Below are 60,948 nucleotides of genomic sequence, written 5' to 3'. Positions count from 1 at the left end.
GATGTAAGGGGTTGGAGATGTAGATGGTGAGGGGAGATGACGTCACGCGACGCTGGTGGGTCAGTGATTGAAAAGTTTTCATTAAGATACCAAAATATTCAAATGTCGTAAATATAAATACAAACTTGTAAAATGTACACAGTCGCCATTTTTTCCACAGAACTTCCGCGGGTTCCTGATAGTTGTACAATAACAAGTCACCAGAAACTGTATTAATAATCATTTATTCAGAGCACATCCATAAACACCAAAATTAATTATCCGTAACCACATCTGCTGTTTATACCATTAGTAATTTCACATGAAGTACAACATGTCAGCTTTGTGTAATGACCGAAATTCGAGAGCACTCGCCCAAAGCAAATATGCAGCCAGACTTCCAGGAAGTAGGGCACGGCCTCCTATTGGTGCAGAGGCCTCAATGGTGATTGGCCGGGAGGCAAGGTTTGAAGGGATTGGAGGAGAGGTTCAAACTGAAAAAGGCGGGAAGCGACGGTTGAGAACCGTTAAGGGAGGAGGACGGTGATTGGCTGGAAAAAAAGACAATGAGAGACGTTTTGAGAGAAGGGGCTCAAGAGGGATAAAAGGGAAGAGCTAAAGCAGCGAGGACGTTGGGGAGAGAGTACGAGCTCCAACCAACAAGCAAGAAGCCGGGCCTCATGTTGGTGCTGTGTCGAATAAAGGGCTCCGAGTACAACGTGTCGGTGTCGTTACATTTGTAACAATGTACCACTCAAGACAATGCATGTACAGGAGTTCTCTTTGCTGGTAGAGAAATATGATTTCAATTATACATCTCGCTTTCTCTTGCAACTCACAGGTGGCCTGTGGTACAGAACAACTCTATCCCTGACCCGCCCTGATTAGACATCTGGGGGAAAAGAGATGCAAAGCTCATCCGATCTCTCCAGTCTAAATATATGTTCTGATTATATTAGGGCTCTTCAATTAGATTATCTTACTGATAGGAACCACCTGGTTCCACCGTCCCATCGTGCATCCAAAAATTGGAGGGGAGGGTGGGGAGGGGAGGGGCTGGGTGGGGAGGGGAGGATGGCAGAGGTTGCAACCGGGTAACCGACACCCGTACCCTACCTGGCTACCCGTACCCGGCCGGGTACCCGTTTGCGACCCTGGTGCGGCCGGGTACGGGTAAGGAATCAAAACCTGTTTGCGACCTCTGGAGGGTGGGGAAGAGCTGGGTGGGGAGGGGTTGGGCTGGGTGGGGAGGGGCTGGTCACCCTTATAAAACTCAACTTTTAGCCTACTCACGCCGGCTTGTGCCCGCTCTCACAGTCGGCCATATTTTGCGGAATACACCACGCCGCCGTTGACCGAGCAACCCAACGTTCCTACCAGCTCCCTCCGCAGGAATGTGTTTAAGAGGGATGAGTGTTCCTCCTGCCCTTCTTCCCTCGCCCCTGTGCTGCCCTGCCCCTCTTCCCCCTGACGGACCTCACCAGGGTCCCCTCCGCCTTCCCCACGTCCTGGCTGAGCTCAGCCACGTAGCTTTCTTCTTTGGCAGACTCAATCGCTCTCTCACCTCCTCCGGAGCCATCGCTTCCTTTTACCGCCTCCACCAATTCTCCAGAGTCTCCAGTAGATGCGTCGCTTCCTTTTACCGCCTCCACCAATTCTCCAGAGTCTCCAGTAGATGCGTCGCTTCCTTTTACCGCCTCCACCGATTTTCCAGAGTCTCCAGAAGATGCGTCACTTTCTTTTACCGCCTCCACCAATTCTCCAGAATCTCCAGTAGAAGCGTCGCCTTCTTTTACCGACTCCACCAATTCTCTTGTGCTGCTGGGTTTTCCAATTGTCTCTCGGGCCTCCCCAGTCTTGTCTGTTCCCTCAATTAACTTGGAAGAATCTTCATCTTCATTACATGTGCTACCAGCTTCTCCAGTGTCCATTTCTTCAACCAAATCTGCAGGTTCTTCATATTTAGGATTTGTTTCCACAGCCGTGCTCAGATTTTCACTTTTGCTCATCTCTTCAAGTGGACAGCAGGCTCCTTCAGTCAAATCCATCTCTTTGACATCATTTTTAAGAGCTTCACTCGCACCCTCAGTAGTGATGCTAGTTTCTTCAACTGCTTTGCCACACTCAACGACAAGCACACCACCCTTCTCACCAGATACGCTGGCCACCTTCTCAGTGTCAGGATCCACTTTGCCAGTTTCTTCAAGGGGCGCAGGTAAGTTTTCTATCGCATCCTTGGTCATCGTACCGACCTTACCAGTTGACTGAGCAAGGTTTCCCAAAGTATTGCCCGTAATCTCCGCTGCCTCGTTGGCGACTTTAACCCCATCGGCAGATTTATCCAAACATGGCCCTTCTGCTCCGCTTATCTTCGCTACATTTCTACTTTGTTCTCCAACCTTACCAATCTTTTTAACCGCCCTTCCCGATTTATTCTTAGCCTTGCCTCCTGTTGCAACAGCCTTGCCTGCTCCAGCAGCCGTGTCTGCTGCTACAGTTACACCTGTAGCCTTACCCATTGCAACAATTACACCTCCTGTTGCAACAGCCTGAGGTGTTGCAACAACAGCCTGAGGTGTTGCAACAACAGCTTGAGGTGTTGCAACAACAGCCTGAGGTGTTGCAACAACAGCCTGAGGTGTTGCAACAACAGGCTGAGGTGTTGCAACAACAGGCTGAGGTGTTGCAACAACAGGCTGAGGTGTTGCAACAACAGGCTGAGGTGTTGCAACAACAGCCTGAGGTGTTGCAACAACAGCCTGAGGTGTTGCAACAACAGCCTGAGGTTTTGCAACAACAGCCTGAGGTGTTGCAACAACAGCCTGAGGTGTTGCAACAACAGGCTGAGGTGTTGCAACAACAGGCTTAGGTGTTGCAACAACAGCCTGAGGTGTTGCAACAACAGCCTGAGGTGTTGCAACAACAGCCTGAGGTGTTGCAACAACAGCCTGAGGTGTTGCAACAACAGCCTGAGGTGTTGCAACAACAGCCTTAGGTGTTGCAACAACAGCCTTAGGTGTTACAACAACAGCCTGAGGTGTTGCAACAACAGCCTTAGGTGTTGCAACAACAGCCTTAGGTGTTGCAACAGCAGCCTTAGGTGTTGCAACAGCCTTAGGTGTTGCAACAGCAGCCTTAGGTGTTGCAACAACAGCCTTAGGTGTTGCAACAACAGCCTTAGGTGTTGCAACAACAGGCTTAGGTGTTGCAACAGCAGCCTGAGGTGTTGCAACAGCAGCCTTAGGTGTTGCAACAACAGCCTTAGGTGTTGCAACAGGCTTAGGTGTTGCAACAACAGCCTTTCCTGTTGCAACAACAGCCTTAGGTGGTGCAACAGCCTGAACTGCTCCAACAGCCTTGACTCGGGCAACAGCCTTTCCTGTTGCAACAGCCTTAGGTGGTGGAACAGCCTTGACTGGTGCAGCAGCCTTGACTGGTGCAGCAGCCTTGACTGGTGGAACAGCCTTGACTGGTGGAACAGCAGCCTTAGGTGGTGCAGCTGCCTTAGGTGGTGTAACAGCCTTGACTGGTGCAGCAGCCTTGACTGGTGCAGCAGCCTTGACTGGTGCAGCAGCCTTGACTGGTGCAGCAGCCTTGACTGGTGCAGCAGCCTTGACTGGTGCACCAGCCTTGACTGGTGGAACAGCCTTACGTGTGCCCATGGCTGTCTTGGCAGCGACATTAACCGCTTTCTTGGTGACCACTCCCACCGCGCTGCCCGCTTCGGCGATCGCTTTCTTGCCCTTCTGAGCCACCACCTTCGTGTTGCCGGCCGGTTTGCTTGCCAGTCCAGCCCGTTTGGGGCCCTCCGGCGCTCTCTCTGCTGCCTGCAGGGCGCCCGACTGGGCCTTGCTCGACTCGACACTCGCTCCGACGCTCTCTTTAAATTTCCGCAAGAGTTCCTCCTCTTCCCTCTTCATCTGTTCCATCTCTTTCTCATAGAGGGCCTTTAAACAAGAGAATGCATCCGCAGAAAGGTCAATGTTGGTTCCCGAATAACAGCTCTGTACACTCTGCAATCAATCGAGCGGTTTCGCATCAATAATGGAAATGAGATAGGAAGTTTGGCATTCGTGCTATTCATGTAGCGCAATGGTGCCATGTTTCAGATACAGTCCGCAGTAGTTTCACAGTAGCGGGCAATGTTGCTGTGTGGCATTCCCAACTGAGTAATTCACAGGTATTTTTTTTTCGAATTTGGTCAATTTGGACCATGATGCTGGCACACAATAACCTGCTCTATTTGAATGTCACGGGATCTTTAAGGTCTACTGTGAAGCAAATGGGTATTTTATGGTTATTACACACTGGCAGTAATAACCAGGGCGGCCTGCTGGATCTGAACTGCGAACCTCTGCGAAAATCTGCAAAGGCGCTACTGCTGAGCCACATCACCACCCCACAAGACTAGTTTTTAGTATTCCAAGCCCTGTTATTACAACTTTATTGTGTAATTAGTTACCAAGTTATTTCAAGGTGACGTTTGGTGGATCATGCAGATTTGAGAAAATCCGAAAATCCAAAATTCTCTGGGCTGTGACATGGTCAGGGAATGCGGACTGGCAAAATGAATCGGAAGTCTCCGAATCAAAAATGTATTTCCCCGAGTAAAGCCCATTAAGTTTTACTCGACTCGGCTGGGGGGATATCATCAAATGATCTCACGGACACTTCTGTGTGGACTTTTGAGTGTTCTTCCCCTTGTAATGCAAGGGGTCTTACTGCTGTTTACTCCAACATGCAAAGCAACGCTTTAAAAATAAATTGACCAAAACACCTCTGTACAGAACCTTAATTTAAAATTAAATAGTACTGAGATTTACCGAGGATTCCTGGGGTTAAGGCATGCAATTAGTATTAATCATGGACCAGTTACCGTTATCAACATAACGCAAGAGTTTAAACGCTTTCACAAAGTAAAAAAAAAGTGTTGATTAGCAAAAGTGCAGGGTTTTAAGAAGGCCTGTCATGGCATAACAAAATGTATTCATATGTACTTTAGGTAAAATAACAATTATTCATAACAGTAGAGGACAACCACAGTGCTAGCTAGCAATGTTATAAATGATCATAGCAATACTTAAAGCTTTCGTGACTGCAGGAATTCATATTCTTTGGGTCTTTCGATAAAGTCACGTTGCGATCGAAACGTCACGATATTTAAATATTTTATAATTTCCCTATTATTTTATACATTTATTATTCACTTCAATTTTTTTTTTTATATCTACGTGACTTTACCGAAAGACCCAAAGAAGATCATAGCAATAATGGGGTAGCATGTGGACAACATTGTCAACCATTTTCAATGGAATGATGATCATAATAATAATGATAGAAAGAGTAAAATGGATAACCTCTTTGTACTTCTCAAACAATTGGATATTCTTCGGCTGGGAGAGGATGCACTTGGCAGCGTGTATGGCAACTTCTTTTCTTTCTTCCAAGTAATTCTAAAACACAAAACAGCGTTTCAGTTCAACACGACTGCGATCGATTCATAACTAATTTTTTGGCCGAGATGGCTGCGAGACTAAAAAGCCAGTGTGTTGTACATCCCCCCTCCACCCGACAACCGAATAAATGAAGTTGTCACGTGAACAAACGTGCCAATTTATTATTTTTTTTTAAAAATTGCAGGTAAGGCCCACTGAGCTATCTAGCTATTTTTCACAAGCGAACTGGCAACAAATAAAGCTCAACAAAGTGGCTCATCACGTGGACATGTATCGCTGCCAAATATTGCTTCAGCACAACGCAGATATGTTGTAGATTTTAACAATTCTGAAAATGATGCTGGTTGTAACTACCAGTGAAACATCCGTACCCAGTTGTTAAACATTGTGGCTCGCTCTCCAACAACATTACCGGTGGTGCTGTAGCAGTAATAAATTGGCATGTTTGTTTGAGTAACAACTTTATTTATTTGGCTGTACCAGGTGGAGTAGGGTGCACAACACACATTGCCATTTTTACTCACGTGGTGAATTGACCCAAATATATATTATCAATGATGTTAATCACGACAGTGCATGTGTAAAATTCACTTCTGCAATTGTTTTCAGTCATGAAACAGCACACGTGCACGTTTCTCACTCGCTACCGAGGCCACCATCTCCCGACTTGCCAGGGTAGGATGGCAGTACAGGATGGCAGTACAGGATGGCAGTACAGTAGTCTCCCACGCGTTTGTCCCACTCATCAAGTGGGGTGTTCCAATGTCCTTGCCAACCTTCTCCACACTGCCCTGTCCTGCGCCAGCTCTCTTTCCACTCCTCGGGCCACCGTGTCCGATCGCACCACAGCCCCCCCCCCACCTCTTTTTCTTTCTTCCTAATGATCTCTTTCCTTCCACACCTTCTGACCCACATAATTGTCCTGCTATCTCTCCACACGACCGAACTGCACCAGCCTTTCTCCGTCATCTTCTCTGTAATTTCTACCACCTTGAGTCTTCCTCTCACTTCTTCATTTCTCACCCTGTCCTTCCTTGTTAAACCCAACATCCACCGCAACATCCTCATCTCTGTCACTGCCATAACTTAGTCCTCCCTCTTTCTTGTACCCCAGCACTCGGCCACATACAACAGCATCGGCTTCACCACCATCTTGTACACTTTTACCTTCTAACAGGATGGCAGTACAGTAAGTGGGATAATTCCCATCCGTACAGGGATTGAGTGTTACACCCCACTCACACATGCAGGGTTTCTACGGGTACTCTGATTTCCTTCCACAAGTATAAACCCTCACTAATGGGGATGGCCAAACATACAGATATAGGACCACAGAGCGTTGGGCCCATTGTTGACACTGGTTGTCTGCTTTTCTGTCAATCTGTCAGCCCACTCATGTTACTCGCCTCCCCCTTCTTTCTCGAGGTGCCGCATATATCACGTGGCTCTCTTTCACACCCAGTGTTAGTGACGACGAACGCATCACCCTCTCCCCTCGTCACTCCATATTTTTTTACAATTACTGCCTGTAATCCAGCACGGTGGAGGCGAGGGTTTGTGAATCCCACAAATGTTCCGGAGCTCACTTTCCGTGGGTGTTAAAGAGGTGCCCTAAACCCTGGATTGTCAGGAGAAGGCAGTACAGCAAAGTGCAGACTAATATCGCATGTTACTTTCTTTATGAATCAGAATATTTATTTATGGAATGGTGTTGCCCCCTCCCACGACTGGGTTTACTCTGGGTGCTCTGGTATCCTCCCACTTGCATTTACACGAATTGGTTGAAAACATCTTAATATATAGAGGATCACAGATCGTGGACAATTGTTGGCAACACTTGCTCACTGCCTGGCTGCTGCCTGCCAGCCCGTCTGTGGTTCCTCAGCAATTGTGAGATGAAATTTGCACGAATGCCACTGTGTGAAACTAAACATTATTATAACACCACCTGCCCACCACTAACATATGCATTGCAAAAAGTGGCTGAGTTCACAACATTTACTTTCAAATATATATACTTTTAATATTTGTCTTATAATCTGGTAAAATACGGTAAGTGCTACTGTATTAAAACTTAAGAAAGACAATTTAGCCTCACCTGTTTCTGGAGTACGTGTGTATTCGAAGCCATGTGCTCATTCAGGATTTTAGAATCGTTAACCAAATAGGTGTTGCAGGCGTGACACCGAATCATGTCTTTAACCTCCATATCATCATCCAATTTTAGCCGTGCTGTGAAAACAGGGCAAAAGACACATTTCTTAAAAAATACACCCTCTTACGCACATGTCATTAATTCATGACCAAGTGGGAGCCAAATGAGATTTGTTAATATAAAGGTTGATCTGGTACACGGTGAATCATCGCGTGGCTAAAAAACCTGGACAGGGTGACATGGTAGGTTCAGTCACAATAACAACAATAATGATGACGACAATTCCTACAGCGCCGTAAAACGGCAAGCCGTTACAACGGTGCTGAACAAGCAACAACAAAAAAAGAAACGTGCGGTCATTAATCCATCGTAATGCGAATGAAAGGAAATGTCACTGGTGAATATCGACAAGGTGAGTGCAGGTTTGGGCGAGTCTTTAAATGAAGGCAGCGAACTCAGCGGCTCGGATGTGTGCCGGCACAGCGGGGGAACAGACTCTGCCCCGTGAACGTGGGCCACAGCTCAGTGGTGTGAAGGGAACGTGGGAGAAAGCATCTCTCTCGTGTAGGCAGCAGCGCAAGACTGCACAATCGCGAAAGCAGCCGTGCAGACGGACACGCGCGCAAAGGGTGCACGAGTCTGGTGGCGTAAAAACCTTTATCAGGATCGCAGGGAATATTCACGGTCGGTTCCATCGTACTTCCCCAGGCACCCTCCTCCCTCAATCGCATCCTCTGCTTACGTTTCTCATTTCGAGCTTTCATCAATTCCTGCGGAAAAAGATCAACGTCACAAGAGGACAAGCACCACCAACGCCCTATTACACGCTTAACCCCTCCTACAATCCAATGCAACGCGGCAATGCGATTTACCCTGAGGAGACGGAGGGCCATGGGGCTCTCGCCAAAGGATTCATCGACGATCCTCATCGACTCGCAGTGTGGCTTGCTCTTCAAGTGCATCTCCAGCTCGTCCTCTTCGGTCGTGCGGAATCGGCACATCGGGCACGACAAGAGATTCCTGTTGGTTTGGGACACCGCCACAGTCACGTGACATGACACCAACAAGGCACCCGGCCAGGTGACTTAGCGGTAGAACAAGCGGCTTGCAGTCCAATCGGTGGGTTGACATTTCAAAACCTGGTTTGGGGCGGGGGGGTTGAATGACTCGACCCATTATCCCTCCAGGGTCAATAAAATAAGGACCGCTCTTTTGGGGATGTCAATCGTGGTTGTCCTGTGGATAAACTCACCCCAGTCACGGGAATCACTGTGACATAAATGCGACAGATTTGGAACGTGATGCTGGCGCAACACGGTCTCTTTTTTTAAAATAACCTTATCATACATTTAACGTCCACTGTGAAGTAGACACCGCATATTCACGGTTAATACACTCGCGGTATTAACCAGGGTGGACGCAAGGCCCAAACCGCAAACCTCTACAAATTCCTCCAACACACAATGACGGGTGTCTACTGCATTGTTGCACGATCCATCAACTGAGCCCCCAAGTCACTACATCAAACACGAGGCCTACACACAGGTGAGACCGTTTACAGGTTGAGGCTCTCGCAGGTGCGGGTCATGCAGGTGTGACTTCTCAACAGGTGAGGCTTAGACAGGCGAAGCATCCACGAGTGTGCCTCGCTAGTGAACACGTCACCAGGCATCCTTCGCAAAGAAAGACAGTGTATCTCACCGGGGGTCAAATCTTGATAAATGGAAATCTGTCCACGTGTCTGCATGGGCACAACGCCCTAACAAAAAATTGTAAAATAAAAGACTCACCTAACCTCTGCCCAGTGTCGCTTTTTTTCGCTCCCTGTAATCCAAAACACGAAAGTTGGACACTAAATGATCAACATCCGTTGCCTCCAGCAGATAGGTCAAACATTTATACACTCAATTGGCAGTATACATAGCAATCATTGCCCCCTACAGGCAGACCAATGCCCCAGGTCACTCTTGCAGCTGATGCTTATTCTGGTCTCTTGGGTTATCACCTGGAGAAACCAAACCAAGACTGCAAACAACTCAGCAGGGGTTGAAGGAAGCGACAATCCAAATAGCAAACAGTGCAGCTGCGCGATTATTTTCCCACTCCGATATGAAATCAATGTTAACTTCCAGGACGATACATGCAGTACTCTTAAAGATTGCGAAAACATCGTATAAATGTGGTTCACTAAACATAAACGTGCCACGAGCCTCCTTATCACTGCAACTTTACGATGCACGATGCTTGCCGTGCACATTGTCAGTTATACACCAAAATTAAGTTCATGAACAACTAAAATTACGATACAATAAAAGAGCTACGTCGTCAATTACTCTTAAAAACATTTTGCAAAGTACTCATTTAATGGGTAATTCATAATTGCTTTTTGGCGCAGAGCGCGTGAGTGAAATACCAATGTGTGTTGAACACCCTGACACAGTTTTTTGACCACAAAAATCCAGCAAGAATCATAATATCAGTTGCAAAAGCTTGCATGTTAAATGTAATGGCTCATAGCAACTTATTTACAACTTGAATTTAGATATTATTATTACTTCAGGTAAGATGTCACATACCTGGGGGATAAACGTCTAACTCCAGTTCATCCGGCCAAAGGTTCACAAAGAAATCCTGCAAGAAAACAAGATAGAGCTCGAAAGACAACCTCGTCGAACGTTCACACATTGTGTTGAAATAACAATTACGTCGCAAATGTATGCACTCAAATCCCTATCGGCAGTCAACTAACCCCAACATCTTTCGCTGCCGATAAAAGGACTTTTTTTTTAGTGTGTTTGGGGGCTCTTCCACTATTGGCTGAAGGCTCCAAGGAATTAGGCCAATTCGACGACTCTGGACAGAAAATTGACACGTTCATTGCTGCGGGTGATGTCCATTCAGTACGCCGCAAGGACACTGCGCCACCGAGTCATCTACGCGCGTCTCGACTCGGCAAATGTGTGCGACGTCAGTGGCACAGCCCGGCTTGTGCTGTGGAAAAACCACCTGGCGCCTCAAGCCGTGCCAAAGCGGCTCGGCACGGCCACGGCGCCGCTTGGTCGTACAGCACGAAAAGTGTCACGAGGTACCTGATTAGCATTGGCGTCATCCTTCAGTTTTTTCGACGGTGTCGCCGCTGGGTCTTCCTTGTCAGTATTTACGCATTTTCTCTTCAGGCTCAAGGAATCGGTCTGGAAGCCCGTGGTACCGGGCATGTCCCATTGCGCTTCGTAATCCCACATGGCCATCTCCAGGTCAAGGGCGTTGGCTGCGGATGAGCCCAGGACTTGAGAAGCGGAGCTCTTTTGATCGCCGCTGTCCTTCTGCTCAGCGGAATGCTCCATGCTAGTCGACCGATCTACGATTAGGTGACTTTGAAGGTCGCACACACACAACCCCTCAAAGCACGGTCAACGAGATGAGATGGAGTGTCGGTCCACCCTCCCGCTGTTTGTTGAAGGCGCTGTGTTCAGCAAACTGGACGCTGATGCGCGGTGAGGTTTGGTGCATTGCCGAGACAGCACGCCACACGCCCGTCCGCTTGTCGAGCTCACAGCGGTCTCAAGAAGCTGTGAACAGAAAGCAAACTTCAAGCTCACACAGGCCACTGCAACACGGTTTCATAGAAATATAAGGAAACTAACGATTATGTTTATAAATTACCAGACCTATACACAAACAGAACACAATTATTCCTTAACCTTATTACGATTCATAGAATATTTTTTTAATGAAGCCACCTAATTATCTGGTCAAATATGAGTTGCTAGTACGATCCGTCAACCGACACAGCCAAACAAATTCAACCGCCATGTGTACAAGCGTTTAACACGCCATTTTTTATTTATTGTTGCAGATCACCGGTAAGTTGAAGCGCAATTCTCAACCAAATTTAGAAATTAGATACAACTGACCCTGGATTTTTATTCGAATTTATGATGCATGAGATTGTCTCAAGTGAAATGCCGTTAATCTAATTGCTGATTTTAAATGAGAATTGCTCAAAGGTGAGTTAAAAAATGTACAATTGGTGCGTGGCTAAACGCTTGAAACAACACTGCGTTGAGAACTATCTGTGTCTTGACAAAAGGGCTTCAATAAACATACACACACAGAAATCGACAGGTATTTGTTTCATCTTAAATGTATGTGTTGCAAAGGGGGCATATGAACATTCAGTGATGACTCAACAAAAAAAATATAATCGTCTGTCCTTCATGTCAGATATCCGACCTTTTCACAAAATAATCTCCCCTGGCCAATTAACCGCCTTACACCCAGGGCAATATTTATGCATGGCTGTTCATCACTAGTAGACTTGTGTAACTAACCATCAGTAGGCCATAGATGGAACATTTCAGAAAAAACCACAGGAGTGCCATTGTGGCCATGCAAGCAACACGAAGGGGACCATCAAGCCAACCAAGAGACCCACAAAGATCCACAGAGATACGGTACAGTGACCCACATGTATACCTACGTGACTTTACCGAAATAGCCAGAGTATTAATCCTTGATCGTTTCTGCGTGGATTAAATATCGACCGTTCTATAGGATTCGGGGGGGGGTGTAAAAAGAATGCGTGCGTACAGGGAGGGGGGGAGGGGGTCAAGTTTTGATAGATTTTTGCGTGCGTACTAATAGTTAAGGGCGCCGCGGTGGCTAGATGTGAACTCCTTCGCCTGATGTACAGGAGGTCGTGGGTTCAATCCCGACCCTGACGCCCGCTGCTGCTGTATATGTGGAGTCTGCGGTGTCTCTCTCTCTCGCGTGGATTTTTCTCCGGTTTTACCCTCCACGTTTAGAATCGACGTCACGACGCGTTCAGAGGATTTGGCTGCTGCTGCTATAAATGTTCACACCGGGGATGCTGATACGCCGCCAACTTCGTTGGGATATCATTTGTGATGTCCAGGTCGCTTCTAAAAACTAGCTCAGTGGGGCCTTACCTGACAAAGTAAAAAAAATTGTGACATTTTATTGACCCTGAACATGTTTTTCATATTCACGGCTCATCTTAACGTAAAATGTATTACGCTTTGGAGAATACAATTGGGGTCACGGGACTTGTGGAGCACCCTGCGAGCCGGATACCCCCCCCCCAACCCGGCCGGCCCCCCCCCCCCATACAACCCCCCCCCATACAACCCCCCCCCCAACAACCCCCCCCCATACAACCCCCCCCCATACAACCCCCCCCCATACAACCCCCCCCCAACAACCCCCCCACAACCCGCCCGGCCCGGCCCCCCCCACAACCTGCCCGGCCCCCCCCCCACAACCCGCCCCCCCCCACAACCCGCCCGGCCCCCCCCACAACCCCCCCCCCCACAACCCGCCCGGCCCCCCCCACACCCCCCCCCACAACCCACCCGGCCCCCCCCCACAACCCACCCGGCCCCCCCCCACAACCCCCCCCCCCACAACCCGCCCGGCCCCCCCCACCACCCCCCGTGGCACGCGAGGAGTGAGCGACCTTAGGCCCCCGTGGGGTTTCGGGGGAATTCGACTTTTAACGGCACCCAGAGTGCTTGTAGCGACTTTATTTAAAAAAGTCTCTTGAATACTCACAAGGCGTCTCGGGTTGGCTCGCAGAGAATGTAATTATCAAAATAACAACATCAACACGAGACTTTCCTCGGCGTGTAACTCGCGGATCCAACAATCGCCTCACGCTAGGCAAGACGGAGGCTTCGGACGTGCGTGATGACGTCATCACGCATGACCCGTCTGGCTCTTTCATTGAGTGCAACGTCATCACGCAAAGGTTGGCCAGGCTCCTTCGTTGAGTGACGTCATCACGTCGTGTTTAGCACGTGCGATAATCAATTCATAGATTATTTACACTGAGGATACCGAACATTGATATCACTGGATATCATTGAAAAATAGCTGTTTGGCTCATCGGATTCCTCGTTTAAATATTGTGATTAGAGCGTGTATTACGTCATCACGTTTCTGACGTCACCTCAGGAAATTGTGCATGAAACTCGGATGACGTCATCCTATCGCGTTAAAACCCCGAAACGCGCGTGCCGTCGTTTCATTCGGAGCGGCTTTGCGTTGTGACGTCACGACGCTTCTGTGCAAAAATACGCCGTGACGTCATCGCACTGTGACGTCGCTCTCCTTCGCGAAGAACCTTAAGATGGCGTCGTACAGAGGTAAGCTCTTTCGTGCGCGGCTGTCTTCCTCCGTAAAATAAATTAAGGTGAACAAAGAACGACGATTATATAATCTCCTGCGCTTCTAGAACTTGGTAACGCCGCTGTCACATCGCGTTGTGCGTGTTCTTTCGCACGTCTCGATCGTGGTGAGGGCAAGTCTTTGGTGACATGGCGCCAACGCCTTCGGGCAAGGCCTGAGGGCACAATGGCCCATGTGCTGTGGAGGGTCCGCTGCCCGAAACGTCGCCTATTCTCTTCATAGCACGTGAAGACGAAGGACTGACCATTGCCCCAAATGTCCCCAGTCATATTGTTAAGTTGGAGGTTTGCCCCCTTTTCTCTGCGCCTGATGACGACCGCTTGTGTTGCGATCGAAACGTCGTGAGTTTTATTAATTTTATTATTTTAATTTTCTATCTACAGTACGTGACTTGACCGAACGAAACAAACACTACATATTGTTCCTGTTAAAACCTTGCAATGGGATAGAATGTGTTAAGTGCTGTTACATTTTATCGTGCACCTTGCTTGCTTCGTTCAATTAACGTATTGACTCTTGTCTTTGAACGCCTTCAAGAGAATACTCTTCGGTTCTTTCGGTAAAGTCACGTATGTGAAAAAATGAAAAAAATAGAAATAAATAAATCACGACGTTTCGATTGCAACACAAGCAATCATCATCAGGTGTGACAACCACAGCAATAAATGATTTACTGAAGTACTCGTACTTGATACAGATGTTTTGCTATGACGGTTTCACCTGAAGACGGAAGCTTGTGTTGCCTCCGAAACGTCGTGATTTTTATTTTATTTATATTAATTTTTATTTCATTTTTTACCTACGTGACTTTACCGAACAAACTAAGAGTATAGCTGTGATTTCTTATCCCGTTTGTTAAAAGCTCTAACAGATAAGTGGATTCCCTCCCCGTAGAGGTGGTTCATTATAGATTTGAAGTTTTTGTGACTGCAATGATCCATACTCTTTAGCCTTCAATGGCGAGTGCTCTTGTTTGTTAGCCGACCGCTTGGCGCGTTGGGCCTTCGGGCCTTCGTTCAGCAATCGCGGTAAAGACGATCATCATCAGCTATGGTCGCGAGCCATTGCTGGCTGAAGGCCTCCCGCCGTGTCTCGCGAATGCAGCAACACAAACCCCCATCCTGCGCACGAGATGATTTCATCGCTCCGTCCACCTCCACTGCGTTCGGGAATATTTATTATTGAATGAGTTATATTTCAAATAAATGTTCCCCCAATATTTGCTTATTTCACGTACTGCATATGTTCGAAGTATTTACCCGCCTCTATAGTAACTCAGGTGATTGTTAATCATTCAAGCCGATCCCTGTGTTTAACACGTTGAATCGCCATAACCCGATGCGTGATTGAAAGAAGCTGTTGTTTTTGTGTTGAGCAGGTGGTGGTGGTAGCTACTACCGTGGGGATAACAGTGGCAATTGGGACAATGATGGAAGGAGGTCGACAAGAGTTTCTGATATGCAAGACTCGTACGAAGGTGCCACATTTATGCAAATTAATCTGAAATATATGGAAATAAAGTCACCATCCTAAATGCAACATCCGTGTGGTTATTGTTGCGGAAGTGACTCCTGACGCCACAGATGCATGGAAATTAAAGCCCCGAGCATTAATAGTTATTTTTGCTCCGGTTTGTTTCAAACGTTCTGCCCAACTCTTTGATCAGTTTGTCCACTTTTCTCGAAGAGCAACATGCCTTTATACTAAAGTTGCATTCATATTGAATCATCTTTTCTTTAGCACCGTACGTAGCCAACCTTGCTGATCAGAGGTGCGGGTTGTGGAATTCCCTCGTCCATTAGGGATTTTGCGTCTGTTAACGTTTTTAAATCACGGCTTAAAACTCATCGCTTTGTACAGGCTTTCTCCGTAAACTTAAGATGTTATGCAAATGTCTTGTGGGCCTTGCGCTATAGAAAACCCGAGTTTATTATTATTGTTACTGACAGTGATAATTACAGACCACCCGAAGTGGAAAATGTAAAAAAAAAAGTGTTTAACGCTATTACCCTTTCCAATTCCGATGACGTACATGCACGTCGTACATTTTATCTACAGATTCCGCTCCAATGACGCACGTGTACACTTGCTGCTTTTTTTTTACAAACATAACTTTAAACGGAGATAATTACAAAGATGTCCTTCGAGAGTTCTGTTGCTTTTTTTGCTGTGCATATACTTAATTCGTCTTCTGTCTTCCCAAGGCATGCATAAAGACAACAGAAGTGAAGGTAATTACAGCACAGCCGCTGCGCTGCTGAGCACCATGCTGAAGATGATGACTTCGGACGGATCCCAGCCTGCCGCCCCAGGTGAGTGTCTGGGCTGTGTGAGATGTCGATTGGGCAACAGCGTGGTGCAATGTCACCACATTTCTGTAAATCCTATCACCAAATCGTGCAGAACGCACCGGATAAAAATATGCCTTTGCACAAAATAATTGGAATGCCAAGCTCCAACCATTACTATTTCAAACATGCAACAGTATGGCATACCTGTCAACTCCTTATCAGTGCCTATCTTATTACAGACCAATTCAGACCTTTATTGGTCACCCCGTGCCCTTATAAATCTCAATGTTCATCCTACAAAGTCCCATCACAAGGGAAACACAGACAAATACACAACATTTTTGCCAGTATTGAAACGGCTGTATGCTATATAGACCTGAACTCAATTTTTCTGTCCAAGAATATGGGTAAGCCGTTTGGGTTGACAAGTATTGGATGGGAACTTTTTATTTCGCATTGTGAGGATTGACCTCATTTCTGGTATTGAGAGTTCTGTGCCAAAGTGGCTGCACGTTTGTGTCTTTCTACAGTCTCAGAATCGGGCTATCCGAAGGATTGGTCGTCATCACAAGAGTAAGTGAAACATCGCTCGCACGTTTACAAAGTGGGGTTTTACCAAAAGGGATTTTTCAATGTCTGCAAAATTACAAACGCATTGTGTTCCTGCCAGCTGCAGTTTATTTTAAGTCCATATTTCAAAATGACTCGCTTCACAGTTAATTAGCACTTTGGTCTAGAGTTTTGGTTACTTTAATCCACAGTCGTGTGTTTGGTAGAACAGTTTAGAGTACATTGCAGACAAATTGGGAAACTACCAAGACAGGGTTTTCTCAACGCTGAACAATCGTGATAGTTTGAGTTACCTAAAGTCTTCAAATTTCATCAACCTACATGTGGTGGTGAGCAACTGCACATGGTACAATTTGGAATGGAGCACATTGATTTCTGTATAAAAAAGCATTTTTCTATTCTTTGGGTCTTTCGGTAAAGCCATGTAGATTGAAACATAATAACAATATCATGACGTTTCGATCGCAACACAAGCAATCGTCATCAGGTGAAAAATATAGCGGGGAGAGCTGCTGAGGCAGGAAAAAAATATATCCTGCCTCAGCAGCTCTCCCGCTATTTGACGATTGCTTGTGTTGCGATCGAAATGTCGTGATGTTATTATTTTTCTATCTACGTGGCTTTACCGAAAGACCCAAAGAATATGAATTCCTGCAGTCACGAAAGCTTTAAGTCAAGCATTTTTCTATTTAAATATTTTCATTTTACTGTTTGCCAGCCTGACTGTCTAGTTCGCCGATGTTGTAAGCCCACCCCCAATGTGTGTGTGGGTTTGCACCTTTCTTCGTGTGCATTTGTAAATTCAAGTCCTCTAACAAAAAACAGGCACACTCAAAAGGAATGGCTTACCAGCTTGTTTTGTTTGTAACGTGGCTTGTGGTTGGTTTACAGGTACAGCTATCGCAGATCGAATGACTCGTCACAGCTAGGATCCGGTTATAGCGCAGGCTACAGCGAGCCTTACAACAGTCAGATGACCCGTCAAACCACCGACTACAACTACCAGCCGCGCAGTGGGCAGCACAACCAAGGCCAGTATGGCCGCAGCAGCAGCTCATGGCAGCCCGATTATTCTTGGCAGAACAGGGGGCAGGGCTACTCGAAGGGGCATGACTTCTCGCAGGGCACTGGATGGCAGCCAAGTGGCCGGGGCAAGCGGGGCAAATGGGTGGGCAGCTCCCGAGGACGTGGCGGTATGCCCAACGCGCAGTGGAAATCTGACGGGCAGGGCTACGGAAACCAGACTGCCAGGGCCGGGCAGGGCTCTTCGAATTGGTCCAGTCAGCGCTCGGGCTCTCAGAGTCAGACGGGGAAGTTGGACTTGCGCAGCCAACCAGCTAAGCAGACCCCTGTGAGCGGGGCCAAGGTTCCAAGTCTTGTTGGTGGTGTAGGGCAGAAAAAAGAGAGCATTGCGCCAAAGGGCCAGGTCGGCCAGCAGAGCTTGCCGGCCAAGGCTCCCCCCACTACCAAGGCAGTTGGCACGACGGTGCTGTCCAAAAACCAAAAGCGGAAATTGAAGTGGCTTCCAAACAAGATCAACGCGAACCTGGCGATGGTGCCCGCTCAGAAGCTGCCGTCCTCAGGCGCCCAGCCGGGGGATGGGGCTTCTGGAGCAGAGAAGGGCCACCTCGGCAAGCAGCCGGTGAGCAGTGCCGGCTCGGAGGTGGGCGGCGGCGCCTGCACGGGACCGTCTGGCATGACCAATGTGCCGTCTGTAAGTAGCGGCCGCTTTTTGTTGTCCCTGTTTAAAGAAGTGGAAGGCCGGCTCACTCGGCATGAAATGGCCGTGTTGGAGCAACGAGCCCAGCCCTGCTTCGATCCTGGGTTCAAATCTGGGCGACTGCCCGTGATTAAACCAGGCTCTAAAGTGAAGGGAGGTGATGGTCTCGGCCAAGTCGCCAGTGACCGCACAAATACGACCATCCTCTTAAATTAGTTGTCACTCAAATTGACAGATTGAAGATGCCAGCTCTGGGGGTGGAAGTCTTGGCTTGAGTGGCATGCGGTAAACTCTTTAACAGGGGGTATGAGAGCACTTTCCATTGTTGGATGAGAAGAGGCCTATTGAAATGACTCCAGAAGTAGTTTTTTGATGTCATTTTATGTGGTCCCTTCTCCGCCACATTGTGATGCTCTGCTCGCTGTGGGAGTGGTGATGCCATTGATGCAAATTTTATTTCGAGATTGAGATTGAAAAGGACTCGAGCAATTGGCCCACAGAGCCAGTGTCGGGTTGGTAATGGCTGGTGCGCCTGGCTCTTTTTAAACATCGTACTAAGCGGAGGTGCTGCCTCGTGCTCGGCCATCACGCTGGTGGCGCTGGGGTCGGAGGAGCGCCGTCATACGTGCTCCACCCTCCCTTGCCCCCCCCCTCCCGCCGCGCACTTCCACCTCACACCCCCACCTCACACCCCCCAGATTCAGTCACAGTCAAGCCTCAGGCCCTGGCACCATAAATTCGGTGGGATGCCCGCCTTACTGCAGCCAGGGCTCGCCGTGCATCGTTTGCGGTGGAGTCCTCTTAACGGAAGGCACCTTGCTCGTCATAGCAGGGGTGCTACCCGTACGAAGCGCCGACTCGGGCTCTAAACCAAAAGGATGGAAGTTTAAAGTTTTGTTGTTAATGAGCAGAGCGTGCAGCCCCTGTCAAAGGCCTTAGCAATATTGAGAGTTTACTACTCTTGACTTTACAGAGGCCTTTGAGGGCAGAACTCCATAAATGTGGCATTGAATCAAAGCGGTTGACTGTTGAATGGACTTTATGAAACCCATAGTAATGGCTTGCAAATTCGAGAGTCTCTTTAAAAGTTTTCACAGTTGCTTGCTGGTGAAGGATTCGGTGATGACAGGAGTAAGGATAATTGGTCGGTAGTCAAGAGATCAGGTGGTAGGCGTACTAAATCCATATAGTTACAGCTGTGAAACTAATACCAAATGCAAATGATGCCCTGTTTTAATATTATAATTATTCAACTATAAACAAGCTTAGATTTTCTGCTGTAATATGTGGTTCGGTTATATTTACAAAACATTAACTTATTTCCCATTGCATAGGCAAGTGCTGCATATAAGGTGTTGCTGGTAAGATTGTATTGGCAGGGAGTTAAAGAAGAGGCTTGCTAAGACTAACCTAAAATGTGGCGTTTTATCAGGCAGCGATGTTGAGAAAGAAAGACCTCAGGAAAATATTAAGTTTTGAGATGTAGGTGCGGTGATCTGGTGAAGAAAATCTACCGCACAGAATTAAGAAAGTGCTAGAGGCCCGGGTCAGGAGGTGAGAAGTGAACTTGGGACAATTTGGAGAAAGCAAACGATGTGGATTGAGCGTTTTTCTGAGGGGAACGGCTTCCTGGACAAAGCTGTAGAAGAAATTATGTTGTGGAAACCGGCCTAAAGGTAGAACTAGGAAACGTGCTTGTGAGGTGACTTTAAGAAAGGCTGTTTAACAAAAACTTAGAACTCTGGTTCAGACTGGGCAGAGGGAGCTTGAACCAAAAAACCTGGCAGAGCACTCTATGAAGACACTTGCAATCGCTTGATACGTTTGAAACGTCTCGTATAGACCTTGTTAGAATGTTTACAGAGGCCTTGGCCAAGTACACTGTGAGGTTGTTGACCTCCACTAGTTTTTTTTTATCCCACAGTCGAGGTTACCATTCACAAGTTAATTCAGGTATCAACTGATCAACTAACATATATAATCGTTGCACTTGTTACCTTGGAAAATAGTTGCCACCGATTAAACATTATTTGGTAATACCGCTGCATTACCAGTGGGGCACAAGCACAAATAACACGAACATTCAATACATTTGTCAATAACACTGGCCGGACAAAACAAAAAAGTAAGTATATCATCGGTGACATTTCGGGCAATGACCCTTATTCACAGCTCAAGAGTTTTACATGCGTGCTGTCAAGAGCCAATGCCCAAAACATCGCTTGTTACATTTTTTTTACGCCGCTGTTATTGACGTATGCAAGTGTTTTTGACACTGGTTTGGGGTCGGGTGTTTCCCGCCGGGTTTTTCCAGCGGCGTTTCCGTAACAACGGTAATGCTGCTGCTTGGCCGCGTTATTTTGATGCTACAATACGTACAACAAGTAGATCCACGTTGATCGTATCGGCTGGATGTGCAAAATATCGTCAAATCGTGGTTTATGTTCCTTTTATAAATGTATTTAGTAAAAATACTTTCTGGCAGTTCAAACATTAATTCAAGTTATAAATGTCAATTATATTTTAAATTGGTGCTTTTCTAAATGTTATTAGGAGTAACGGATGACGTGGTCGTATCACGTCATAATTTGTGTAGTGGATGTCATTCTTTGACGTATAACAGTGACGGCATGTGCCTTTGTCGGTGTTGCAGGTTGTAAATGTGCAGGCTTGTGGCAGGATTTTGTCGAGTGAACTTCAGTCGAAGAACGTTTCCGACATCTTGCTGTACAGCTAGACAATAATACAATATAAAATGTGAAATACAATTCCATAGTTATGTGAAACGGATAACAGGACAGTCGTCACATCCGTAAATTGTATATCGTATCGTGTAATTTCACGAAAAAGTAAATCGTAAAACCTTGGCAATATTTGTTTATGCAGGAAAATACCTGCCGAATCAATTTCCTGTGGTCTTGCCTGGGATGTTCCATCAGTTGCTTGTTAATTATGTTTGTTGCGTGTTGCTGCCAATGTGTTGGTGCAAGTCGAGAGAGGATGGTTTAAGAGCTGACCTGTTGTGGTGATGCAGACCGGAGAGGCAACCGAGGTGACAAATACACAGCAGTCTGGAGGCGCAGTGAAGAGGAAACTGACCCAGGGTGAGCAGCCGTTGGCCAAAAAAACCAGATTTGAAGATCACTGTAAGTACGCGCGATCCGAGAACGACTCATTTTCAGTGGATGGGCGAGTTAATCCATATAAGAACGTTTCAGCATTGATAAATTAGTACATTTGGTATTCGCACCGTTATTATGGTGCAGGGCTTTCGCATGCCTTTATAGACCTGCCGGTAATTACAGTTGAGCAAATTGAGGGTAATGTTGACATTTGGACCATGAATATGGCACGCAATGGCCTCGTTCCGAACGGCGACGTGAGGGGATCTGTAACGTTGTGTTTGTACGCTTTGTGCACCCACAATTACAAGATGCACGTTTTCCCCATATTTTAAAGAAAAATGTTGGTGTGACTTAATAATTGTGTGTGACCAGATGTGTATTCCATTATTGGCAGTGGTTACAAGTTGTGATGCATCTTACAAACAAGCTGGGATTTTCTGTTCTCCGATCTTAAAACACCTTTTCACATGCATTATTATTCGTTTCCAGACTGCACACCTTTTGTTTGGATGGTGGGTTTTATTAAATTTGTCTTTGTAGCATTCTGCCAAGTTGTGCCCACGGCACAAAGGGAGAGGGCTGGCCAACACAATCCCCTCGGGAACAAATGTCTGCAGTCGGCAGTGTTGGCTCCTGTGTTGTGACGAGTCTGAATCGCGATTAAATTTGTACGCAGTTGCCCAGTTCCATTGCTGTCCTAAATTAAAGGTCACTTGACTATTTTGGGCTGATAGCCATGACCAGGCCATGTGTACGTATACCTTATCTTGTCATATATAGATTTTATATAGCGCCTTAGTCCAAGGTGCTTTGCAATCATAAAATTGTACATTTGATAATAGGGGTGAGAAAAAATAGTGGGGTTATTAAAAGTGGTGGTGTCGTTATGGTGACGGCAAGGAAAACAGGTGGGAGTGTGTGAGGGGTTGGGGTTAGGGTAGTGATCGGGGTTGGTAGTGATAGAGGGGTAGTGATATGGATAGTGGTAGGCAGAGTTACGAGGGGTTTGCCTAGTCGTAGCTGTGGGCCAGGGCATGGAGTAGCAGTAAGGGATAGGCAAGGGAGATGGATTATAACTTGTGTCATTCCCACATGCAATACATCCTGTGACTTACTGTTATGCATTGCATTTTAAAACACTTTTCTGTGTTTCAAAAGTTATTGTGAGGGGGGGGGGGGGCGAACTGCAGTCAATTGCCAGCTCAGATCATCGTATCAAATGAGCCGCCGGGTTTGGGGAAATGTTTTTTTACGCCCCCCTTCAAGCCACGTCCCACTGAGCCCAACAGAGCAGTCGAGTAAAATATTTCCCCTGAAACTGGTTGACTTGTTGGTATATGAAGATCTGAGCTGGCACTTGACTGCAATTAGCAGCCTGGAGTTTTTGAAACGATGATTATTGTGCCATGTCTTACGCCTTCTTTTAAAACTTTGTTTATTATTCTTATGAAATGTTTCCAGCCTTGCGTACCTTTTGGCTGGTGGATGTTCATCATCAGTTACACAAATGTTCAAGTAATTTGTCTGTGGTTCAGATGATTCAAAGTTCCAATATTGACATTCACAAGTTTAACTTGCACAGTAAACATACGTCGAGTTTTTTTGTACGGCTATAAGAATGACTAATAAGTTAAATGATCTTTAACAATACAATCTAGATGAAATGTAACCCATTGTACTGTTTTTTTCAGCACCAGAGAGTGAAACCACCAGTATATTTGGAGGACTGTGGTCAACGAAACCCAAGGGCCCTAGACGCAAAGGTATTGTGTTTGCATTACTAGCGTGGGCCATGTCACACCAAACGCTAGTCGAGTCAATGCATGGACGCATTAGCGGCACACGGGTGTAGCATGACACACCGGTCCTCGTAAAACAGTCTTACGATGTCGCCGTTGCCCTTGAGTGAGCTGCAGATTCCCCCATCAGAAGTTGCCTTAGATTCAGCAGCTGCTTTCCCATTCGAACGTGCGGTGACACCACGAGTCGTACTTTTCTGATGCCACCGTCCGCCTATAAATTATTCCGGAAAAGAATAGAGGAACCGTCGCGACCAAGCATAGGGCACGAGGAGTCAAATCTGCCTTTGGAGCATGGAGCAGCCGATTCGTCATCGGGCTGGGTGCTTCTATACGGCAACAGATTGTGAAGCTTTGTGTTCAGCCGCTCGTAAAAACATTCGTCTTCCGGCTGTTTGGTCATCACGAGAACTGATTTTGACGCACCCACCACCCTACAAAATTTTCTCACTGGGATTGCGAATCGTGGGAAAATAATTATTGCTAAAAATGTGCTTTTGAAGTATTGGAAAATGACGGCAGGAAACTCCTTGACGGGAACACACTTCTTTTATTAAATCTTGACTTGTAACAATACAACGCGTGGCCTCTCTTCTTCACACCGCACTTCTCTTGACTCAGGATTCTGTGCTGCCGGCTCTCTGTGCCTCGTGTAGACTCCGCGCCTCGGCTACACTCCTCTCTCGCCTCGTGTAGACTCTGCGCCTCTGCTACACTCTCCTCTCTCTCGCTGGCTACACCGTATGCATACTCGGCTCGTGCAGACCGTTCTCTCTCGCTGGCTACACCGTATGCATACTCGGCTCGTGCAGACCGTTCTCTCTCGCTGGCTACACCGTATGCATACTCGGCTCGTGCAGACCGTTCTCTCTCGCTGGCTACACCGTATGCATACTCGGCTCGTGCAGACCGTTCTCTCTCGCTGGCTACACCGTATGCATACTCGGCTCGTGCAGACCGTTCTCTCTCGCTGGCTACACCGTATGCATACTCGGCTCGTGCAGACCGTTCTATCTCGCTGGCTACACACTATACATTACTCAGCTCGTGTAGACCTTTCTATCTCGCTGGCTACACACTATACATTACTCAGCTCGTGTAGACCTTTCTATCTCGCTGGCTACACACTATACCTTACTCAGCTCGTGTAGACCTTTCTATCTCGCTGGCTACACACTATACCTTACTCTCTTCTACTCTCCATTTCTCTCCTCTCCGGGCTCTATCTCTACACCTTCGTCTTCATTCTTAGATGGTTCCACTTCTGCCCCTTGCTCCTCTGTGCATCACCTTATATACCCCTTCTTCCCGGGAGACGGAGCGGATGCGGACCTCAACGTCGGCACCGCTCCTCCGTTACCCAATCCCCACGCGCTATCCCCCCGATCCGGTTCCGCTCAGCGCGTGTTTCCACTCTCCGACCAATCACACCGCGCTGCTACCCGATCACTCCCTCTGGGCGCGTCACCGGCACACAGCCAATCAGCAGCACTACCCCCACCCGCGCACTGACGCCTGCTCCTCCCCGTCAGCGCGCGTCACCACACACACACCCGTACATACGCGCTGGCGCACGACATATACACCCAGCGCGTATCACCACTACATCACCCCCTCCCACATAGCTCGCAGCCGGCCCGGCTGCTAACAACAACCAACCACGACGATAAAACGACAACCAACGAAAAAAAAAACCCCATAACCCCCCGAGTGTGCCCCGTAACATAACACAACAACAACAACAACAAGAATAACTATGTACAGATTGACAATGAACGCGAAAAGTCAACAATAACACGATACAAGCAAATACGAAACGAACGCGCCCCACGTCCCTGCGACTACACGCAGTGACGAGGCGCTCCAGCTGCCCCGACTCCTCACGAGGCAGGTCATGCAAAGTAGCACGACCTGGCGCGAGTCCGTCTGGCTGGTCCATCGTATGGGGCGGGACACTGACGACCGTCCGGCGGTTCCGGCCGCTCCAGACGGCGCGGAACGGGCCTGAAAGGGCCGGCCCCGCCGCGGAGATCCGGCCGCCGGTGATCGGCAGCTGTCAGTTCCGAGACACCTGGGAGCAGATCAGGCGACAATACGTGTGGATCAGGCAGAGACATTTCCCCCTCTGGGTCGCCGGTCACGTCACACGCCCGGCCATCACGACACAAGGGGAGGCCATATGGAGGCGAGAACGGTTTCAGTCGGGAGGGGTGAACGTACCACCGGCGCTTTCCCCACCTTATCTGAACGCACTGGGGCCGTGCAACGCGCACGACCTCCACGGGTCCCCTCCACGGTTTCAACAATTTAGGCGACGTAGCCAAGGGTGCCTGAGGGCAATGCAGCCAGGCCCTGTCACCTGGTTTCCATTCGTGCATGGACACCTTCCGTGCCCGCAACCGTTCATAAGCAATTTGGCGAGCCCGCGAATTAAGCCGTGCGGCCTCCCTCGCCTCTGTCAGCTTATGAATATTAAACTTAATATGTTCTGCCAAATTAGAATTAGTTCGTGGAGCGGACAGGCCAAGTTGCGTTTCTATTGGCGGGTCAGCTTCCCGACCGTACATCAAATAGAATGGGGAAAACCCCGTAGCTGCATGGGGGGCCATTCTATACGCGGCAAGGACTCCCGGGACCTGCAGGTCCCAATCTACATGTGCCTCGCACACCTGCTGGCACAGCATGGAAGTCAAGGTTTTGTGGAGTCTCTCCACCATCCCGTCAGTCTGCGGGTGGTACGGGGAGGTACGCACCTTCTTGGTACCCAACAGATCGCACACCTCTTGCAACAATTTACTCGAAAAATTTTTACCTTGGTCGGTCAGCAGGCGTTCGGGAGCCCCTTTGTCCAGGACATAGCCCTGGACGAAGGCATCCGTCACAGCCGCTGCCGACTGGTTAGCGAGAGGCCACGCCATAGGCCATCGGGTAAAGTATTCGACCCCCACTAACAAATATTTATTCCCTCTCGGCGTGACTGGGAAGGGCCCCAAAATATCGAGTGCCACGAGCTCGTTGGTACGCGAGACCTGAATAGATTGCAGCGGTGGATTAGCTGCCACGGCCGGTGGTTTACGCCTGGCGCACTCAACGCACCCCTTCAGAATATGCACCACATCACTTCCCATTCCCGGCCAGTAATAGTCACGCTGAAGCAGGGCAAGCGTCTTATTAACTCCCAAGTGCAAGAGGCGTTCGTGTGCCGCCAAGACAACCCTCCCCCTCACAGCGGAAGGCACCACGAGTGCGTTCCGCCGGGACAAACTGTCCCATTTCAATAACACGCCCCGCTCAAGTACATAGGAGCCGGTACGCTCCTGGTCCCCCTCGGGACCCCCAACCTTGCGGCGCAATGCTAGCAGCGAGCTGTCCGCCATCTGGAGGCGGCCCCATTCGCTGAGCGACAGCGAGAGCAGCGAGTCCCGACCCTGAGAGGCAGTGGAATCATCCCCACTCGGTGCGCCCGCTGTCGCAGCCAGTGCCCCTATCTCCCCCGCAAGCGTCGGTTTACAGCGCGCCGATCCCGACAAACACGCGCATTCATCACAAGGCAACAACCGCGACAAGCAATCGGCATTCGTGTGTCGCAACCCCTTACGGTACGTAGTCGTAAACTGATAGTCCTGGAGGACTTCCAACCAACGCGACAACTGGCCCGAGGGCTGGGCGACCCTCAATGAATACTGTAGCGCCGCGTGGTCCGTTCGGACTGTAAAGTGACGACCATACAGATATGGCCTAAACTGCTGCACAAAAAAAACAATGGCAAGCAGCTCGCGACGGGTGACACAGTAGCGCTGCTCCGCCGGAGACAACACCCTACTACCGTAGGCGACAACTCTTTCGACACCCCCAACGACTTGGGATAGCACCCCCCCAATGCCCGTGTTGCTAGCATCCGTGTCCAGCAAAAAGGGACTGGCAAAATCGGGATAACACAAGGGTGGGGCACCCACCAAGGCGTCCCGGAGGGAGCGAAACGCGGCCTCCTCCTCCGGTCCCCATTTGAACTTCACTCCTTTCGCCGTTAGAGCGTGCAAGGGTTTTGCAATAGCGGCGAAGTGCTCAACGAACCGCCGATAATAAGAAGCAAACCCGATGAAACTACGCACGTCGGAAACGGACGTAGGTGTCGGCCATGAACCGACACAATCCGTCTTCGCGGGATCGGTGGAGATCCCCGAAGAATCCACAATGTGACCCAAGTATCTAACGGACCTCCGAAGGAGGTGACATTTGGCCGGTTTAAATTTCAACTTAGCCGATCGCATTCGCAAGAACACCCCTCTCAATCGCCGGAGGTGTTCCTCAAACGTTTTACTGAAAACAATGACATCGTCCATATAAATCAAGCATGTATCCCACTGCAAGCCCGACAAAACCAGCTCCATAAGTCGCTGAAACGTCGCTGGAGAGGAGTGAAGTCCCATGGGTAACCGGTTAAACTGGAACAGCCCCCCTGGAGTCCGAAATGCTGTCTTAGGTTTCGACTCTTCGTCGAGCGGCAACTGCCAAAACCCCGCTAACAAATCAAGAGTCGAAAAATATCGCGCACCAGACAATGCATCGAGGGACTCATCCATCCTGGGGAGCGGATACGCGTCAGCCACAGAGATCTTATTCAGGCGACGGAAATCAACGCAGAATCGCAGGGACCCGTCCTGCTTCTTAACCAGCACAATAGGCGCTCCCCACGGGCTAGAGGAGGGTGAAATAATATCGGCTTCTAGCATATCGTTAACAGCCGACTGAACATGTTCCTTCTCCACGGGACTCAGTCGGAAGGGATTTAGCCTGACCGGCGCCGCATCGCCCGTTTCAATGTGATGGTGCAACAAATCCGTGCACCCAATGTCATACTTATGTTTACTGAATACATCAGAGAATTCAATGAGCAACTCGCGCAGCGCACCCAACTGCGCCGCCGACAAATCGTCCGAGGCGGCACATAACGAATGGACCCACTCAAGGTCTTCCCTTGGCTCAACGTTCCGCGCGGGGCTCGAGCCCACCTGCGCAACCAACCCATCATCCCCAGGAACCTGCGCCGCGTGAGCCAGCACGGTGCCCTGCGGGATGACAGCTGGTCGCGACCCCGCGTTCAAAACCATCACAAACGGATCCCTGTCAGCCCGCACCAAAGTGTGAGCCACCGATAAATCAAGACCCCCGACAGCCTTGTTAGAAGGACCCAAAAGCATACTCTGTCCCGAAGCCTCCCTCACCCATGGTTTTCGCAACCGGAGGGGAATCAACATCTGTGAACCCGGGGGCACTTGCACTGTCTGCGTCGCCACCGCTTGTATCGTAGCGCACGCCGTCCGAATGTCAGTAGGGCCCGTCAAAAATGAAATCCGGCGACCCGATGGCAGTTCAATGCATCGTTGATCGATAAGAATTTTAATGGGCATTTTAGCCAAAAAGTCAGTGCCCAACAGACACGGAACTGCCAAGGAAGACGAAACGAAAACGGGTCCCGATAATTTGATATCTCCAATGCAAATGGACGCCCTAACCTGACCGATAATGCCCAACGATCCCCCATTAGCGGCGTAAAATGGCACATCCACTGGAAGCAGCGGACGACATTGGACTGGAAGAATATTATAAATGAGGTCCGATATAATAGTTGCCGATGCCCCCGTGTCCACTAACACCCTAATCTCAACCCCATCAATAGATCCCGTAACAACGGACGAACCCGCTGAAGCAGCCACAATTCTATGCCCCAATTCCGCCCATTCAATGTCTCCCTGGTCCCGGCCGAACCCCCCTCGCCGAACCGAATCCCCGAACCTTAACCGGCCCTCCTCCGCCGCAACGCGGCGTCCCATGTGTGCCGAATAAACAGGCCGAGCGTGTGAGGTGCCGCGACTTGCCGGGGATTGTAGAGATGACTTGGGCTCTCGGTCGTCGTCCAGCCGAGCTCCCATGGCGCGCTGCCGCGGAGCGCGGCACCCGGACGCCACGTGGCCCCGGAGGCCGCAGTTATAGCACGAGACGAGGGTCGGAGTAGATCTTGGTTGCTCCGACTTTCGGCCCGATCGCAGAGGCGACCGGGCCCCCGGTCTCCAGTCCCCTGGTCGTCCCGTGGCGAACGCCTCCTCTCGTGGGCTGACGACTTGGGGTTCGGCGACCACCAACCCCGGGGCTGCGACGACAGCAGCGTTGCAACCAACGCCTTGCTTCCGTTGTAGGGCCTCGTGCGCTTGAATACTCGTGGCGACTCTCAAAGAAGAAATATCAATGTCGTCAGCTGTGTTGATAGGGACCCCCAGGTCCTGCGCCAACTTGAGCAGCTGCTCCAAAACCATCGCGTCTTGGCCCTCCTCGTCCATCCGAGGGAACGCAGCATCAGCAAGAGCCAGCAACGCCGTGCGATAGGCCAGCGCGGTCTCCGTGGCCGCTTTCCGTCTTGCGTAGAACTGATGGCGGCATGTAGAGGGAGGCCCGTAGACCCTGGCCAACAAACCCAGCGCATCCTTCAGCGTGGAGCGGTCCGACTTCCGTGCAGCCCTGAAGGCCGCGAGCGCATCGTCGTCCAGCATGGCGGGCAATGCCCGCAGCGCCGTAGCATCGGACCACGCTGACATCTCTTGATGCGCCAAAAACCTTCGCTGAAATTGGCCCCAGTCTCCGCCTTCCGCCTTGAAGGCTGACAACGTGGGCAGGCGCTGCTGAAAAATGAAGTCATCCGCCTCGTGGTTCCTCTCCGCCTGTCCGTCGGTGTCTAAGATGGCGGCTCCAGCAGCAGACGTAAGATGGCGGACCCCCTCGCGCGCTGATGAAGTCGATGCGCGCGCTTGGGAACCCACCACCACGTGGCGCTCGCCGTTCCCGCCAAAAGCAGGCCCAGGCGCAATGGCGGGAATCCCCCATTCGTTTTGGCGGGAATCTGCGGGGCGACCTTGTAAAATGTCCCCCACCGTCCCCGCTCCTCCCGACGAGCTGATCTCCGCCAAGATGGACGCGGCGGCGAGCAGCAGCTCCGCCAGTCGGGAGTGCGCCTCACGAAGCCCGGCGTCTGTCCCCGGTCGCTCGGCCGGCGCCGTCGACGGACCCTGCAGCGTGGGCAAGTCCTCTTCCTCACCCCCCGCCACCAGCGGCTCCGAGTCGTCCAGGTCTTCCTCGCGGTCAATCCCGTGGGTCCTACGGGTCTTCCTCGTCTCCATACTTGGAAGCCCGTTTCACTTCTGACGCCAGATGAAGTATTGGAAAATGACGGCAGGAAACTCCTTGACGGGAACACACTTCTTTTATTAAATCTTGACTTGTAACAATACAACGCGTGGCCTCTCTTCTTCACACCGCACTTCTCTTGACTCAGGATTCTGTGCTGCCGGCTCTCTGTGCCTCGTGTAGACTCCGCGCCTCGGCTACACTCCTCTCTCGCCTCGTGTAGACTCTGCGCCTCTGCTACACTCTCCTCTCTCTCGCTGGCTACACCGTATGCATACTCGGCTCGTGCAGACCGTTCTCTCTCGCTGGCTACACCGTATGCATACTCGGCTCGTGCAGACCGTTCTCTCTCGCTGGCTACACCGTATGCATACTCGGCTCGTGCAGACCGTTCTCTCTCGCTGGCTACACCGTATGCATACTCGGCTCGTGCAGACCGTTCTCTCTCGCTGGCTACACCGTATGCATACTCGGCTCGTGCAGACCGTTCTCTCTCGCTGGCTACACCGTATGCATACTCGGCTCGTGCAGACCGTTCTATCTCGCTGGCTACACACTATACATTACTCAGCTCGTGTAGACCTTTCTATCTCGCTGGCTACACACTATACATTACTCAGCTCGTGTAGACCTTTCTATCTCGCTGGCTACACACTATACCTTACTCAGCTCGTGTAGACCTTTCTATCTCGCTGGCTACACACTATACCTTACTCTCTTCTACTCTCCATTTCTCTCCTCTCCGGGCTCTATCTCTACACCTTCGTCTTCATTCTTAGATGGTTCCACTTCTGCCCCTTGCTCCTCTGTGCATCACCTTATATACCCCTTCTTCCCGGGAGACGGAGCGGATGCGGACCTCAACGTCGGCACCGCTCCTCCGTTACCCAATCCCCACGCGCTATCCCCCCGATCCGGTTCCGCTCAGCGCGTGTTTCCACTCTCCGACCAATCACACCGCGCTGCTACCCGATCACTCCCTCTGGGCGCGTCACCGGCACACAGCCAATCAGCAGCACTACCCCCACCCGCGCACTGACGCCTGCTCCTCCCCGTCAGCGCGCGTCACCACACACACACCCGTACATACGCGCTGGCGCACGACATATACACCCAGCGCGTATCACCACTACACTTTTATACCGCACACCAAAGGTGTTCCGCCAATACTTTCACGCGGTGATTTCCTGCTCAAATGCGCATTGAGTCGTTGGTGTTCGTCTCGTGTTGGCAGCCCTGAGTCGGTGGTAACAAATCGGGGGGGGGGGGGGGGGCAAGTCTTACACATTGAACTGTTGACTTCCCCACAGTGGTACTTGTTTTGTCTACCAACGGAGGGAAGATGGGCTTAGTCAACTTCCCCCCCCCCTCAACCAGGATATTAACGGGAAGCTTTTCGATGTGGGGGCTGCTCACTCTCCCACTGAGCCACCTCGCCGTATAACCACTTAAAGGAAATAACATTTTATTCAATGGTCAGTGGGTGTGGTTAAAGTTTCTCCAAACAAGCAATCCGTTCACTCAAGTCTCGTTACTGTGCCAGACATGGTCATTTGTTACCCTCCTGTTGTCTTATTATCATGAAAATATAATATTTAGATTTGGATGGTGTTGTTCATGCAAATTGCATCTCACAAGCTGGAAGGCAGCAGTCAAGCAGTGAGCTGGAATTTCCAACAATTGCCCAAGCTTTGCGGTCCTCTATATTCAGATGTTTTCGGTCAATTAATGAGTGCATGTGGGAAAAGGGACGGATAAAATCAGTCGGCACTTTCCTGTATCGCCGCCTTAACCAGGGGTCGACGAGCTGCAGCTTCGGAGACACGCGGCTCTTTTTATTAAAGGGACTGCATTGTGGCTTTTGAAATATTGAGGGTATTTTTTACCGAATGTGAAAAACAGTGCTCCTCTTGTTAAATTGATTGCTGTGACCCCCTGACCATGGGAGACCAGTTTACCATGTCCTAAGCCATACCCTGCCTTGGCAGAATGAAGATCATGATTGTTGTGAACAGAGATTAACATGTTTCTTTTGCTTTTCTTTTTTTGCATGTCAACTGGATGAAAGGTACCAAAAAGTAAGTCTTGCATCTTATTCAAATGGATTGTGACTGGATATGATTATTTCACCCACATTGTTATTCAGGGTGGCCAGCCCGATTTCGAACTGCAAACCTCGGATGGGTTGCATAAGCACAATTGCCACACTTTTTTTTAAGGTGGACTTGGAGAAAGTACAACAACCACAATTGGCATGAAACGTGTTTTACCATATATATACATGCACGCACTTGAAAGAGTCTCCCAAAAACTTTGCAGGAGGGTCCTGCTATGTGTTTGCGATAGGGGCAACGATTGTACACTGGCCTACACTAAATCGAAAATAACATCACAGGCTCTTTCATCCACTGTGAAGTGGGCAGTGGTGCCTATTGTATGGGAATTACACTTGCAGTGTTAATCAGGGCCGCCTGCCAGATTCGAACCTCTGCGAACAATCAATGAACGCGCTATCGCTGGGCGGTGTCTGTCTCCTAGTGCAGAAACCTAAAAAGGTCAAACCAATTTGCTATATTCCAGCAGTACCAGGTGAATTGTACTGAACGCAAATAACTTTCCCTATGGCATGCAGAGTAGACTTTCCTCAGGTTGAAAGCATTAATACGTGAGAAGTGTCTCGTATCTAAGTGGGCCCACAATAACTCATGCCGAGGAGCCAATAAATATATTTAAAATAATTGTGTTACTTTGAGCAAATTGTCTGATAGAAAACCAGGACAAATTGATTGACGGTTTGCCCGGAACCTGGCAATAATCCGGCACCAAAAATATTTCAGCTTGCTGGCCATGGCGGTAACGTCGTATGCAATGTGACGTCCTGAGGACAAGTGACGTACAGCTTGAGACTTAACATTATTACTAAATATATACTTCAGCGGATGAATGCATGTCGGAGAGCATTGAACAGTCCACGCATTTGCATAATTATTCATCCTTGGGTTCTTTTTTTTTATTGGCCCGGGTGCGATGGCGCATGCATGTAGTCCCCAGTTCTCTGGAGGCAAGGTGAGGTGGATCACGTGGACGGGAGAGTTCGCTAACGAGGAGACGCCAGTATGTAATAAGTGGATTCGTTGAATATGATCCCGTTTTGTTCATGTCCATTTACCTTGATTTCCTCCCACAATTGGTAGTCGTTAATAAAACTCACCAAACACCCCAATCGATAACAATAATTTTAGACTTTTTAGCCTTGTTCTTTATTGGGCAGATTAAACAGGACCCTGCGGGGTGGGCTGGTAGGAATAATACTAATACCGGTACAGGGATATCGACCGCACACACACGCGCACGCGCACACACGCGCATAAACGTACACACGCACACGCACACACACCGCACGCACACACACATACATGCACGCACGCACACGTAATGAAGTTGTGTTGCTACGCTTCCAGTTCGCCGTGAATAACGATCCGAAGCCCAATAGCGCCCATTCATCACGCCGCTCGAGTGGGCCGGACACGCACACACGCACGCACACACACGCACACAGTCACACATATACACACGCACGCACACACAGACACGCACACACACGCGCATACACACGCACACACACGCACGCAAACACACACGCACACACACACGCGCAGGGGGAGCGGGCGGCCATCTTGTCGGACGGACGGACAAACGGACGCGGACGGACAAACGGACGCGGACGGACGGACGGACAAACGGACGCGGACGGACGGACGGACGGACAAACGGTCGGACGATATAATCTATTGGTGGTCTGGTCCACTTCGTTCCTACCAGTATAACAACTTTTTATTGATACTTGTTTCCCCACACCTGTTCTCTTACTCAGGCCACAGTATGGCTGCAGCCTCTGCCAGATCCGCACGAACAAAGCGTTCTTCATCAAGGGCCACTTGGAGAGTGTGTACCACCAACAGTCGCTCTCTTTCCTTGAAGAGGAGTTCGACAAGGATGTCTCCAAGTTCCTGCATGTCAGTGTAACCAGCCACCCACCACAGCAGCCAGCCATCCACAATGACACCCAACCAGTCAATCATCCAGCTGCTCTGCCACAACACCCACTCAGCCACCACAACTCCCACTCAGTCACCACAATACCCACTCAGCCACCACAACTCCCACTCAGTCACCACAATACCCACTCAGCCACACATCCACCACAACACCCACTCAGCCACCCAGCCACTCGGGGACCCACAAAACCCACCCAGCCACTCACCTGCCCAGCAAGTGCTTTAGTTAACTTGTCCGCACAGACCTTTCAGTGTTACTACCTTCAAATGTGTTGAGTTTTCTAAAGGATCTCTTGTGTCCAATTTTCTACCATGTTGCCGGACGTATGCAGAAGCTAATCTGGAGGAAAGCCGACTTTGTTATGAAGCGGGGAAACGAATCTAAGTGCGTCCTTGGCAACAGTGACGACATCTTTACGCGGACTACAAAGCGAGCAGAAAGAGGTTGGTTCTATGGTTCAGTGGCGTAATGTGTTGCAAAGGCCGGCAGGATGCGTTGTCGCTTTGTCCTCGCGTTGCAATGACTAACATCGCACACGCAATAAATGCATCGTCAACTCCGGCCCCGACACCTGCGGGGTCCCGAACCAGATTCACGTATGTCGTCTTGTTAGGCCAGCATTTCACGTGTTTTGATTTTGACTGGCTCTGCAAATAGCCGGTGGAAAAAATAAAAAAATATCTGTGCCGTGAATGCCTTGTACTGGTTCAGCAGTGCAAAAGAAGTGTAAGACCATCGTTTTGTGTGTCTGTGCGCGTGTGTGCAGAAGCAATCGTCCTGGATGAAGCGCTGGAGATGAGAACAGCAGTGCAGTGTCATGCCTGCAATATGTTTGTGCCGTACACATTTTCAATGGTGGCTCAGCACCTTGAATCTCCGGAGCACCAGCAGAATAAATTGGTGTGTGAGTATGGGACGCTGTGGCTTTATGGTTAGCACACTGCGGAAGGAAATTAATCCACTTGATGTGCTGCCTATTCTGGCAAGCCATGAGAATGGGGTGGCCTCGATGCCTCGGGTAGACACTAAATTTCCAGTAAATTAACTTGTACAGGAGCCCCATGCTATAAGTTGCAGTGGGAGATTCCTGTAAATTGAATCGCTCAGATTATTTTTCCATGTTGTTGACTTCCTGCCGCAGCCCTAATGCGAAATAAAATAATAAAAGCACCCTAAACCAAATTTTTTAATGCAATAACTTTTCCTTACCAAAGTTTACTTTTCCAGTTCATTATTTTTCCAGTTCAGGGGCACCACGGTGGCGAAGATGTTAACTGCCTCGCCTGGTATACAGGAGCTAGTGGGTTTGATCCCGACGCTTTTATAGTTGGAGTTTGCATGTCTCTCTCCCCGTGGTCACGTGGATTTTTCTCCGGGTCCTCCGTTTTTTCCCTCCACATTTAGAAACAGTTTAGAGTATTTGGCTGCTATAAATTTCCACCGTGATAAGCCACTTCGTGGAGCTATAGTTTACGGCCAGGTCGCTTATGAAAAGAGCTGTACAGTTCTGTGGGCCTTACCTGGTCAAATAGAAATAGCTTGGTTTGTTTCTTCCAAAATCTATCGATTGAATCTCAATGAGAGTTCCTGCTTGTCTCTTTTCAAAGGTGTACGTGACTGAAAGGAAGACGGTGGTGGTTGCTGTTGCCAAGAGCATTCTGGGAAACGACAACAACTCCGTCCTCCTCAAGCACTTCAAAGAGGTGTGTGCACTTTGGATCACCTCGACACAGCGTGTCGTACACACACACACCGCTGCTTGGACAACAAAGGTTGGATTCACGGTTAGGCTCTCTAATGGGGTCATCCACACGCTCACCACTCGTCACTTCTAACTTCCGTGTGGCGGCTGCACCCAGAAATCTATAATAAAAAATAATAATACATGTTTTCAAAGGCAATATTATAGTTCGTCATGATTGATGGTTTTATTCTGACTTTAATTATGGAATTTGTGCTGAAGATGGTTGGCGCAATTTCAAGCGAAACACCGTCGTATCTAATTGCCAAATTTGGATGTGAGGTTTTTCAACTTACCGTCGGAGCTAAAACGATGATAATCGACGCGTTAATGTACGCTTCACCATTTTAATGTGTTTGGCTGTGTTGTGTTTTGGAAGGTCTTGCAAAGACAAATTTGGCCAAATCATTCCGTGGCAAAACCAAACAATCTATTATCTCGCTGTCTCTGTTGAGCCGAGTCCCTTCTCAAATAATCGGCAATCAAGGCCTTCCATTTAGCTCTGTCCATGATGTTCACTCAAGAACCTTGCATTAGATAACTCCCAGTTATTCATTTTCTTACATACTTAATTTGCCATGTTCCCCAGCTTCAGTCGATCTATTGATTGAAAATGTATTACTACGTTCCCATAATTCCATCGTAGCACATCGAAATAAAAGCCCTGTACTAAGTTTTATAATTGTTAAATTATTCATAGCGGCACCGTGGCAGCACCCAGCTGTGAATAACATGAGAGTCACAAGATTCAGACTTTCCTGGGTAAGCAGGGTAACGGTAGTCGTAATAATGGTTACATGCCAGTTTTGCTGCTCCACTTGATCATGTTGCAGTGCTGATGGGGCACCACGGTGGCGAGATGTTAACTCTCTCACCTGGTGTACAGGAGGTCGTGGGTTCGATCCCGACCCTGACGATGCATGTGTATAGTTGGAGTTTGCGGTGTCTCTCTTCTTGTGGTCACGTGTATTATTCTCCGGTCCTCCGGTTTTTCTGTCCTTATTTTAGAAACATGACTTTAGAATATTTGGGTGCTATAAATATCCACTTGATAAGCCACTTGGTTGAGCTATCATTTGTAGCCAGGTTGGTTCTGAATCAGAGCTCCATAGCTTGGTGGGCCTTACCTGGTGAATCCAACCTTTTAGTTTAGTTGAAATAGAATAGTTTAGAGATCCCCTTTCCCCTACCCTGAATTAGAAATGGCCTTGGCCTGCCCTGGAAGGGTTGAGGCATCTCGGAGCCCAGGTTCTCACGGGACAGGGTTAGGCTCCATCTTAACCACCCATAGTCACGCATCTTCACACTCACCGATAATCTACATTAACAAATTTCAGCAACTTGTGAGTGAGGCTTTTCTGGATTACATGAGAAGTTTAAGAATGTGTGGATATGCAGTTGTGCAGTGCACCTACACATTTCTTTTCGCGTTTGTTTGTGCCACAATCTAGGAAGCCACATAGCAGCTTGTATCGACACTCATTGATGGACTTTTAATTTATATCATTTCCTTTCTTTTTTTCCAGGGCAAAGAACCCTTTAACAACCCCGAATATGAACACCTCTTCATTTTCTCCGGCCATGGCAAGAAGCAGAATCCAGTGGCAGTGGTCAGCGAAGAAACCAGCAAAGAAACAGCCGCTAAAGATGATGCAGAAGCTGGGGAGGCAGCAGCAGAGCTGGCTACGCCACAGAGCTCTGATCAGACACCCGCTGATGAGGGAGAGATGCAAGGCACTGCACAGGAAGATGCCGACGATGATCTTCTGAAAGAAGACGAGCTCGCAGAGGCTGCGGCTGGGGAGCCCGAGTTGTCGGAGGGTGCCACTGCTGACGGTGTTTCAGGTGAAGATGTGGCCAATCCCCCTTTTGACCATTTGGAAACAGAAACGCAGGAAGGCGATCTCGGAGAAGATGGAGTTGTTGTTGACGACGGCGAAGATGCGGCGAGCTACGGAGACTGCGCCGCCACTGCACCGGCAGCAGCAGAAGAAGAATCGTTTCTTGGCTCTGTTGGTCAGGGCGATGCTCAGGAAGGTCAATACGTAGATGGTGAGGAGTCGGCGGCGTCTGCTGTCAAGGCAACGCCTGTCCTGGAAGAGGCGGTGTCGCTGCCCGCAGAAACCCTTCCATTTTTTGAGGACACCATCCCATCCGATTGGAGCCAGGGCAACGCGAGCGTGGAGATGCCCATAGTCATGGGAGGAGGAACGGCCGCCGTTGTCCGCAAAAGTCCGTACGGGACGCGGAAGGCTGGGAGGGGTCGTGGTGGGGCCAGCAAATCTAAGGCCACATAGAGGGCCTTGTTTCAATGCACAAGTTTATTTGCAAAATGTGCAGCCCAATTTAATTTCCTCCAATTTTTGCCGTCATCGTTTTCAGGTCTTTGGTATGCAAGTCGGACGACGGCATGCATTACTAAAGTGGGGCCACATGTTGGAAATGTTGATTAATGCCCGATACACGTATTTCACATCCGGCCAGTGCCCTAATGACATCGTCGCAATGGGTTAAGTGCTCTTGTCACGTCAGCGTGTTATATTGTTCATCAGACTCTGCACGGTCATTCTCCCTGTGCGAGTGGTAGCGTGGTTTTGTCATGTATGTTGAACTTCTTTCACGCCGAACGTAGCTAGCCCTGCTAATTGGAGGTGTGGGGGAAGGACGACAAACTAAACACAAAAAGCAGTTCTGAAGAAATCAGTTTTCAATCCAGATTTTTTTTTAAGTGACTAGCGTTCCATATTGCCGCAGAAGCGCATCTGAAAGTGTGCAATGCAGTCACCATCTTTGTTCGATGGTTAGCCGAAAGTCCTTGTGGCTAATCCTCCGATTAGCCACGGTTGGCTAACGTACAGTGCGAAAGAAGTTCAACTACATTAATCAGTGGAAACTTGTGCGTGCTACCGATTATTTCACTTCCACTTTTTCACTTAACTCCTAGACCTTCAATAGCTACTTCCCTGACATTTTGTCGGCTAAGTTGGAAACGGTGGACCTGTGTTTAATACCAGTAGATTAAGTGCATTCAAGAGCAGATGGAGATTTTAATTGTATTCTGTGATATGTTTAAAGAGTAATGTGGAATTCAATTATCTTCCATCATTAAAAGTATTGATTTTCAGAGTCGACCATATTTTCCTCCCATATCTGAATAGAGGCAAGTAACGCATTTATCACATTCACCTACATTGTAAGGGGTAGAAGTTGTTTTAATAACTACTTGGTAAAATATGAGCTGGTTTTATTGTAGTAGTTGTTTTTTTAATGTTTTTTTGTTATTGTAGATTAGTGCGGGGAGGGGGGGTTGGTGCTTTTGAATGTTTACTAATTTAGATGCTTTGCTGTTGTCATGTGTAGTCATGCCAAGTAGATTTAGTTTTGCCTCGTGAGAAATCCAGAGATATGGGTGACTTGTATTTGCGAGATTGGACCTGGGCTCACGGTAATTACAAAACAAATTAACTCGGGCACAGAAATTAAATGTCTAAATGCAACTGTTCACGTGGGAAATTCAAAGTTGTGTCCAAACGTCAATGTATTTACGAATAAATTCCTTCGAATGCAAGCTGACTGGCCGATTATGTTTAGACTGATCAATGCAACTGCAAATGCTGGGTGGTTGCAGTTTTACTTGTTTTATCATCTCTGTTGACTCTGCACGTGCTTTCTTAAGCATTGCGCTCACCAGCTTAAGAACCAGGCTACATTATAGACTGCCAGTACACCTACCAAACTTAATAACCAGGCTACAGTCTACATTATAGACTGCCAGTACACTCCCCAAACTTAACCATTATAGATTGCCAGTACACTCCGATTAAGAACCAGGCTATAGTCTACATTAGTGTTATTTTTAATTACTTATTTTTTTTCTATACGTGACTTTACCGAAAGAACGAAAGAATATGAATACATCTTAAGTAGACATGTTAAAACAAATATGAAGATGGAAAACGCTCTACAGATTGCGTGATGAGAGCACCGAGACGAACGGAAGAGGGCGCTTCACCAAGGCACTTCACGGTAACAAAAAAGATTGAAAAGTTTATAGAAAATTGTACTGGAGGAATGAAGGCATCAAGATACATTGGAGGCTATAAAGTTGGGGTTGATCTGTCGGTGCAGCTATCATTGAAGGATCAACAATATGTAGACCTCGGGCAATAACTGAATGTTGATCACTACACAAAATGAAATAAAGCAGCAGAATGGGATTGTGGGTTGTTCCTATGTACTTAACCACTCTCCGAATAGCAGAGAAAGTGATTGGTGGGAAAAGTTAAGCGAGTAAGGTCTGTTGCTGTACATGTCAGTTGGACATCAACAAAGCAGCTGTGTAAGGTCCTTGGTTTTTTGAATAAGTCCTCGTGTTCCTGAAAAGTACCGTGTTGAGCGAAAAACGCTATCCGCTAAAGCAATTTCCCCATAAATGTAACGTTTGGCGAGATGGCAGGGGCAATAACCACGGGTACGCGGTCGTGTCACTTATTCCACTTACGGTATCACTCCGCTCAGCCGCCGAGCTAAAAGTAGTTCGTCAGAAACCGCGTTATAACGTTGGGCGTTCCACGTTATAACGGACGCTTTCGGCGTTGTGCGAAAGTTGCCGAATGGAAGAACCGCGTCGTCGTGAAAATGCGTTGTGCGAACACGCGTTAAGCGAGGACTTGCCGTAGATGTTAAAGAAAGTTGCTCGTAATTTTTTTTTTAAGTTAACACTTGGTGGCTATCCGAGACTCGGCTTGGTGATCCCGCAGTGCTGGCCCAGCTGGGACAGGATGGAGGACGGCTTGAACATCCTCCACAGTAGTGCAGTGCAATTCCCAGCTGTGACCTGCAGGTCGCACTAGTGACGTGCATCATCGCTGCCGACCACGAGATGTCCTCGTACGGGAGATCGGTACACCAAAAATAACAAGAAGAGCCATCGTTTTTTTTCGAATTCGGGAGAGACGGGGGGGGAGGAAGGTGGGGAGGGAGCGGAGGGGGGGTCGCCGCCGTCGCTCCGAACGTCGACCGCCAACTTGAAGTCGCCCCAACTCCCCGCGGGAGTCGTCTCGTGGAGCCGGGCGAGGCGCTCCAACTCACCTCGCTCACCTCGCTCCAACTCACCTCGTGGTCAACGTCGCAGGTGCGCTGCGACGTTGACATCCCCTGACCCAAGCCGAACCGTCGGACAAGAAAGCGCCTTTTTTAGCATCGCGTGTTGGGGGGACTGGCGGGAGTAGGGGGGTGTGTGTATTTGGTCTACTCTTCCACTGATGAGCTGGGAGTACCCACGCTTTGCCCCGCCTGCCGAGATTGCGACCTGCGGCGTCCCCGTTTGTGACTGTCGGGTCGGGCACCTTGAGCAGCGTCACTGCCCACGTGGGAGGTCACGCCCGGCAGAGTGCTGCCCTTCTCCCCCCTGCTCCGTGACGCAGCTGCAGGAGTTGTTGCACATCAACTTGGACCGTTCGTCTCGACGGAGGTCACACGAGGTCACACGGAGGTTACACGAGGTCACACGGAGGTCACACTAGGTCACACGGAGGTCACATGGAGGTCACACGGAGGTCACACGCAGGTCACACGGATTCGCCTTCGCCGCTGCGATTCCTAAATCCGAGTGCCGGTAGATGCCCGTGATGAAACCGGGACGTTTAATCGCGGTTAGGTGATGATGGGCTCAGCCCCGTCAACTGCAATGACTGAACCAATAAAACAATGAAAAGAAATGAACCATCACGTGACAGTTTCCAAAAGTAAAGCCCTGGGGGAGTTAAAACATCGATCGGACCGTCACGCGGTGCTCAGTAATCCCTTGTGCAGATCAGCTGCGGGACGTGCGGCTGCGATACACCAAGTGCCAACCTGAGGTCACCTGATGTTCTTTCAGAGGCTGCTCTGTGATATCTGCGTCCGTGGACCGTTCTCTAATGAGCACGGAGGGTTGTCGCCTCCCGCACCGGAACTCTGCGAGGGTTCAGAACCAGCCTCGGCGCGACGCAGATGGCAGCGCCATCGGCATGAAATTGGTGGTTGTGGACTGAAGCGAAACTAAAGAGCGAGCCAAGTCCGGCGAGTTCCTCGCTGGATGGGTGTCAAAAAGCGCATGACGCGGATCTCCCATCCGGGAACTCTGTGCACACAACGCGGAACGCCCACCTCGTGACGACACCGGCACGCCCACCTCGTGACGACACCGGCACGCCCACCCCGTTACAACGCGGAACGCCGCCCCGTTATAACGCCGTTTTCTGACCGGCCGACGCCGAACTACTTTCTTGAGCTGCGACGCTGAGCGGAGTGATACAGTAACGCGGAGTGGTACTCCCCCATCCCCCGCCGTCTCACTGCTCGGTGCGCGTCCATCGCATCTCGCCGAACTTTATCGTTACATTATATTCATGGGGGGGAGGGGGGGGGTGATGTTTTCACTGAACGCGTTTTTTTTTCCGCTTAAACGAGGACCTCTCTGCCACGTTAAACGAGGACCCCACAACGACGTTGAACGAGGACTTCACCACGACGTTAAACGAGCTCACCACGACGTTAAACGAGGAGCTCACAACGACGTTAAACGAGGACTTCACCACGACGTTAAACGAGGAGCTCACCACGACGTTAAACGAGGACTTCACCACGACGTTAAACGAGGACTTCACCACGACGTTAAACGAGGAGCTCACCACGACGTTAAACGAGGACTTCACCACGACGTTAAACGAGGAGCTCACCACGACGTTAAACGAGGACTTCACCACGACGTTAAACGAGGACTTCACCACGACGTTAAACGAGGAGCTCACCACGACGTTAAACGAGGACTTCACCACGACGTTAAACGAGGAGCTCACCACGACGTTAAACGAGGACTTCACCACGACGTTAAACGAGGAGCTCACCACGACGTTAAACGAGGACTTCACCACGACGTTAAACGAGGACTTCACCACGACGTTAAACGAGGAGCTCACCACGACGTTAAACGAGGACTTCACCACGACGTTAAACGAGGAGCTCACCACGACGTTAAACGAGGACTTCACCACGACGTTAAACGAGGACTTCACCACGACGTTAAACGAGGATCTCACAACGACGTTAAACGAGGACTTCACCACGACGTTAAACGAGGACTTCACCACGACGTTAAACGAGGACTTCACCACGACGTTAAACGAGGACTTCACCACGACGTTAAACTAGGACTTCACCACGACGTTAAACGAGGAGCTCACAACGACGTTAAACGAGGACTTCACCACGACGTTAAACGAGGAGCTCACCACGACGTTAAACGAGGACTTCACCACGACGTTAAACGAGGACTTCACCACGACGTTAAACGAGGAGCTCACCACGACGTTAAACGAGGACTTCACCACGACGTTAAACGAGGAGCTCACCACGACGTTAAACGAGGACTTCACCACGACGTTAAACGAGGACTTCACCACGACGTTAAACGAGGAGCTCACCACGACGTTAAACGAGGACTTCACCACGACGTTAAACGAGGACTTCACCACGACGTTAAACGAGGAGCTCACAACGACGTTAAACGAGGACTTCCCCACGACGTTAAACGAGGACTTCACCACGACGTTAAACGAGGACTTCACCACGACGTTAAACGAGGAGCTCACAACGACGTTAAACGAGGACCTCACCACGACGTTAAACGAGGACCTCACCACGACGTTAAACGAGGACCTCACAACGACGTTAAACGAGGACCTCACCACGACGTTAAACGAGGACCTCACTACGACGTTAAACGAGGACTTCACCACGACGTTAAACGAGGAGCTCACAACGACGTTAAACGAGGACCTCACCACGACGTTAAACGAGGACCTCACCACGACGTTAAACGAGGACCTCACAACGACGTTAAACGAGGACCTCACCACGACGTTAAACGAGGACCTCACCACGACGTTAAACGAGGACCTCACCACGACGTTAAACGAGGAGCTCACAACGACGGTAAACGAGGACCTCACCACGACGTTAAACGAGGACCTCACCACGACGTTAAACGAGGAGCTACCTGCACGGCAGAGGCGTTCCATTGGCGGCGTGAGGCACGAGTCGACCCCCGCGTGGCGAGTCGAGGCTGCCGCCTCCAACGCAGCGGCAGTGGCTGCCTGCGTCAGGTCACGTGTGCGTGTTGTGTCCCAGACGGGATTCTGATTCTTTAAGCAGCAGCAGCAACAGCAACAACAAAAACGGACAGACACTGCCGCCTCCTCCGGCATAGCTACCCGGCCGCATCAAGAATGACAACATATTTATTTGACACATCCCATCAGTCGCACGGCCGAGTGGCATGTATGCGTGCGTCTCCTTCACATATTCATCTCTGCATGGAATAGAACAAAACACAAATTAGCAGTAATTCTGACACAACCCATCGGTTACGCGACCCTCTGCGAGTGGATCATTTCAGCAGCATTGAGTCTACACAAGCAAAACTCTGGAGCGGTTTCGACACGCAGTGTCTCATCAGCAGAGCCAGGCTCGCTTGGTGAACTCACAAATAACTCGAATGCATGTTCCCATTGCTGGCATTTACACAATACGGGGAACTAATTTATGGCTGAGTCAGCCTAGGAGAGTCCCAGGCCAGGTAGACAAAAATCGGCAACTGGCCAGGAATCAAAGTGAGCGAAAACAAACAAACAGAGACAAAGGTGTCCCGTGTAGCCTGCATCGGCCATCGGGGCAAGTGCTGTTATCGTCGACCTACAGAAACCGGAATGGAACCCTTGTTTTGCTCTCCCTCGTGGCGATGTTTTACACAGCGCACCAGGCACTCATGTGCGGCTGAGTCGACCTAGGGGAGGCCCAGGACCGGTTCAGATAATCGTCACTGGTGTTGGCCGTGAGAGGTAATCGAACTCAAATCGCCATTTTCGTATTGCAAGAGGCTAACTACTATGCCACCGCTCCCCATAGGACAACAAAGATCCCCCGTATAGCCTTACCAGATTGTTGGGGCAAGTGCTGTTAGCGAGCAGCACCTATGAAGGCCGGCACGGCATTCGAGGGGGTGGGGTGGGCCAGCACCACGCTCGACCGCCTTTGTCTCCCCAGTAGCGATGTTTTACACGCCGCACCAGGTACTCATTGGAGGCTGAGTAGATATAGAGGAGGCCCAGGTCCGATTTAAATAATCGTCACTGGTGTTGGCCTTGGGCGGGAATCGAACCCGTGTCGCCAGGTTCGTAGCGCAGCGCGCTAACCACTACGCCACCGCTCCCTAACGCCGTGTATGTCCTCTGTGTCTCCATAGGACACACATGCGCAACTCACACACACACACAAATCTGGTCAAGTCCAAGAATTAATGTGCATATATGTTTAGGCACCCGAGTTTATGCATGGCACGTTCCGCGTGGTGCGGGTCCTTTCATAGCCGCAGACAATCCCTGTCTGTGCTCCAGGGATTGTCTGCTGCACTCGCGCGCGTTATAATGCAGGGGAGAGACCAGTGTGCTGCCGCTCGAATCGGTCACAGTGCGGTGGGGAGGGGTGCGTGAGTGTGTGTGTGTCTGTGTGTGTGTAGCGGTCAGCGCTACGCTGCGCTACGAACCCGGCGCGCCGAGTTGGATTCCCGCTCACGGCCTATACCCGTGACGATTATCTGAACCGGTCCCGGGCCTCCCCTAGGTCGACACTGGGGAGACAAAGGCGGTCGGGCGTGGTGCTGGCAAACCCACCCCCTCGTGTGCCGTGCCGGCCTTCATAGGCGCTGCTCTCTAACAGCACTTGCCCCTACATTCTGTTAAAGCTATACGGGGGGTCTTTGTCTGTGTGTACGTGTCTGCGTGTACGTGTCTGTGTGTGCGTGTCTGTGTGTGCGTGAGTGTCTGTATGTGTGTGTATGTGTGTCTGTGTGTGTGTCTGTATGTGTGTGTGTCTGTGTGTGTGTCTGTGTGTGTGTCTGTGTGTGTATCTGTGTGTGTGTGTCTTTGTCTGCGTGTGTGCGCGTGTGTGGGTCGCGGGCGTGGTGCTGGCCACCCACCCCCTCGTGTGCTGTGCCGGCCTACATAGGCGCTGCTGGCTAACAGCACTTGCCCCAAAAGTCTGTTCAGGCTACACGGGGGATCTTTGATCGCTTTGTGTGTGTGTGCACACGAGTGAGTGTGTGCGTGTGTGCGCCTGTGTTTGTGCGTGTGTGTATGTGGTTGGCTTTGTGTTTTGCGGTAGTGTCGTGGTTAGCGAACTGCGATACAAACCCTGCGACACAAGTTTGATTCCCGCTCTCGACCCATAAACATAACAGCGGCGAAAATTTGAACCGGTCCTGGGCCTCCCTTAGGTCGACTCAGCCTGAACAACGAGTACCTGGCATGGTGTGTGAGCATAACCACTGGGGAGACAAAGGCGGTCGGGCGTGGTGCTAGCCACCAACCCCCTCGTGTGCCACTAACATCCCTTTGCCCGAGCAGCCTATTAAAGGCTATACGGGGGATCTTTGTCTTTGCATGTGTACGTGTCAGCAGGGCTCTGTGCAGCATCGCGAGAGGCGAGGAGGTTTGCGTCGCTCAATGGAGGCACGGGGATTGGTCGAGAGGGGAGGGGGGGCCCGTTTTGTCTGCTCACCCACTGAGACAATGTACCACTGGCAGAAGTTGAGAATTATAATAATGATGATTATTATAGTAATATTCATTCCGAGCTGCCAAAAGATTCAAACAAATTATTGGGTCATACTGCCGCTGCTGCTGCTGCGTTGGCAGTGGCACACAGTCAACAACAACAGCAATAAACAAAGTTGAACACGTAGGCTTTCGCCACCAATATTATCCATAATAGTGGTGTCGGGTGGTGGCGGGTTTAACTACACATTTGTATTTACGAGATCTACCCCCCCCCCCCCAAAAAAAAAACTCTTGATTGTGAACAAAGAAACAACGACAATTGAACAATAACCCCACTACCTCGTGGCCTTAAAAGTAAAAAAAAACGTAAAACCACAAGAGGCGACGTTTTGTGCCAAGGCCCCATTCCGCGTCTTGGCACCGCAGCGTGCTCCTCGCCACTGAGCGAGGGCCCCTCTTAGTGTGTGGGACGTCTCTGCCAAGAAGTTCACGGTGCGCCCATCACCGCATCCCACTGCACAAGCCATGGCAGCAGATGCGGGATACCTGACGATGCACGAATGGAAAATGAATCCATTATTGCAAAACTCTCCAGTAGCAGTGGTGTGGCGACCGCGGTCATCCAGCACAGACCGCACACCACGTGATCACGACGCGATGCCCCGGGCCACCGATAGCAAGGAGACATCGCAGCGACACCGCTGCCTCCTGACGCGGTTGTCGGGGCTTGACCTGCACCTGGACGTGACGTTTTAGTTGTTGCTCTGCATCTACAGCAGCAGCAGCAGCCGTACGACAGAAGAAGAAGAAGATTGCCAGTAACGTCGTATTATAGAGGGCGCTTCAAACTAATGTAACGTGAATAGATTCAAAACGTCAGTCTCCATCATCGTCAACACGTTGCCTGGAATCTTCTGCAGGTGGTCTCCAGATCGCGGAGAGACTTTCCTCGTGGTGTTGTTGCGAATTCTCAGGAGCGTTCACATGTTTATGAAGCACCTGTCCATATTTGATTATTTTCTATTGCAAGGCCGCACAAGTGTCACTGGCCGAATGCGCGTTTGAGGGCGTTTCAATTTTGTTGCCAAAATTCTCGAAATAAAGTTTGGCTTGCGGTCAACCAGCTCCGTCTCCAGAGAATCGGCCGCTCACGTTTTCTTACTCGGCAGGCAGCGGACGTTTTGCTTTGCTCGCAGCGGCGAGGGCGGGCGGACGGGGGAGAGTCGAAGTTATCGTAAAGTTGACGCAACTTCCTGACCAACAACAACAACAACCCGCACGCTTTCCTCGAGGTGACTGACACGGCCTAACGACATGCCGAGATGTCTACGCTGCTGCTGCTGGTCGTGGCCACAGCGGGTCTCTGGTGTCATCTTTTTTTTTCCGACTTTATATTTATTTATTTATTTTTGTCTTGAAGGATCCGAGGCCAAACCGGTCTCCATTGTCCTGCGGAAAAAAAAACTGACGGCAGACCGCATTTTACTTATATTTTTAACGAAACGAGGACAGATTGCAAATTGTGTGAACGTGTGCGATTGTTCGTATCTCTCTCTGTGTGTGTGTCTCTGTCGATCTCTTTACGAGTTTATGGAGAAATGATCGTTGTCATGGCGTTGTCATGCCACTGCTGCTGCTGATCCTGCGGCGGCGTTTGCAGGGGTGCACAAAAGCACAATTAACAACAACAATTAACAACAACATTTAACAACAACAATTAACAACACTTTGGCCGTAAAAGAGAAATATATATAATAGTTGACGTTTCGCGTAATGTCCCGTATTCATATGACACGTGCTATGGGGAAGCTCCATTGACTGAAACGTCACCGATTAAAGTTGATGTCCTCTCTCAGCCACATTTTGGCAGATGTCTGCAAAGCTTGCGAGTATTTTTCTTTTCACGAATCACAAGTACAGTAATCTCGATTTGCACGTCGCCATACGCCGCGCGTACACGTGGCCGTGTAGTGCAATCCCGTGTGGTGCAATCCCGTGTGGCACAATCCCGTGTGGTGCAATCCCGTGTGGTGCAATCCCGTGTGGTGCAATCCCGTGTGGTGCAATCCCGTGAGGTGTAATCCCGTGTGGCACAATCCCGTGTGGTGCAATCCCGTGAGGCGCAATCCCGTGTGGCACAATCCCGTGTGGTGCAATCCCGTGAGGTGTAATCCCGTGTGGCACAATCCCGTGTGGTGCAATCCCGTGAGGCGCAATCCCGTGAGGTGCAATCCCGTGTGGTGCAATCCCGTGAGGCGCAATCCCGTGTGGTGCAATCCCGTGTGGTGCAATCCCGTGTGGCACAATCCCGTGTGGTGCAATCCCGTGTGGTGTAATCCCGTGTGGTGTAATCCCGTGTGGTGCAATCCCATGTGGCACAATCCCGTGTGGTGCAATCCCGTGTGGTGTAATCCCGTGTGGTGTAATCCCGTGTGGTGCAATCCCGTGAGGTGTAATCCCGTGTGGTGTAATCCCGTGTGGTGTAATCCCGTGTGGTGCAATCCCGTGTGGCACAATCCCGTGTGGTGCAATCCCGTGTGGTGTAATCCCGTGTGGTGTAATCCCGTGTGGTGCAATCCCGTGTGGTGTAATCCCGTGTGGCACAATCCCGTGTGGTGCAATCCCGTGTGGTGCAATCCCGTGTGGTGTAATCCCGTGTGGTGCAATCCCGTGTGGTGTAATCCCGTGTGGTGTAATCCCGTGTGGTGCAATCCCGTGAGGTGTAATCCCGTGTGGTGTAATCCCGTGTGGTGTAATCCCGTGTGGCACAATCCCGTGTGGTGCAATCCCGTGGCCTGTGAAGGAGATTTGTTGTCCCACGTTGCGCATTGCAGACTCCAAGACGCCAGCGCAGTGCTGAACGGCGTTCACGCGCAAATGAACGCGAACAACGCCCGGACAAAGACAAAGGGTCGTGTGTCAATAACGTTGCTCTGAAAGGGAAGATTAATATAAAATAGGGAATCCTTTCTTGGATAATGCCCCCCCCCCGCCCCCCTTACAGTAGACCAATGCAGCAGGTCCATTGCCTGAAATGTCGCCTAATGCGTGTCAGCGTTCTTCTGTGGGGCCACGGCGTTGTTGATGAACGCTTTAAGTTGTTCATGTTGTTGTTGTTAGTTGTAGTTAGTGCTTCTACATCACCGCCAACGCAGCAGCAGCATCACCGTAAAAAAAAAACATCCGTTTAATAGCACGAGAAGAAATGAGACGAAAAACCCAGCTGTTAAATCTCTCTTCAATTTCCCAAGTGTCATCCCCCGACTCTTTGCGTCTCCGCAGCGCCGATGCATCACGCGGCGCTGCTCACTCCGCCCGCGTGCCGTGCAGGAGGAGCATGAGCAGCAGGGGGAGGAGCAGGAGGAGGAGGAGGAGTGAGAGGAGGAGGAGTGAGAGGAGGAGTGAGAGGAGGAGGGGGATGAGGAGGAGGAGCAGGACGAGGAGGAGGGGGATGAGGAGGAGGAGGAGCGCGCCTCGACGGGCCGCGCTTTTGTGGAATTCTGCGCGTGGGGGTGGGGGGATCGGGGGTCGTGGTCTTCGCAACCGACGCACGCACACAAGGCAAAGATCCCCCGTGTAGCCTGCGACGGAGTGTTGGGGCAAGTGCTGTTCGCGAGCGCCTGTGAAGGCCGGGCGCGGTACACGAGGGCGGTGGGTGGCCACACGGACACACACACTTGGACACACACACACACAGACACACGGACACAAACACTTGAACACACGGACACACACACGTGAACACACACACTTGAACATACACACTCACGGACACACGGACGCACACACATAGCCACACGGACACATACACTTAGACACACGGACACACACACTTGGACACACACATGGGGACACACATGCATGGACACACGGACACGCACATGAACACACACACTTGGACACACGAACACACACACACATAGACACACACACATAGAACACACACACATACGGACGCACATACACACGCCACTGAAGAACTCTGCAAACAGCGATGAAAAGAGACTTTGTAGGTATGTGCTTGCCCCAAGCCAGCACATCCACCCCCCACCCCACCACCACCTTCTCTCGGGCCTCGTCAATGTACTAAAGATTTGTGAAAATAAATAAATAAATTAAAAAATGAGAAAAGGAGGGAACCGAAAAATAATGGAAAGTGGGGGGAGTCCTCATTTGAATGTCAATGCGAGCCTTCAGCACGGTTAGACAAAGGCGGCGCTCCAACCCCGAAAGCAGTGAAACCCCCTCGCCTTTCTCGCCAGCACAATATAACAACTGTTGAGCTCGGTGGGCTTGCACAGTTGACCGCCTCCATCGGATAACAATGCTCGCCTCGCGCCCCTCTAATCCACACCCTGCCTCCACGCTCGTCCCGGGAGAAGGCAGGAAGCAAGGCTGGGGAGGAAGAGACGGAGAGAATGGGGGTGGTGGTGGGGGGGAGGACGATGCACGGATACATTAGAAGCAGTCGCTTTTTTTTTAAAGGCATAGATTGTTTTTTTTATTGAACCCGACACCGCGATCGTGACAGAGGGCATATAGACGGGCATGCTGGGTTTAGATATCTGGGATTTAAACACCCTCTGGGTATTTATTTCTCCCCAGAAGTAGTGGATGTGAGGGGTTTATTTCGCCCCAGAAGCCACCTGGCTATCACTAATGATAGCTCAACGGAGTGGCTTGTCGTCGTGTGGACATTCAGAGCAACCAAACACCCGAGACGCGCGATGTTGCTTCTACGTGTGGAGGGACAACCCCGGGGGAACCGGAGAAAAATACACGCGACCACGAGGAGAGAGAGAAAGAGAACATGCAACATCCACATATACAGCAGGCGTCAGAGTCGGGATCGAATCCACAACCTCGTGTACAGCAGGCGAGGGAGTTGACATCTCGGCACCGCGGCGCCCCACTGGGGTGATGATTGTGCTATCCTCTGTTATTCCCTCTCGAACGAACAGAGATACGAGTCTGTCCCGCACATACTGGCCCCGTGCACGATCTGATGGCGTTATGTGATCGACTCCCCATGAATCGTCTCGGGCGACGCTCAACGTTAACTTTTCTGTTTAATTCCACGGCACGCGCTTCGCACGGACTGCGCACGCGCGGCCGAGGAAGTGTCGAGGGCCGGCGGTGGGGGCTGACGGCTGTCTGCTGCTGCTGCTTCGCGAAACAATGGGGAGCGGGGGGAGTGCTGGAGGTGTGGGGTGGTGGGGCGCTTGGATAGGCCACTGAACGACAACGGGCGAGAGAGATCGTCTGGCCCAGCTTGCCAACGAGTGAGATTTCTATACTCTTGGGTTCTTTCGCTAAAGTCACGTAGGTATCATCACCTGATGACGGACGCTTGTGTTGCGCCCGAAACGTCGGGATTCATTTTATTTTATACCTACATGACTTTACAGAAAGAAATAAAGAGTTTGGATTCCTGCAGTCACGAAAGCTTCAAAACAAGTGAGATGCTTTCCTTTCCAGCAATTCTAGGGTGCCTATTTTTATTTCATTTATTTCACCTTTATTTATCCAGGTAAAGAACCCTCAAGGTGAAAACGGTTCTATTTTTGCGAGGGGGACCTTGCAAGAAGTCAGCAAAAATAAATCACCACACACACAATACGACATAGTACAATACAATACGTTACAATTACAATGGTCAATGAGATTTTCTTCTTATCAGAGCTTTGAAGTCAGAGGGCGATGCCCTCTTCTTCAGTTGCAACATCGTTTGTACTTCATTCCAGGACCAAGGGGCATGCCAGCAAAGTGATTGTTTCCCCAAGTGAGTCCCTGCCCTAGGAACTGTCCAAGAGATCACTGGCTGAGCACGAGGTCTGTCGGATTGTGATCTGACCGAGCGGCGTTTGTCAACAATCCGCGAACCGAGATGCCACAGTTACCATCGCACGGTGGTGGGAGGGCTCTCTGCACTGAACCAGACCGATGGTCGTATAACGAATGCCGCCCATGGTCATTGCAATGGATGAAAATCATATGCTGCGTGGGACGCGATGGGACGGATGTTCTGAGCATGTCGTCCGTGTGTACGTACGCATGGTGGACTTCTTTGTCACCGTACGTAGGTAGCCAATCGCGCTAATCGTGGGTGCGATTAGCGCGGTTGCCTCTGCAACTTTATTCAGCATGGTCACTCGGGGTTCTTATTCTTCCGCATGATGGCAGCAGCAGTAGCGGCGGCGGCGGCGATGTGTTTCGGGAGCTAAATGCCAATGTCGCTTGTGTGCTGTCCCCGCCGAAGAGGGCAAGGAGAGAGAGAGAGAGAGTTTGTGTAGCGCCAGGCTGCATGACGCACGGTGACGGACTGGGACGAGAAGTGGGCCCAGGCGTTTGGGAACGCGCCGGACCCCAAGTTGCCGTGCGGATCTCATTGGGCACATTGGGGGGGGGGGGGGCTGGCTGGGTCCAACAACACAAAATGGGTGGCCGGTGAGGAATAATGTTTGGGGCTGCCGAGTGCATGATGGGGACTTAATGGCAACTCACCGTTAATTCAGCAATGCAGCATACACACGAGAGGTAATAATTTTTTTTATTGACACAAAACACTTTGTTTTGTTTTGGTGTGAACACCGACGCGTTAAGCGAGGACTCACCCTATACACGTCGTCGCGTGTGAATACAAGCGCAGCACAGGGAGGGGGAGGGGGGGGGGGGGTGAGCTCTGCGCAAATTAAGTCTCTCGGCTTGAACGAGGGCAGCTGCAGCAGCCTCCACTGCGCGAAGTTCAAGAGGAAGTGAATTCCACGCGCCTCGAGAGGGGCAGCCGAGAAGAAGCGACCTCCTCCTGCTGCTGCTGCTGCTGCGGAACGAGGGTTGACGGCGAGAGATGAGGGGTCGCGTGAGATGTACGTGTGTTTTATTGATCAGTGTCATCCTTGAGTTGAGGCTTTCGTGACTGCAGGAATCCATACTCTTTGGTTCTTTCGGTAAAGTCGCGTAGGTAGATATTAAATAAAATTTAACAAATCACGACGTTTCGATTGCAACACAAGCAACCTTCATCAGGTGGGAACAACCACAGCAAGACAAGATTTGCCACGGCAGCTCTCTCGCCCACTGCAGCAATTTGTTCTTGCTGTGGTTGTTCCCACGTGATGAAGGTTGCTTGTGTTTGCAATCGAAACGTCGTGATTTGTTTAATTTTATTTCTAACTACGTGACTTTACCGAAAGAACCAAAGAGGAACAGTGTCATGTTCTGTGTTTTAGCTGTGCACAGCACCTTGCGGGCTCTGGGGGAAGACTGCTACTTTCGAAAGTGAAAATGACGATTACTCTACGATGCAAAAGTCTCTGGCATGTGATCCCACGATTTGAACTCGCGATCCCGCACTTACGGCTCGGCCACGTTGGCATTGTCTTGTCACTTTAGTGATCAATATTATTCATAATCGAGGTTGTTTTTTTTGTATGAGATCGCGGCAATGTAAGTGAGTGGCAGTTACTAAGCGGCACGTTTTGTTGACGTGACAAACCTGACTGATTGCACGTGTCGGGTGGTGGTAGGTTAACCACACATGTATATTTACGCGATCGAACACAAAAAAACAACCTCTTTATTACGTCGTATTTGTGTTACGTAACAGAAGCTGCTGCTGATGCTGTTCAAGAACCGAGAGAGGAAAACTTCGTCACAGCCGCACATTCCAAAGACAAAGATCCCCCGTAAAGGCCCTCGGCAGACTGCTGGGGGCAAGTGCCGCTAGCGAGTAGCAGCAGCAGCAGCAGCAGCGCCGATGAAGGGCGGCACGAGGGCACACGAGGGGTGGGTGGCCAGCACCACGCAGCCACCCTGCTCACGGCAACAATGGATCCTCGCTTTGCCTAAACAAACACGGTGAATGGTGGCCCCAGCGATTGTTGAGATGAGCTCAAACATAGTTTGTCTTTCTGCAAACCACCTTCAGTATCTTCCGCGGAAATCGCTCCTTGAAAATTGGGGTTTTTGTTCTTCTCCTAGTGAGGGTCCTGCCCAAAATGTTTGGCCAGTTTCCGATTGAGACATTTTGCCATCCTGGCGGAATTGAAAGTACAGCAGCTTCTGTCTACGTGTTTATGTTTAAGTGGCAGAGGCACTAAAGGCCCAACACGTCCAACGTCCAGCAAAAAGCCGCACGATTTTCAAAGTTCTAATAGATAAGAGCAAAGGGTTTTTTTTGCTGTAAAGTGCTTTGGAGAAGGGGCGATGATGGTGATGTTGGGAGGGAATTCCAAAGTTGAGCAGTGACAGAGAAGTGCGTGTTGCTTGCGGTGTGGTGAGTGGTGGGGTGAACGGGTGGGTGGGTGAGCGGGCGAGTGAGTGAGTGGATGAGTGAGTGTGTGTGTTAGTGTGACCTGCAGCGTGGTGGTCGTGGTTGAACACAGTGCGTATGATATGAAGCGGTCAGTGTCTGGTAGACCGAGTACTCGGCATGAGAGGATGAACCAATGAGTGAAGTTCACGGGAGCAGTCACCATGGTTGTAGTGGCAGTAAGTAGCGATAGAATGGCGTTCAGGAGGCGACTGAGCGACGGTGAGCGAGTGGTTTGAGCAGCACGTCACGTGTCCATCTGTCCGAAATGCCACAATCGTGAAGACGCGTCTTCTCCCCCTCGTGCACAAACTCATCACGCGTTACCGTGGGGCGTTATGGGTCAGAGCAGACGTGAGCAGACCGCCTGACGGCCTTGCCTCCACGTGCATCGGGCAGCCGCGCTTTCGTGTGCCGACTAACAGCGGAGCAGTGATGGCGAAAAACGCGCTCCCTACGGCAGGCGTTCCTCCTCTGCAGCCCCCCCCCCCCCTCTGTGCCGATACCACAAAGCGGAGTCGATCAGCAAGCTGGCGCGCGAGCAGTGAGCAACGAACTTCCTTCGCACCGCACGCGGCCAATCGCCGCCGTTCAAAGCGGCTCGGCCTCACCCACAACTCGTGCCCGAGTTGCGTTGTAATTTAGTTTGGCGATGGCGACGATGATGACGACGATGCTGTTGACGCCGTTTGTTTACCCAGCAAAGATTCGCCGAATCTCAAGAGGGTCCTGACAAGTTTTCACGGTAGGGGGAAGAGGCGCGGTGTTCTGGTCAATTCCAGTTATATTTGATCTTTCTTGTCGAGTTTGTGTAGCTATGGGGGACAATCAGCAAACACGAAGAGACCCCCACTGAGAGCAGAGGAATGTCGCGCAGAAAAACGCCCGAGTCGGGAACCTAACCCAAGTGCCGTGCTGCGAGGTGCGAGTTATGATCACCACTGATGCGTTGGCCACCCTTCCGTCCCGAATTAATGTTTGTTTAAAGTCGGCAACGTCCTTTTGACACGTTGTACATATTGGCACAACGGAGTGAACAACACAAAATAACAAACGTATAAAAAGCAAAGTAGCTGCGATAAAAAAGGAATCCATATGATTTTAATCTCATATGTTTTTGACGACAGAAAACGTTTTAATGACATCATCGTACACCTCACAGCCGCGTCAATTATCATCATCATCATCACAGGGGACACCGGATTGCAAGGGGCATTTGTCTGCCCATAGAATCACGCGCCCCACCAAATGCAAATTCAAAACTAAAACAATTACAGTTTTTTTTTGTAACACAACACCACACTTTAACAACGCAATGAACTCGCACATCGAGGGAAGGGTTACACAGCAGCAGTACGTAGTCAAGACATATCCCCTCTCTTTAACAACAAATAAAAAATAAAATCCGCAACCCTTTACGATATCACCAAAGTTTCAATGGCCTTGGTTCATTTGCAAATTAAGCGAGGTCGACATTCAAGTAATGTCCCGGTCACACGGTCAAGATAACTTTTTTTAAAAAATCATTATTTGTACACAGACACGACCCGAGAAATCTGTAAACCATCAGTACTGTGACCACCGACCACCCCGTTATCCAAGAAGAGTGTCACACACATCCACCCCGAGGTTCCCAGCCGTCAGAATGCCCATCTTTTTTAGTATTTCATTTCAACAGTGCAATTCTATTCGAATGAATGGACAACGGTGGACATCGTTTCACAGGCATTTGCATTCGTATCGTGACTTGTTTTGATTCACTCTGCGACGTTCACGTGTTTATTATTTTCTGTACCGATTTATAAAACACACACACACACGAGAGGCGGGTATTCATTGCACACGCAGCCTTTCGCTGCCGGTATTGCTAAACGTAATTCGGTTTATTTTTTGTCGGGTTAGTCCGTCGTGTAGGTAACCGATGACATTCCCTGCCCGTTGACGCGCTCACAAACCTGATTTGATTGGCTTTGCATCGTCGGGTGGTGGAGGGTTAACGTAAAAAAAAAACACGACGGGATAACTACATGGCGATCTAACCCAACGGTAAATAATGTCGAATCGAAGCCACATCGCATGACAACAAACACCCGCTTCCTAAAAATCCTCATTTACCCTAAAACGTCACGCGATAATGCTAATGAACAAAAACATGAAAATCCACGCAGATGTCACGCGGGAATGAGAAACGGTTTGCAATATTTCATGGCCACGCGGCTGCACGAGATTTTTTGCGACAGAATGAGAGCCACAGACGCACGCAAGGAGCTCGGGAGGTGCCAGCGGCGTTACCCAGCGGGGTTACCCCACGGCGTTACCCCGCGGCGTTACCCCGCGGTGGTTAATTGCGGCAGAGTAACAACAAGGGAAGACCGTTCCACGTGCGAGCGAGGTTACAATTCAAGTGTTACATTGCATTGTGAAACTCGTATGCATGTTGGCCACGTACGAGTCGGCACCTCAGGATGAGCACGACACATACACAGCCCACCGCGCCGATCGGAGGTGCGGGGGAAGGATAACAAACTAAAACACAATCAGTTCTGAAGAAATGAGTTTTAAATTGTTGAATGTCTGCGCGCTGATGCCACTCCTGCGTTATCAAGGATTTCATTCGGGCGTGTATTTTACATGATGATGATCATCATCAAGATCATCATCATTCACAGCCCTTTTTGTCAACCTGCTGGCAGAGGCCTACCCAGTGGCGTCTGCACGTGGCCAAGCAGCTCAACTTTATCTGGCCTAACACCACCCCCGATGTTGTAGTGAGTAACAGACACACGCAAGACATGTTGCTATGACGAGGTGTGGCATCTTAAGGCTTTTTTTGGTGAGGAGGGGGGGGGGGGGATTTCCCAAGTTATTACGTTGTACTTAAAACAAGACCCCAGCTAATTGATGTTAACAGCACTTGACCAGACTCTTCGCATTGTAACCGCACACCGCTTGAATTCGAGATGAAGGCTTCCATCAATTGAAACACGCGCACGCTTATTATTATTAGACTGCAATAATTTACGACCCTTTACAAGTCCACTGCAGGAGGACAGCCGGAAGGCGTTGTGTTGCTTCCTCGCTCTTCACCCCGACCCCCCACGGCTTGTGGTGGCTGGGCGAGGGGATAGAGGAGAATTGGGGGGGGGGGGTCAAAGCAGAACCGCAGTTCAGACATCGCTGGCCGGGCAGCTCGTCAAGCAACGAAACCACCACCGCCGTGGGACGCGGCGTGGGACGCGGCGTGGAGGCGAGGCGCTGTCACGCTGCGTGGCGACAAAGTGCTCCAGCGGTGCCGCTCGACTCGACCCAACTCAACGGCGCCGGCGTTGACTGCACAGGGCACGGGCGACATTTCACAACTCATCTGTAAATCGCCCCCCCCCCCCTTTGCTCCCCTGGCCTCGTACCAGATACCGCATGCTGCGGATTATAAGACGCTTCGGAAAGGAAGACCCTCCCCCCCCCCCTTGTTCTCCCACCGTCCGCGAACGCGTGGCCGGTGTCAAATCAACTTGTACAGATCTCCCCAAAATAAAACCTCTATTATGGATGATATTGGTCGCGAAAGCCGACGTGTTAAATTGTACAGAGCTAGCCACAAGATAAAATATCCCCGTGTAGCCTTCACACACTGTAGGGGCAAGTGCTGTTAGCACCTAAGAAGGCCGGCACGGCACACGAGGGGGTGGGTGGCCAGCACCACGCCCGGGCCGCCTTTGTTTCCCTCGTGTCAATGTTAACACACCACACAATGTACTCATTTGCGGCTGAGACGACCTGCAAGAGGGCCAGGACCGGTTCAGATAATCGTCAAAGGTGCTGGCCGTGAGCGGGAATCGAACTCGAGTGGCCGGGTTCCAAGCGCAACGCGCTAACCACTGCGCCACCGCTCCACACACACAAAGACAAATATCCGCCCGTATAGCCTTAACAGACTGTAGGGGCAAGTGCTGTTAGCGAGTAGCACCTATGGAAGCCGGCACGACACACGAGGGAGTGGGTGGCCAGCACCACGCCAGGCCGCCTTTGTCTCCCTCGTGGCAATGTGTACTATTACTACACACCGCACTCAACATTCTCACATTCACCTACCGAATTATAAGGCACATCGCCATCACCCCCCCAACCTCAACTTTTGCTTTCAAATATTTGGGAAAGAAGTCCGTCTTATAATCCGGAGACGAGAACGGCGCCACGATTGAATATCAACACAAACCACGCGCCGCGTCTCTCCCTCCCAATCCTCGTGTCGCCGCGATACTTACAACGTAAGGCGGACATTAACAACAACTACTACTACTACCGCCACTTAAGTTGCGGTGACGTCACCACGGCGCTTGTGCCAGGCTAGGTGCACTTTGAGCCTTCCCTTTGCTCAACGTGCAAAGGGCCTAAACATCACAACCACCACTACCACGCACAAAGACAAAGATCCACCCCCCGTGTAGCCTCAACAGACTGTCGGGGCAAGTGGTGTGAGCGAGTAGCACCCATTAAGGCCGGCACGGCACACGAGGGAGTGGGTGGCCAACACCACGCCCGGCCGCCTTTGTCTCCCCAGTGGCGATGTTTACACACCGCACCAGGCACTCATTTGAGGCTGAGTCGACCTAGCGGAGGCCCACGATCAGTTCAGATAATCGTCACCAGTGTTGGCCGTGAGCGGGAATCGAACTCGGGTCGCCGGGCTCGTAGCGTGTGTGTGCGCGTGCGTGCGTGTGTGTGTATGCGTGTGTGCGTGTGTGTGCGCGTGTGTGTGTGCGCGTGTGTGTGTCTGCGTGTGTGCACGTGTGCGTGCGTGTGTGTGCGCGTGTGTGCGTGCGCGTGTGTGTCTGCGTGTGTGCGTGTGTGTGTGCGTGTGTGTCTGCGTGTGTGTGCACGTGTGTGTGCGCGTGCGTGTGTGCGTGTGTGTGTGTGCACGTGTGTGTGCGCGTGCGTGTGTGTGCGCGTGCGCGTCGTCGCCGCAACCTGCCCGCAGTGTCTCGACTAAAGTGGCGGAACAGACGAAGCGCGTCGCGTCTCGCGCGCCGAGGACTCCGGGGGGGGCGGGGGGCAAACCCCGCCGAGAGGCGCCCCTCGTGGTGGTGTTCGGGGCCCTTCTCGTCCCAGCCAGGCAAATGTCGCCGGGAGAGGTGACAGCACTCAGCAGTTGTTTACCCGCCCAGCGCAAGCACCAAGAGAAATGATGATGTACAATTTACCCACACACACAAGACAAAGATCCCCCTTGTAGCCTGAACAGACTGGAGGGGCAAGTGCTGTTAGCGAGTAGCACCGATGAAGGCCGGAATGGTACACGAGGGGGTGGGTGGCCAGCACCACGCCCGACCGCCTTTGTCTCCCCAGTGACGATGTTCTACCACCGCACCAGGTACTCATTTGAGGCTGAGTCGACCTAAGGGAGGCCCAGGACCGGTTCAGATCATCGTCACTGGTATTGGCAGTGAGCATGAATCGAACCCGGGTCGCCGGGTTAATAGCGCAGCGCGCTAACCGCTACACTACCGCTCCCCACACACACACCGACACACAAACACACTGACACACAAACACACCCACAGACATATAACCATTTCGAAGGGACGTGCTGAGTAATGTCCCATCCTGCCGAGCTCGTTCAACATGTCCCCTCCGTGTGTGTGTCTCTCTCTCGCCGTCTCCCTGTCCCAGGCGTTCACATTGTACATGCGAGGTAGTCGCGGTAGTAGCGGTAGCAAGTCACCTCGTGGTGCCCGACTCTGTTGGCCAATGCCCCTTG

At 50.3% G+C, this 60,948-nt stretch overlaps 2 protein-coding genes and 1 long non-coding RNA gene across 6 annotated transcripts in view; 1 reads left to right on the top strand and 2 right to left on the bottom strand.

Annotated features, from left to right (window-relative positions):
• Positions 1-208: 208 nt before the first annotated feature.
• On the bottom strand, positions 209-13,315 carry LOC144734019 (uncharacterized). The gene is made up of 9 exons (XR_013588467.1): positions 13,162-13,315; positions 10,680-11,159; positions 10,167-10,221; positions 9,381-9,414; positions 8,463-8,610; positions 8,246-8,360; positions 7,534-7,667; positions 5,337-5,432; positions 209-3,926 (listed from the first exon to the last, which is right to left on the bottom strand). It is a non-coding gene; the product is annotated as an uncharacterized LOC144734019 (long non-coding RNA).
• Positions 13,316-13,625: 310 nt separating this feature from the next.
• On the top strand, positions 13,626-39,849 carry LOC144734017 (uncharacterized). 4 transcript variants are annotated; one of them, XM_078616056.1, is made up of 13 exons: positions 13,626-13,754; positions 15,176-15,274; positions 16,002-16,109; positions 16,619-16,661; positions 17,550-18,300; positions 21,413-21,482; positions 23,195-23,266; positions 32,550-32,559; positions 34,356-34,497; positions 34,872-34,983; positions 35,307-35,440; positions 36,148-36,243; positions 37,808-39,849. In XM_078616056.1, the coding sequence occupies exons 1-13, from the start codon at positions 13,739-13,741 to the stop codon at positions 38,576-38,578; spliced, it is 2,424 nt and encodes an 807-aa protein (XP_078472182.1). In that variant the 5' UTR covers positions 13,626-13,738; the 3' UTR covers positions 38,579-39,849. The 4 variants fall into 4 exon arrangements, with proteins under 4 accessions (XP_078472182.1, XP_078472181.1, XP_078472180.1 ...); XM_078616055.1 differs by having other exon boundaries at positions 21,413-21,524; XM_078616054.1 differs by having other exon boundaries at positions 17,550-18,372.
• Positions 39,850-56,271: 16,422 nt separating this feature from the next.
• The window catches only part of LOC144733956 (notch-regulated ankyrin repeat-containing protein B-like), a 7,981-nt gene continuing 3,304 nt past the window's right edge, over positions 56,272-60,948 (bottom strand). The window contains exon 1 of the mRNA XM_078615987.1: positions 56,272-60,948. This exon is cut by the window's right edge and continues 3,304 nt beyond it. The gene's annotated coding sequence lies outside the window, so the exon portion shown is untranslated.

Source organism: Lampetra planeri, chromosome 49, assembly GCF_965212315.1.
Source record: "Lampetra planeri chromosome 49, kcLamPlan1.2.h2, whole genome shotgun sequence".
NCBI lineage: Eukaryota > Metazoa > Chordata > Hyperoartia > Petromyzontiformes > Petromyzontidae > Lampetra > Lampetra planeri.
This window is presented reverse-complemented; position numbering and strand designations above follow the sequence as displayed.

Excerpts from the sequence above, each read along its gene's own strand:
- LOC144734017 (XM_078616053.1), top strand. Across the intron at positions 34,498-34,871 it reads ATGTCTCCAAGTTCCTGCAT|AAGCTAATCTGGAGGAAAGC; the intron begins GTCAGTGTAACC and ends GGACGTATGCAG. Across the intron at positions 35,441-36,147 it reads AGCACCAGCAGAATAAATTG|GTGTACGTGACTGAAAGGAA; the intron begins GTGTGTGAGTAT and ends CTCTTTTCAAAG.